The 72,089-nt window shown below is 38.9% G+C and overlaps 2 protein-coding genes across 2 annotated transcripts in view; one reads left to right on the forward strand and one right to left on the reverse strand.

Annotated features, from left to right (window-relative positions):
* Nucleotides 1-3,646: 3,646 nt before the first annotated feature.
* On the forward strand, nt 3,647-19,234 carry LOC101050795 (semenogelin-2). Its single transcript, XM_039479327.2, has 4 exons — nt 3,647-3,722; nt 3,966-5,033; nt 17,745-17,900; nt 18,144-19,234. The coding sequence occupies exons 1-4, from the start codon at nt 3,647-3,649 to the stop codon at nt 19,232-19,234; spliced, it is 2,391 nt and encodes a 796-aa protein (XP_039335261.2).
* Nucleotides 19,235-70,369: 51,135 nt separating this feature from the next.
* The window catches only part of SLPI (secretory leukocyte peptidase inhibitor), a 2,389-nt gene continuing 669 nt past the window's right edge, over nt 70,370-72,089 (reverse strand). The window contains exons 2-4 of the mRNA XM_003936418.3: nt 71,754-71,912; nt 71,143-71,292; nt 70,370-70,578 (exon numbers count right to left, since the gene is read on the reverse strand). Of these exons, the coding sequence (XP_003936467.1) occupies nt 70,574-70,578; nt 71,143-71,292; nt 71,754-71,912 (314 nt within the window). The 3' untranslated portion in view covers nt 70,370-70,573. The remainder of the gene's footprint in view (nt 70,579-71,142; nt 71,293-71,753; nt 71,913-72,089) is intronic.

The raw sequence follows: 72,089 nt of genomic DNA on the forward strand, positions 1-72,089 counted from the left end.
TGGAGTATAGCTTATGTCAAATAACCTGTATTCAAGCTCACAGATTGTTCCTTCTGCTTGATTCTTTCTGGTGTTAATGCACTCTGTTGCACTTTTCATTTTATTCATTGTATTTTTTTGGCTCCCGTATTAACATTAGGTATTTTGTTATCATTTTTACCCTTTGTTACATCTCTCTTTCTGGTCACTTACTTTTTTCATCATTTCATTTCATTATTTATCTGTATTTTATTGAAGTTCTTCGAGCTTCCTTAGAATAGCCATTTTAAATTCTTTGTCAGGCAAGTCATATATCTCCATGTCTTTGGGGCCAATCAATGGTATCTTATTTTGTTCATGTGGTACTTTATTTTGTTCTTTTGATGTCACCAGTTTTCCCCAATTGTTCTTGATCCTTGTGATTGTGCATTGATGCCTGCACATTGAAGAAGTAGGTACTTATTGACTTGAGGTAGATACTTAAATATAGATATTGAATTGAAGGTAGGTACTTATTCCAGTTTGGCTTTGTCTGAGAATGTCCCTCAATTCTGTCCACAAATTCTAGGCAGATCATCTGTTCCGAGTTTGTAAGCCTGTAACTCTTTCAGTCATTGCTGCACAAGGAGAAGTCATAAACCCAGGACCACCATGGCCAGTTCTGCACCAGTTTGTAAACTTTGGCTACAGAGGCTGGCACAATGATGGACTGTATTCCAAACTCCTCCTCACTGATACCTGCCTATCTCTGATGGTTATTCATAATCCAAGGCTGCTGTAGTTGGCTGCCAGTGATACAAGCAAGAACACAGGTTCACCACACAGAAACTGTGTGTTCCTCTCTGCTGCTGGGGCAGGTCTAGCTGCTTAGGCCACAGATACTCACCCAAACTCAGGGTCTATGGGTATCCTCTCAGTGCTAAATTTTACTATTATAAGACTAGTGTTGGGTTCTATGAAAAAGTTCAAGCCTTCCTTCCTTCCCTTCCTCCCAAAAGAAAGTAGCTCTTTCAGCACTGTGCTGCCTGTGGTTGGGTTAGGGGTAATGCAGGAAACAAAATTGTCTTTTATGTCCTCTTCAATGTGTATTTTAAATTATGATGCTATAATCAGTTCTGTAATATCTCACCTGGCCTCCTTAGCTTTTGAGAAAATATTATCATGTGTGAATGATTATTAAATTTGATTTTTGTAATGTTTATAATTTGATGGGTATAATCTCTGGGGAATCCTACTCTACCAGGTTTTTCTACTTATTCTCTAAAAACAACTATATTAGAATCTTTTCTAAGTTGTAAAGTGATTTCCCATAGAATTGAGCAAAATACATTTTAATCATCCTGTTTTCTTCTTTTCCTGTGAGTATAAAACACTCTGATTTTTGTGCCAATTTTGTGCATTTTAATATTTTTGCATATTTTTCATTTTTCCAACAGGACAAATCATTTGGTCACTTAATCTTTTCCCCTCATAATGCCACATCTAAGATGTATGCATCACCATACCATTTTTATGCTTTCCAAATCACTGATTCCTGATTTCAACTTTATCAATACATTCCTTTACTATTTGGAAATACTTTTTTCCCACATTTCATTGAATTCAATTTTAATATAAATATAATAATCACGTTATGCTGGATTGCATTTTCCTGGTTTGTTTTTTTTTCAAATATTGTGACCCCCTTTTTTTATCTGTATCTTTTGGACACTAGATAAGATGAAAGTTTGGTTCTTAATCCATAAGTAAGACTGACATTTCAGACTCTATTTTCTATCAGTAAGCTTGGAACAGAACAGTTCCTGGTATTTTGTTTTTCTTTTTTTTTAAATTGTACTTTAAGTTCTGGGGTACATGTGCAGATCTTGCAGGATTGTTGCATAGGTACACGCATGCCATGGTGGTTTGCTGCCTCCATCTGTCTGTCACCTACATCAGGCATTTCTCCCAATGTTATCCTTCCCCAACCTCCACAACTCCCGCTGTCCCTCCCCTAGCCCCCCATCCCCCAACAGACCCCAGTGTGTGATGTTCCCCTCCCTGTGCCCATATGTTCTTATTGTTCAACACCTGCCTATGAGTGAGAACATGCGGTGTTTGGTTTTCTGTTTTGTTTACTGAGAATGATGGTTTCTAGATTTGGAAGCATGAGAAAGATTACAATGGTTAGCAGACACTAATACCTTTGACAAAATGCCATTGACATTTTCTTGCCAGGGTAATCAATTTTAGTTCAGGACAACATCACCCTACTCTGTTGAGTTTCTGCAACAAGGAACTACTTACTGCCTTTGAGGCAGATAAATTTGGTAAGATCTCAGAGTGACTCATGGAGAAACCATGCAGCTCACAAGATTTATGTCTGATAGCAAAGCACTGTTTTCTGTGGTTGGCCTTTCCCTTTCCCCCTTCCATAGAGCATTGCCTACAGGAAGGTTAAGATTTTAATATAGAATAATTGAAAATAAATTTTCAAGCAATCATTTCCCCAAAACTACCCTCCAAGGTGTTCCGAATGTGCACAGGGACATTGTTGGGATGCTTTCTTCTTCTCCTGTGGTCTGCTCATAACAAAGTCTTTATGACTCCAAGTAAAGAAAGTTTATTTGGACTCTTCAGGATGTCATCACAACTGGAAAAATCTATGCTTCTACCAATGGTGGGAATTTTAGCTTCATGTCCATTCACAATACGTTATTTAATTCACTGATGGTGGCAAATATTTCTCACAGCCTGTTGGGGGATATAGCTGTTTACTACTGAAGTAGAAATTTTTTTTAATTAAAACAAATATATTCTGCTGTTTACATAGATTTCATGAAGAGATCCTAATTTAGAAACCAGCATTTTTACTCTTTTTCTAACAGTTGTTCCTATTACCATGAAAACATCTTACAATTCTCTCATCCTTTGAAAACATACCTGGAGCTTACAGCCTCAGCTCTCATTCCACCATGAATTCAGACTTCCTGAGAAGGTTACAGCTGGTCTCTATCCTTCAACTGAAAACCCAACACAATTGTATTTCTCTCTCATTAATGTTACTAACAACAACTAAGAAAAACTTTGGACACACGTCAGTCTTTATTGTGATGAACTGACAGACATATTTGACATTGGTATGCCCCAGTTACTTGTTTAAAATTTCCTTCTTTGGATTCCATAAGGTTTCATTATATTCAATGTCATCCACCATCTATGATTGCTCATTCTTAGGTAAAATAGAATGTGTCTCAAGATCATTTTTAAAACAAAAAAAGTATGAAGTTCTATCTAAAATAGAGTATTTAAATTATTATACCATAAAGAGAAACTCACATTTAGAATATAAAGGCGTTCTCAGAAACCAATTACTTTGTAACCTAAAGTTAGTCTCTTTCCTCCTTTTGTCTATACTTCCATAAAATACAAATGATCTGGCATGATAATCTACAAGGACTCATAAAAATTTGCTGTGGCTTCCAGAAGAAAGAAAATGACTTTGACATTATGTGGCTGGGGACATTGACTATCTCATACTCAGCAGGGGTGAGGAAGTTTCCATTTACTGATAAGCTAAGAAAAGGCAATGTTTTTCGTAGTTTAAGCTCCACCCATGGCACATGCACTCAAGAAAAATATAAATGACAAGGTCCACTCAGCTCTCAGACAAGGTTTTCCAAGCAAGATGAAGCCCATCATCTTCTTCGTACTTTCCTTGCTCCTCATCCTGGAGAAGCAAGCAGCTGTGATGGGACAAAAAGGTGAGTGGAGAGGGTAAGCCTTGGGGAAAGTTGCTCAGGCAGAATGGCCTCTAAGGGTATTCAGGGTGCAAACAGTAACCTGTTCAGGCACAGATTCTTCTCGTTGAAGAGAATTGATTTTCTCCATCCAAAGCTTCAGCCTTTCTAGAAACATCAGTAGTTTGTTGGGAAAGGGTGGGAGGTAGGCATTGCAAGGGAGCTTTGGAGATAAGGAATGCATACATTTCTATTACCAATTACCAGGTGTATCAAAAGGCCAATTACCAGGTGAATCTCCCCAATTTCCACACGGACAAAATGGCCTGCAGTATTCTGCACAAAAAGGCAAACAGCATGCTGAATCCAAAGGCAGTGTTTCTACTGAACACATGTTTCATGTAGATGTCCACGATCATGACCAGACCCGAAGAAGTAAGCAATATGACTTGAATGCCCAAAATAAAAAGACAAAATCAGAAAAACATCCAGGTGGACATCAAGAACTATTCAATCATAAGCAAGAAGGCAGAGAGCATGGGAAATCAAAAGGTGATTTTCACGTGGTAGTTATACACCATAAAGGAGGCCACGCTTCTCATGGGACACAAAATCCTTCTCAAGATCGGGGAAGTAGCACATCTGGAAAGGGAAAATACAGTCAAGATTCAAACACAAAAGAAAGCCTACTGGCTACTGGACAAGGTAAAGAACAAGATTTCATCTCTGGTGTACAAAGAAATAGAAAACAAGGTGGATCTCAACGCAGTGCTGTTCTCCACACTGAAGATCAAGTACGTAACAAAAAAACTGAGACTCTAAATTATCTTCAAAATAAAGGGAGTTACCCAAATGTGTATGAAATGAAACAGAAACATTCAAGTAAAGTGCAAACCTTACTCTATTCTTCACAAAAAGACAGACTCCAACATGGATCCAATGACGTTTTTTCTATGAATCAAAAGCAGACAAGAAATACCAATCAAGATGAAGAGCATGGCCAGACGGCACATAAGAGGTCCTGCCAACGTTCAAGTACAGAAATAAGACGACTTACTCATGGAGAAACGGTCATAGAGAAAGATGCATCCGAAGGCAGTACTTCTAAGAAAACTGAAAATAAAATACATGACAAGCTTCAAAACCAGGTAACAATTCTTAATCAAGATCAACGGTCTGGCCAAGATGCAAAAGGAAATTATGGCCAATCTGCAGATAAAGAAAAAGACCTACTCAGTCGTGAACAAAAACGCAGACACCAACACGGATCTCATGGGGGATTGGATGTTGTAATCATAGACCACGAAGCTAATAATGATCATCATTCGACACAACGTCGTGGCAACAACCAAAGATCAATATTGACATAGGCTACCACTCAGTAACCAGGTGAAAAGACGGCCCGATATCAAGGTACGATTTTTTTTTTTTTAAGCAAATCAGGGCAATACCTCGCCCAATGTTTAGAACTATTAGGAACTCTCCAGGACTTTTGTGGGATTGATAACCATTGTTCACACCAATAGAAGTGCTGTATTACAAGTGGTAGGAAGATGAGCCTCACCATTCCCAGGTGAGGAGAGGATCTGGTAGTGGCAGACAAGGATGCCTGGCCCGTCATGAGGTCCTAGAATTCCTCTCCTTAGTTGAGTATTTGTCAGTAATATTTTTATACATGCCTACCTGCTAAAGGTTTTTTTTTTTAATAGGTACTGGCTACATATGCATATCTATAAGTTTATGGCATATTCTTGTCAATTCTTATGCTTTAGGTTAGTAAACCTGAATTTCTTTCCTATATAGTATGAAGTATGACATCAGTTACTATTTTCTTTCTGCACACCAATAAATATTCTTGCATCCCTGTTCGGGTTCATCTATGTTCCTTTGGAGACTACAAGCCCAAAGACTGACAGTTCTCCCTCTCAGAATACAGGAAAGAGATGTGTAGAAAGATCCCTGTTCATGTTGTGAAAGAGGAAATGGAAAGGGAGACACAAGGGATGGTGAGGGACCTCATGGGCCAATTGGATGTTTGCAATGTCAGGAGAGGAAAACTGAAGGCCTGAGAGGGGTAATGGTGCTTCCCTGTCTCTCTGCAGTAAGTAACACTGCACTTGAAGAGAGGGCAAGCAGCAGAAACAATGGCCCCAGCTGGCAGCTAGTGGCCTGGCATCCTAGTAATAGGAGGCTGGCAGATTTGGAGCTGAAGGGGACAGGGGGTGCAGCTACCATCCTCACCCTTCACTTCTTACTACCCTAACATCACTGATTCTCTTCTTTCTCTCTAGGTGTCGCTTGACCTCAGTAAATCCTGTGACATTTCTGGGATGCAGACTCCTGTGTAGTTTCAGATTCTTGATCATGCTTCGTTGACTTAGGCTTCCTAAACCCGAAGCCCCTTCAAATTTCCAATAAAGAGATCATTTTCTGCTTCATCTGCTTTTGACTCCTGTGTTCTCTGGATTCATAGTGGCTCAAGGGGTTGAGGGGGCATTTCTAATGTAAATGGTTTTGAAAGAAAACAAAGGGATATTTTTGAAGCATTAGGGAGAATAGTAATCAAAGCCACATTTCTAGTTATATTGATGGAAACCCAACACTAAAAACAGGGTGCTGTTACTCTAGCAGTCACATGCCTACCACCTGAGGCAAACCCTAAAGGCTTTCATGACCCTGGTACTAAGACCCCAGGAACTAAGAATATCCCAGAAAGACAAGAGAAAATGTATTGCAACAGGCCCTGGGAAAGTCCCTGATCTGCTGGTGGCCAGTTCCACAGTAGCACATCCCTTCGCTTACCTTAAGAATGTCCTACTCCTACAGCATCTAAGATGCAATTACACCAAAGGTGATATGTTAAATCTTCACCACTCTGGCAAGGGCAAGTGGGTTAAAATTCGCTGGTGGATGGAAAGCCCAGAGGAGCAGCCAAAGGAGTCTTGAGAGAGGTGGTGCCTTCGTAATGGAAGTTCTGCTACCTATACTGCCTTTTCCCCCTCTATTTTAAAAAAGTTTCTAGAGAAAGCCAAACCTCCAGGAGAAGAGGCCAACATAGGGGAGTAAGAAAATCACTAGCCTAAGAATGAGAGATTTGAATTCTAGTTCCGACTCTGCACATGAGAAACTGATACAGCAATCTACATAGTACATGCTGACTCAATACTGTAGCGGTTGAAAGAAAGAAAGAAGGAAGGAAGGAAGAAAGAAAGAGAGAGAGACAGAAGAAAGAGAGAGAAAGAAAAAAGAAAAAGGAAAGGAAAGAGAAGGAATCTGCTGAATAGATTTTCTCTGCTATGTTTGAACAGAAATACATTAAACAGTTTTCCCTGACATGTGGCTGATTGCATGGGGGAGGGAACATAAACTGACATTCAAAAAAGCCAGAGTCATAAATGCTGTGTGCTGTGGTACAGTTAGTAGGAACTTTGGCTCCTACCACTTGCATAGTCTTGGGTAGCATGATCTCTGATACTGAACTCCTGTTTCTTAATGAAGGGATAATAATAACCATCTCATCAAGAAAAGGAAAGGAAAGGAAAAGAAAGAAAAGGAAATGGAATGAAAGGGGGAGAGAGGGAAGAAAGGAAGAAAGGAAGGAAGGAAGGAAGAAAGGAAGGAAGGAAAGCAGGCAGGCAGGCAGGCCTTAAAGACGGTGTCTAATGAGGTCCATTATGTTACAATAAATTTGGTAGGGCCAGACTAGGTCAGATGGGCATGAATGGTTCAGAACAACACAGGCCTACTCAGAGCAGAGATTGGCATTGCTGCCCACCCTCAAAACCATGGATCATATAGGCCCAGGGTGGGGTTAGCCTGGACCCCACCTACCAACAACCAAGGAGCCATATGGGTATTTAAGAGTCATTGGCGTCTTCCAGGGGAAGTGAATCATTCCCTAAGCTAGCCAACGGCTTGCACGTCAGTGGGTCAGCTTCATCAAAAGAGCCAAAAGAATAGGTGTAGCTATGTTTGTCCATCACCACAGCTAGGCAGTGGGGTGTGTATTACGAAGTCATAAAATCTACCACGTATGTCATTGCTAAGAATTAGTATAGATCAGCCGAGAAATATGTATGTGGCTGTGGGCCTACAGGTACCCATCTCCACTTCTCACACACATGTAGCACACAATATACAGTCGAATGGCCCCTGTGCTACAACAGCTTGGTGAAGAGGAAATTGTAGAGAACTAGCAATTGCTTATCATAAATTCTTCTTTTAGTTCTACTTCTTTGGCTGTATGACTCCAGCAAACAATTTATTGTTGTTTTGTTTGCCTTGTATGTACAATAAAAGTACTGTTTCCAGATGGAAGAGAAAGAAAGAAGGAAGGAAGGAAAGAAAGAAAGATAGAAAAAGGGAAGGAGAAGAAAGAAGAAAGAAAGAAAAGAAAGAAAGAAGAAAGGAAGGAAGGAAGAAAAGAAAGAAAGAAAGAGAGAGAGAAAGATCTTCTCTATCAGGTTTTAATGTCCTAATGTTGCCTGTAGCTTTGTGATTAGAGACTTTGTCATAGTGGCATGAGAACTCTGTCTCTCCTCACTGCCACCTTCCCAAGAGCATAGAGACCTTGTATTCAGCCACCTGCTTTATTTTCCAATCTCAGCAGTTAGAGAGGAGAGGTTAGGATGGGCTTAGGAGCCTAGCATCAGGAAAGCTGGAATTACCAGCTACATCTGCTGAACAGATTCTCTCCTCTATGTTTGGACAGAAATATATTAAACAGTTTTCCCTGACATGCTGGTTGCATGGGGGGATAGAAGATAAATTGACATGCAAACAAGCAAAAGAGCCAGAGTTAAAAATGCTGTGTGCAGTGGTATAATTAGGATGAACTTTGGTTCCTATCACTTGCATAGTCTTGGGCAGCAGATCTCTGATACTGACCTCCTGCCTCTTAATGACAGGATAATAATAACCATCTCAGAAAGATCCTTAGGTATATTGAGTGAGATGATCACAGCCCAAATGCTCAATGAAAAGTGCCAGAATGACAACAAATTTGGAAATAATAATAATAAGACAATCTTTTATTATGTGTTCTTTGAAATGGAGGTAAAATACATACAAAGAAATGCACAGATTTTATATACCTGTTTGGATGAGATTGACAAACACATACATGTGGTTGCACGACACCTAGATGAGTATATGGAACATTCATCTTGCCTTAGGCCCCTTCAAATTCGTGGCAAGCCCTTCACAGGCAAATGTTTACTGACTTACAGAAACTCATAACTTGCTTGTTTTTAATCCTTACATAATGAAATCATATAATAACATTCCCTTTTGTGTTAGGCCATTGTTCAATGTTTGAGATTCATTCTTTTTGTATGTTTCAGCAGTTCATTCTTTTTATTGTCAAATAACATTGCATCGTTTGAATCTCCCTATTTGTTCTTCCATTTGTCTGCTGATAGATGAGCATTTGGTGTTCTCAGTTGAGCAATTGCAAAGTAAGATATCACATAAATTCCAGTACAAGGCACAATAACATATACTTTTAATTATCCATGATAAATACCTAGGAGTGAAATTTTCTCCCAGTGTGTGGCTTGAGGTTTTTTTTTTCCATTTTTAAAATGATGGTGTATTCAGAAGAGTAGAAGGTTTGAAGTGTGATGATATCAAATATATCTAATTTCCCTTTTAAATTGAATATTATTGTGTCTAAGAAGTTTTGCCTTCTTCAAGGCTGCAAAAATGTTCTGTCTGTGTTGTCCTTCCCTAGAAGCTGCATAGGTTTAGCATCTATGTTAAAATTTATTGTTCAAATCGATTAATATTTGCATTCCATGCAAGGTATAGATCAAGGTTCCTTTCTTCCAAGATGTGCTTGTTTTTATTAATTATTAATAATGCTGCCATGGAAATTCATCTACAAATTTTTATGTGAATACTTTTCAGTTCTCTTGGGTATAATCATGGAAGTGGAATTTTTGGGTCATGTGGCAACATTGTTTAGAAGAAACTGACACACTATTTTCTACAATGACTCTACCAATTTATAGTCCCACCAGCAATGTATGAATGTTGCTTTTTCTCCACATCCTCATCAACACTTCTCATTGCATGTTTTTTAAGATTATAGTTGCTGTAAAAGGTGTGAAGTCGTATCATGTTTTGGTTTTGATTTGTACTTTCCTGAAGACTAATGATATCACACATCATTTTATTTCTCTTTTCTTTTCTTTCTCTCTTCTTCCTTCCTTCCTTTCTTTCTTCCTTCCTTTCTTTCTTTTTCCCTTTCTTTCTTTCTTTCTTTCTGTCTGTCTGTCTCTCTTTCTCTCTTCTTTTCTCTCTCTCCTTCTCTCTTTCCTTTCTTGAGACAGAGTCTCACTCTGTCACCCAGGCTGGAGTGGAATGGCACGATCTCAGCTCACTGCAACCTGCACCCCTCAGGTTCAAGCAATTCTCCTGCCTCAGCCTCCAGAGTAGCTGGGATTACTGGCACCCACCATCATGTCCAGCTAATTTTTTTGTATTTTTGTAGAGACGGGGTTTCACCATGTTCACTGTTGCCATATAGAAATGCTACTGATTTTTGCATGTTGATTTTGTATCCTGCAACTTTACTGACTTTATCAGTTTTAATAGTTTTTTTAGTGAAGTCTTTAGTTTTTTGACAAATAGAAGATGATATCACCTGCAAACCAGGATAATTGTACTTTTTCCTTTCCAGTTGGGGTGCTCTCCATTTTATTTTCTTGTCTGATTGCTCTAGCTAAGACTTACAGTTCTATGTTGAATAATGGTGGTAAAAGTCATGATCCTCATCCTCTTTCATATCTTAGAGGAAAAGCTTTCAGTTTTTCTTTATTCAGTGTAATACTAGCTGTGGGTCTGTTACATACAGCTTTTATTATGTTGAGATTTGTTTTTTCTACACTCAGTTTTTTAAGGGTTTTTATCATAAAGAAATATTGAATTTTATCAAATGTCTTTTCATCCTCAATTGAAATGGTCATATGGTTTTTACCCTTCATTCTGTTAATATGATGTATCACATTGATTGATTTGCATATGATGAACCATCTTTGCATCCTAGGAATAACCCACTGGGTCATAATAAATTATCTTTTTAATGTATTGTTGAAGTTTGCTCATATTTTGTTAAGGATTATTGCATTCATGTTCATCAGACATATTTCTTAATGTGTGCTTTTCTGGCTTTGATACCAGGGTGGCGTCATAGATATCTATCTGGCCTCATAGAATTCGTTTGGAAGTATTTCCTCCTCCTTTATTTTTTGGCATAGTTTGAGTAGAATTGGCATTAATTATTTAAATGTTTAAATGTTTTGTAGAATTCATCAGTGAAGCCATCAGATCTGAGGCTGTTTTCTTCTTTCTTTCTTTCTTTCTTTCTTTTTTTTTTCTTTTTTTTGTGAGACAGAGTCTTGCCCTGTCAGTTAGGCTGGAGTGCAGTGGCATCATCTCGGCTCACCGCAACCTCTGCCTCCCGAATTCAAGCAATTCTTCTGCCTCGGCCTCGTGAGTAGCCTGGCCAATTTTTGTATTTTTAGTAAAGATGGGGTTTCACCACATTTCCCAGGCTGGTCTTGAACTCCTGACCTCAGGTGATCTGCCTGCCTTGGCTTCCCAAAGTGCTGGGATTACAGGCATGAGCCACTGTGTCTGGCCCAGGCTTTTCTTTAATGAGAAGATTTTTATTATGGCTTCCATCTCATTACCTGTTTTTGGTCTCTTCAGGTTTTGGATTTCCTCATGGTTTAATCATGGTTAAGCTGTATGAGTCTAGGAATTTGTTTATTTCATCTAGATTTTCCAGGCTTTTAGCAAGTAATTACTTACAGTAGCCTCTAATAATCCTTTGAATTGCTGTGATGTCAGTTGTAGTGTCTTCTTTTTCATTTCCGATTTTATTTATTTGAATCTTCTCTCATGTTTCTTAGTCTGGCTGAGGATTTGTCAATTTCGTCTAATGTAAAAAAAACAGCTTTTGATATTTTGTATTGCTTTCTTCATTTCTATTTCATTTATTTCTTCTCTGATCTTTATTATTATTATTATTATTTATTATTATTTAGACAGAGACTTGCTCTGTCACCTAGGTTGGAGTAAGGTGGTGCAATTTTGGCTCACTGCAACCTCTGCCTCCTGGGTTCGAGTGATTCTCCTGCCTCAGCCTCCCAAGTAGCTGGGATTACAGACGCGTGCTACCACTCCTAGTTAATATCTGTATTTTAGTAGAGATGGAGTTTCATCATGTTGGCCAGGCTGGTCTCCAACTCCTGACCTCAAGTGATCTTCTGATCTCATCAGCACTTTGTAATCCCAAAGTACTGGGTTTGCAGGTGTGAGCCACTATGCCCAGCTGATATATATCATTATATAGTGACACTGTTTATTATTTCTTTTCAGCAACTAATTTGGGGTTTCGTTTGCTCTTTCTTTTCTTGTTCTTTAAGATGCATTGTTAGGATGTTTGTTTGAAGTTTTTTTCCTTTATTGATTTGTGCACCTATAGCTGTAAACTTTCCTCTTCATACTGCTTTTGCTGCATCCCAGAGGTTTGGGTATGGTGTGCTTTCATTATCATTTGTTTCAAGAAATTTTTCAGTGTTATTCTTAATTTATTCATTGACCCTCTGGTCATTGTCGTGCATATTGATTAATTTCCATGTATTTGTATAGTTTCCAAAATTCATCTTATTTATTTCTAATTTTATTCCATTGTGCTCATGGAAGAAGCTCCACCATGTTTTCTATTTTTGTGGATGATGAAAGACTTGTTTTGTGACTTAACATATAGTCTAACTTTGAGAATGATGCAAGTGCTGAGGAAAAGAATGAGTATTCTGCAGATATCCTGTAAATATCTATCAAGTCCATTTGGTCTATAGTGCTGATTAAGTCCAATGTTTCTTTGTTGACTTTCTGTCAACAAAGACTCGTGAAGTACTAAAAGTGGGGTGTTGAAGTATACAGCTATGATTGTATAGGTGTCTATCTCTCCCTTTATCTCTAAGAATTTCCATGTCTTGGTGTTACAGTACTGGATACATATATATTTAAAACTGTTCTATCCTCTTGCTTAATTGACCTCTTTATCATTATATAGTGACATTGTCTTTTCTTATAGTTTTTGTCTTGAAATCTATGTTGTCTGATGTAAATATAGCTACTTCTGTACTTTTTTGGTTTCCATTGGCATGGAATTTTTTTATGTCTTTATTTTCAGTCTATTTATGTCTTTCTAGGTGAAGTATGTTTCTTCTAAGCAATGGATTATTGGGTCTTGTTTCTTCATCTATTCAGCCACTCTATGTCTTTTGATTGGAGAGTTCATTCCATTTTCATTCGAGGTTATTATTGATAAGCAAGGGCCTACTCCTGACATTTTCTTGTTTTCTGGTTGTTTTGAGGTACTCTCCTTTTCTTTCTTTCCTCCTGTCTCCCTTTTAGTGAAGGTGTTTTTCACTGGTGATATGATTTCATTTCTTGCTTTTTATGTATATGTTGCATATTTGTTGGTTTCAGGTTACCACGAGGCTTGCATATACTATTTCATAACCCATTATTTGAACTGATAATAACTGAACACTGCTTGCATAAACAAACAAGAGAAACAAAACTAATAAAGAACTATACTTTAACTTCAGTCCCTCCATTTTATAACTCAAAATTGCTGTGCTTTCCCTCACCCCCATGCACAGAAATGCTCTATGCCTCACACCTGCAACTGGGAGATGAAAGATGAGGGGAGAGTGGCATCAGTGATACAAGTGTTTTTCCTACCTCTTCAGCGACTCTTTCAGTGACATAAAGTTAAAATCAGTTACTGTGAGTGCTCACCTGATTTTTCTGGCTCTCATGAAGATGCTCTTTCTCTGCAGATACTTGTTAAATTGGCGGCCTTGTTGAGGGAAGGGGGAACCATTGGCGCCTCTATTTCACCATCTTGTTCTGCCAGCCTTCTCCCTTAAGTTTTGCTTCTCTTGGAAAGATTTTATTTCTCCTTCATTTCTGAAGAATAGCTTTGCTGAGTGTCATATTCCTGGCTGACAGTTTTTCCTCTTAGTAATTTGAGTATCTTATGCCATTGTCTCCTGGCCAGTAAGGTTTCTGCTAAGAAATTCTGTTAGTCAAATGGGGATTACCTTATATGTGACTTGACATTTTTCTCTTGATGTTTTTAAAAATTTTTCTTTGTGGTCCAGGCACGGTGGTTAATGCCTGTAATAACAGCATTTTGGGAGGCTGAGGCGGGTGGATCACCTAACGTTGGAAGTTCGAGACCAACCTGACCAACATGGAGAAACCCTGTCTCTACTAAAAATACAAAATTAGCCAGGTGTGGTGGCACATGCCTGTAATCCCAGCTAACCAGGAGGCTGAGGCAGGAGAGTTACTTGGACCCGGGAGGTGGGGGTTGCAGTGAGCCAAGATCGTTCCATTGTACTCCAGCCTGGGCAATGAGAGGAAAACTCCATCTCAAAAACAGATAAACAAACAAACAAATAAAAATCTTTCTTCGTTTTTGACTTTTAGCAATGTGATTAAAATGTGCCTTGGAGACGAATGTTCATTGCAGCACTGTTTACAATAGCAGAGACCTGGAACCAACCCAAATGCCCATCGATGATAGACTGGACAGGGAAAATGTGGTACCACGGAATATTATGCAGCCATCAAAAATGATGAGTTTGTGTCCTTTGTAGGGACATGGATGAACCTGGAAACCATCATTCTCAGCAAACTGACACAAGAGCAGAACACAAGAGCAGAAAATCAAACACCGCATGTTCCCACTCATAGGCGGGTGTTGAACAATGAGAACACATGGACACAGGGAGGGGAGCACTACACATTGGGGTCTGTTGGGGGGAAATGGGGGAGGGACGGGGGGTGGGGAGGTGGGGAGAGATAGCATGGGGAGAAATGCCAGATATAAGTGAAGTGGAGTAAGGAAGCAAATCATACTGCCATGTGTGTACCTATGTAACAATCTTGCATGTTCTTCACATGTACCCCAAAACCTAAAATGCAATTTTTAAAAAACGTACCTTGGAGAGAATCTATTTGGGTTTAATTTAAGATTCTTATAGCTCCCCGGACCTGGATTTCTATCTCTCTCCCAAGATATGATACATTCTTTGCTATTATTTTGTGCCTCTGGTGGAAAAGTTGCCTCTTTCAATTTTGTGGAGTAGATTTCATAAGCAAAGATTTATTTTTATGAATGGGTCTTTAGGTGTTACTTATTTTGGGTTTGTTGGTTTTTGTTCGAGGTGTATGTGGTAGTATTGTTGCCACGTGGTTTCTTCACCTAGAATCCACACTTGTGGCACTTGAGTATTTCTTGGCGCCCTACTTGAGAAAATGTGCTGCTACAGCGGCATGGCTCTGCCAGTGCTGTGGTTCCAGGGCTAATTCTCAGGTTAGGGGTGTGTGCATCCACATGGTAGGTGATTCAATTAAGGTATGACTCAATGACGTTGGGGCCAGGGTGCTGTTATTCTGGCTGGAAGCATGCGCACATGTTTGTTCAGTCAGTGTGCTTGCTTACAGGCTAGGAGTGGACTGTGGCGCTGTTTCTTGGTCTCAGGACAAGGAAGTGCAGCCACTCAACTGGTCTGAAGACATGTCTTCCAGAGTCAGCCTATTAGGCTTTTTCTCAGGCCCAAGATGTGAGTGTAAGGTTGCTTAGATGGCCTACGAGAGGAAGGGGATGAGAGAGGAAACAGGGATGTTTCTCAGGCACTTGACACAGCTGCATGGCTGCACGGGAGGCTTGGAGCATTTCTGTGAGGGGTGGCCTAAGAAGATGTTTTGTAGACCTAGGGTGAAGGCATGGAGCTTCATGGTTGTCCTTCAGGCGCAACCACCAGAGGCAGTCTGTGGGACTGTTTCTCAGACCTGGAACATGACCACATGCCCGACAGGGGTGGCCCATGGGCTATTTCTCAGGTTTGGGAAATGGGCTCTTGGCAGCTGGGCCAGCATGGTGTCATGCCCAGCAGGGCAGCTTCTGAGTCTGTTTCTCAGGCACTTTTTGGGAGCAAAGGGCCATTGGGGAGGCCACGGATGTGTCTGTGGAGGGAGAGGGTGCTACAGGGCTAGTTCTCAGGTACTTAGTGTAGCCACTCTGCTGCCGCAGGGGCACATGAGCTGTGTCAACCTCAGAGGCCTCTCTCCTATGAGGCGAACTTTAAAATCTTCTAATATTTTTTCCTTGTTTTTTTTTTTTTTTAATCATTTGGTATTTTCCCAATCACGATACCATATCTAAAATGTATGCAGCCCTATACCATTTTTATGCTTTCCAAATTATTGATTTCTGCTTTCATCTTTATGAATAGATTTCTTTTTTATTTTGAATTTTTTTTTTTAAATTTCATTAAACCCAATCATGATGTGAGTATCATAATCACAGGTTATGCCTGGTTTGCATTTTCCCGGTTTGTTTTTGCAAATCCTGTGCCCTTTGTTTTATCTATATCCTTTGGACACTAGATTAGTTGAAAGTTTTGTTCTTGATACATAAGTAAGATTAATATTTCAGACTCTTTTTTGTTGCAGTAATCTTGGAACAGAACAGCTGCTGGTATTTCCTTAAGGGAAGTGTAAGGAAGATTACAGTGATTAGCGGGTACAGCAATCAATTTGTGTTCAGGAAAATTTTATTCTTCTCTTTTGGGGTCCCTGCCATAAGGAAACACTTACTGCCCTTACGGTAAACAGATAAACTTGGTAAGATCTCAGAGTGGCTCATAGAGAAACCATGTAGCTCACATGCTTTACGTTTGATGGCATAGCACTTTTTCCTATGGTGGACTTTTTCCTTCTCCCCTTCCATACAGCATTGCCTACAGGAAGGTTCAGACAGAATAATTGAAAATAAGTTTTCAAGCCATCCTTTCTCCAGAACCACCCTCCATAGTGTTCTGAATGCATATAGGGTCACCATTCAGATGTTGCTGCTTCTCCTATGGTCTGCTCAGAACAAGGTCTTTTTCAAAGTAAAGAAAGTTTCCTTGAACTTTTCAGGAAGGTTTCACAATTATAACAACAACAACAACAACAAAACTTGTGCTTCTACCCAAGGTAAAAATCTTAGCTTTAGGTCCACTCTCAATACATTATTTAATCTATTGAAGGTGGCAAATATTTCTAACAGCCTGTTGGAGAGTTTACCAGTTTATTACAGAAGTATGAAATTCTTTTATTTAAAAAAATGTATTTTGCCATTTAGCTAGATATAATCAAATAATCCAGTTTGGAAACCAATGTTCTTACTTCTTTTTCCAACAGTTCTTTCTATCACCATAAAAAATATGTTAAATTTCTCTCATCCTTTCAAAAAAATCTCTAGAGTTATCTCACCCTCCAGATACAGCCTCAACTCTCATTCTAACCATGAAATCGGACTTCTTGAGAAGGTTTCAGCTGGACTCCATTCTTCAATGGACAACCCAACACAACTGCGTTAGTCTCTCATTAACATAACTAGCAGCAAGTGACAGAAAGCTTTTGACGCATCAGTCTTTACTGCGATGAACTTCACAGGTACATTTGACATTGGTGTACCTCAACAATTAAAAAAGTTTAATTGTTGAAACTTTTTTCTTTGGCTTCCATAAAGTTTCTTTCTCTTATGTGTCATTCTACTTCTATGATTGCTCCTTCTCAAGTAAAACAGAATGTGTCTTAGGATTATTTTAAAACAAGACGAAGTACAGAGTTATACCTAAAATTGGGTTTTTTAATTATTGCATCAGAAAGGAAACTCACGTTTAGTATAAGAAGGCATTGCCAGCCACCAATTACTTTTGTAACCTGAAGCTAGTCTCCTTCCTACTCTAGACTGAATTTCTTCTGTAAGATGCAAGCAATCTGGCATGATGACATACAAGGACTGATAAAATTTGCTGGGGATTCAGGAAGTAAAAAAATTGCCTTTGACGTTATGTCCCCGTGCTAAGTCCCTGGGGACTTTGACATTATCCCCCACTGAGCAGGGGTGAGGAAGTTGACATTTATTAATAAGCTATGAAAGGGCAGTGTCTTTTGAAATTTCAGCTCCACCCATGGTAAGCCCACTCAAGGAAGATATAAATGAAGAGAACCACTCGGCTCTCAGACAAGGTTTTCCAAGCAAGATGAAGCCCATCATCTTCTTCGTACTTTCCTTGCTCCTCATCCTGGAGAAGCAAGCAGCTGTGATGGGACAAAAAGGTGAGTGGAGAGGGTAAGCCTTGGGGAAAGTTGCTCAGGCAGAATGGCCTCTAAGGGTATTCAGGGTGCAAACAGTAACCTGTTCAGGCACAGATTCTTCTTGTTGAAGAGTATTGATTTTCTTCATCCAAAGCTTCAGCCTTTCTAGAAACATCAGTAGTTTGCTGGGAAAGGGTGGGAGGCAGGCATTGCAAGGGAGCTTTGGAGATAAGGAATGCATACATTTCTATTATCAATTACCAGGTGGATCAAAAGGCCAATTACCAGGTGAATCTCCCCAATTTCCACACGGACAAAATGGCCTGCAGTATTCTGCACTAAAAGGCAAACAGCATGCTGAATCCAAAGGCAGTGTTTCTACTGAACACATGTTTCATGTAGATGTCCACGATCATGACCAGACCCGAAGAAGTAAGCAATATGACTTGAATGCCCAAAATAAAAAGACAAAATCAGGTGGACATCAAGAACTATTCAATCATAAGCAAGAAGGCAGAGAGCATGGGAAATCAAAAGATGATTTTCACATGGTAGTTATACACCATAAAGGAGGCCACGCTTCTCATGGGACACAAAATCCTTCTCAAGATCGGGGAAGTAGCACATCTGGAAAGGGAAAATACAGTCAAGATTCAAACACAAAAGAAAGCCTACTGGCTACTGGACAAGGTAAAGAACAAGATTTCGTCTCTGGTGTACAAAGAAATAGAAAACAAGGTGGATCCCAAAGCAGTGCTGTTCTCCACACTGAAGATCAAGTACGTAACAAAAAAACTGAGACTCTAAATTATCTTCAAAATAAAGGGAGTTACCCAAATGTGTATGAAATGAAACAGAAACATTCAAGTAAAGTGCAAACCTCATTCTATTCTTCACAAAAAGACAGACTCCAACATGGATCCAATGATGTTTTTTCTATGAATCAAAAGCAGACAAGAAATACCAATCAAGATGAAGAGCATGGCCAGACGGCACATAAGAGGTCCTGCCAACGTTCAAGTACAGAAATAAGACGACTTACTCATAGAGAAACGGTCATAGAGAAAGATGCATCCAAAGACAGTACTTCTAAGAAAACTGAAAATAAAATACATGACAAGCTTCAAAACCAGGTAACAATTCTTAATCAAGATCAACGGTCTGGCCAAGATGCAAAAGGAAATTATGGCCAATCTGCAGATAAAGAAAAAGGCCTACTCAGTCGTGAACAAAAACGCAGACACCAACACGGATCTCATGGGGGATTGGATGTTGTAATCATAGACCACGAAGCTAATAATGATCATCATTCAACACAACGTCGTGGCAACAACCAAAGATCAATATTGACATAGGCTACCACTCAGTAACCAGGTGAAAAGACGGCCCAATATCAAGGTACGATTTTTTTTTTTAACCAAATCAGGGCAATACCTCGCCCAATGTTTAGAACTATTAGGAACTCTCCAGGACTTTTGTGGGATTGATAACCATTGTTCACACCAATAGAAGTGCTGTATTACAAGTGGTAGGAAGATGAGCCTCACCATTCCCAGGTGAGGAGAGGATCTGGTAGTGGCAGACAAGGATGCCTGGCCTGTCATGAGGTCCTAGAATTCCTCTCCTTAGTTGAGTATTTGTCAGTAATATTTTTATACATGCCTACCTGCTAAAGGTTTTTTTTTTTGAATAGGTACTAGCTACATATGCATATCTATAAGTTTATGGCATATTCTTATCAATTCTTATGCTTTAGGTTAGTAAACCTGAATTTCTTTCCTATATAGTATGAAGTATGACATCAGTTGCTATTTTCTTTCTGCACACCAATAAATATTCTTGCATCCCTGTTCGGGTTCATCTATGTTCCTTTGGAGACCACAAGCCCAAAGACTGACAGTTCTCCCTCTCAGAATACAGGAAAGAGATGTGTAGAAAGATCCCTGTTCATGTTGTGAAAGAGGAAATGGAAAGGGAGACACAAGGGATGGTGAGGGACCTCATGGGCCAATTGGATGTTTGCAATGTCAGGAGAGGAAAACTGAAGGCCTGAGAGGGGTAATGGTGCTTCCCTGTCTCTCTGCAGTAAGTAACACTGCACTTGAAGAGAGGGCAAGCAGCAGAAACAATGGCCCCAGCTGGCAGCTAGTGGCCTGGCATCCTAGTAATAGGAGGCTGGCAGATTTGGAGCTGAAGGGGACAGGGGGTGCAGCTACCATCCTCACCCTTCACTTCTTACTACCCTAACATCACTGATTCTCTTCTTTCTCTCTAGGTGTCGCTTGACCTCAGTAAATCCTGTGACATTTCTGGGATGCAGACTCCTGTGTAGTTTCAGATTCTTGATCATGCTTCGTTGACTTAGGCTTCCTAAACCCGAAGCCCCTTCAAATTTCCAATAAAGAGATCATTTTCTGCTTCATCTGCTTTTGACTCCTGTGTTCTCTGGATTCATAGTGGCTCAAGGGGTTGAGGGGGCATTTCTAATGTAAATGGTTTTGAAAGAAAACAAAGGGATATTTTTGAAGCATTAGGGAGAATAGTAATCAAAGCCACATTTCTAGTTATATTGATGGAAACCCAACACTAAAAACAGGGTGCTGTTACTCTAGCAGTCACATGCCTACCACCTGAGGCAAACCCTAAAGGCTTTCATAACCCTGGTACTAAGACCCCAGGAACTAAGAATATCCCAGAAAGACAAGAGAAAATGTATTGCAACAGGCCCTGGGAAAGTCCCTGATCTGCTGGTGGCCAGTTCCACAGTAGCACATCCCTTCGCTTACCTTAAGAATGTCCTACTCCTACAGCATCTAAGATGCAATTACACCAAAGGTGATATGTTAAATCTCCACCACTCTGGCAAGGGCAAGTGGGTTAAAATTCGCTGGTGGATGGAAAGCCCAGAGGAGCAGCCAAAGGAGTCTTGAGAGAGGTGGTGCCTTCGTAATGGAAGTTCTGCTACCTATACTGCCTTTTCCCCCTCTATTTTAAAAAAGTTTCTAGAGAAAGCCAAACCTCCAGGAGAAGAGGCCAACATAGGGGAGTAAGAAAATCACTAGCCTAAGAATGAGAGATTTGAATTCTAGTTCCGACTCTGCACATGAGAAACTGATACAGCAATCTACATAGTACATGCTGACTCAATACTGTAGCGGTTGAAAGAAAGAAAGAAGGAAGGAAGAAAGAAAGAGAGAGAAAGAAGAAAGAGAGAGAAAGAAAGAGAAAGAAAGAGAAAAAGGAAAGGAAAGAGAAGGAATCTGCTGAATAGATTTTCTCTGCTATGTTTAAACAGAAATACATTAAACAGTTTTCCCTGACATGTGGCTGATTGCATGGGGGAGGGAACATAAACTGACATTCAAGAAAGCCAGAGTCATAAATGCTGTGTGCTGTGGTACAGTTAGTAGGAACTTTGGCTCCTACCACTTGCATAGTCTTGGGTAGCATGATCTCTGATACTGAACTCCTGTTTCTTAATGAAGGGATAATAATAACCATCTCATCAAGAAAAGGAAAGGAAAGGAAAAGAAAGAAAAGGAAATGGAATGAAAGGGGGAGAGAGGGAAGAAAGGAAGAAAGGAAGGAAGGAAGGAAGAAAGGAAGGAAGGAAAGCAGGCAGGCAGGCAGGCCTTAAAGACGGTGTCTAATGAGGTCCATTATGTTACAATAAATTTGGTAGGGCCAGACTAGGTCAGATGGGCATGAATGGTTCAGAACAACACAGGCCTACTCAGAGCAGAGATTGGCATTGCTGCCCACCCTCAAAACCATGGATCATATAGGCCCAGGGTGGGGTTAGCCTGGACCCCACCTACCAACAACCAAGGAGCCATATGGGTATTTAAGAGTCATTGGCGTCTTCCAGGGGAAGTGAATCATTCCCTAAGCTAGCCAACGGCTTGCACGTCAGTGGGTCAGCTTCATCAAAAGAGCCAAAAGAATAGGTGTAGCTATGTTTGTCCATCACCACAGCTAGGCAGTGGGGTGTGTATTACGAAGTCATAAAATCTACCATGTATGTCATTGCTAAGAATTAGTATAGATCAGCCGAGAAATATGTATGTGGCTGTGGGCCTACAGGTACCCATCTCCACTTCTCACACACATGTAGCACACAATATACAGTCGAATGGCCCCTGTGCTGCAACAGCTTGGTGAAGAGGAAATTGTAGAGAACTAGCAATTGCTTATCATAAATTCTTCTTTTAGTTCTACTTCTTTGGCTGTATGACTCCAGCAAACAATTTATTGTTGTTTTGTTGCCTTGTATGTACAATAAAAGTACCGTTTTCATATGGAAGAGAAAGAAAGAAGGAAGGAAGGAAAGAAAGAAAGAAAGAAAGAAGAAAGAAGGAGATGAAAGAAGAAAAAGAAAAGAAAGAAAGAAGAAAGGAAGGAAGGAAGAAAAGAAAGAAAGAGAGAAAGAAAGATCTTTATCAGGTCTTAATGTCCTAATGTTGCCTGTATCTCTGTGATTAGAGACTTTGTCATAGTGGCATGAGAACTCTGTCTCTCCTCACTGCCACCTTCCCAAGAGCATAGAGACCTTGTATTCAGCCACCTGCTTTATTTTCCAATCCCAGCAATTAGAAAGGAGAGGTTAGGATGGGCTTAGGAGCCTAGCATCAGGAAAGCTGGAATTACCAGCTACATCTGCTGAACAGATTCTCTCCTCTATGTTTGGACAGAAATATATTAAACAGTTTTCCCTGACATGTTGCTGATTGCATGGGGGAATAGAACATGAATTGACATGCAAACAAGCAAAAGAGCCAGAGTTAAAAATGCTGTGTGCAGTGGTATAATTAGGATGAACTTTGGTTCCTATCACTTGCATAGTCTTGGGCAGCAGATCTCTGATACTGACCTCCTGCCTCTTAATGACAGGATAATAACCATCTCAGAAAGATCTTTAGGTATATTGAGTGAGATGATCACAGCCCAAATGCTCAATGAAAAGTGCCAGAATGACAACAAATTTGGAAATAGTAATAATAAGACAATCTTTTATTATGTGTTCTTTGAAATGGAGGTAAAATACATACAAAGAAATGCACAGATTTTATATACCTGTTTGGATGAGATTGACAAACACATACATGTGGTTGCACGACACCTAGATGAGTATATGGAACATTCATCTTGCCTTAGGCCCCTTTCAAATTCGCGGCAAGCCCTTCACGGGCAAATGTTTACTGACTTACAGAAACTCATAACTTGCTTGTTTTTAATCCTTACATAATGAAATCATATAATAACATTCCCTTTTGTGTTAGGCCATTGTTCAATGTTTGAGATTCATTGTTTTTGTATGTTTCAGCAGTTCATTCTTTTTATTGTCAAATAACATTGCATCGTTTGAATCTCCCTATTTGTTCTTCCATTTGTCTGCTGATAGATGAGCATTTGGTGTTCTCAGTTGAGCAATTGCAAAGTAAGATATCACATAAATTCCAGTACAAGGCACAATAACATATACTTTTAATTATCCATGATAAATACCTAGGAGTGAAATTTTCTCCCAGTGTGTGGCTTGAGGTTTTTTTTCCATTTTTAAAATGATGGTGTATTCAGAAGAGTAGAAGGTTTGAAGTGTGATGATATCAAATATATCTAATTTCCCTTTTAAATTGAATATTATTGTGTCTAAGAAGTTTTGCCTTCTTCAAGGCTGCAAAAATGTTCTGTCTGTGATGTCCTTCCCTAGAAGCTGCATAGGTTTAGCATCTATGTTAAGGTTTATTGTTCAAATTGATTAATATTTGCATTCCATGCAAGGTATAGATCAAGGTTCCTTTCTTCCAATATGTGCTTGTTTTTATTAATTATTAATAATGCTGCCATGGAAATTCATCTACAAATTTTTATGTGAATACTTTTCAGTTCTCTTGGGTATAATCATGGAAGTGGAATTTTTGGGTCACGTGGCAACATTGTTTAACTCTAGAAGAAACTGACACACTATTTTCTACAATGACTCTACCAATTTATAGTCCCACCAGCAATGTATGAATGTTGCTTTTTCTCCACATCCTCATCAACACTTGTTATTCTGTGTTTTTTAACATTATAGTTGCTGTAAAAGGTGTGAAGTCGTATCATGTTTTGGTTTTGATTTGTACTTTCCTGACTAATGATATCACACATCATTTCATTTCTCTTTTCTCTCTCTTCTTCCTTCCTTCCTTCCGTTCTTTCTTCCTTCCTTTCTTTTTCCTTCTTTCTTTCTGTCTCTCTCTCTCTTTTTCTCTCTTCCTCTCCCTCTCTCTTTCTCTTTCCTTTCTTGAGACAGAGTCTCACTCTGTCACCCAGGCTGGAGTGGAATGGCACGATCTCAGCTCACTGTAACCTGCACCCCTCAGGTTCAAGCAATTCTCCTGCCTCAGCCTCCAGAGTAGCTGGGATTACTGGCACCCACCATCATGTCCAGCTAATTTTTTTGTATTTTTGTAGAGACGGGGTTTCACCGTGTTCACTGTTGCCATATAGAAATGCTGCTGAGTTTTGCATGTTGATTTTGTATCCTGCAACTTTACTGACTTTATCAGTTCTAACAGTTTTTTTAGTGAAGTCTTTAGTTTTTTTTACAAATAGAAGATGATATCACCTGCAAACCAGGATAATTGTACTTTTTCCTTTCCAGTTGGGGTGCTCTCCATTTTATTTTCTTGTCTGATTGCTCTAGCTAAGACTTTCAGTTGTATGTTGAATAATGGTGGTGAAAGTCATGATCCTCGTCCTCTTCCAGATCTTAGAGGAAAAGCTTTCAGTTTTTCTTTATTCAGTGTAATACTAGCTGTGGGTCTGTTACGTACAGCTTTTATTATGTTGAGATCTGTTCTTTCTACACTCAGTTTTTAAAGGGCTTTTATCATAAAGAAATATTGAATTTTATCAAATGTTTTTTCATCCTCAATTGAAATGGTCATATGGTTTTTACCCTTCATTCTGTTAATATGATGTATCACATTGATTGATTTGCATATGATGAACCATCTTTGCATCCTAGGAATAATCCACTGGGTCATAATAAATTATCTTTTTAATGTATTATTGAAGTTTGCTCATATTTTGTTAAGGATTATTGCATTCATGTTCATCAGACATATTTCTTAATGTGTGCTTTTCTGGCTTTTGATACCAGGGTGGCGTCATAGATATCTATCTGGCCTCATAGAATTCGTTTGGAAGTATTTCCTCCTCCTTTATTTTTTGGCATAGTTTGAGTAGAATTGGCATTAATTATTTAAGTGTTTAAATGTTTTGTAGAATTCATCAGTGAAGCCATCAGGTCTGAAGCTTTTTTCTTTCTTTCTTTTTTTTTTGGGGGGCGGGGAGACAGGGTCTTGCCCTGTCATTTAGGCTGGAGTGCAGTGGCATCATCTCGGCTCACTGCAACCTCTGCCTCCCGAATTCAAGCAATTCTTCTGCCTCAGCCTCGTGAGTAGCCTGGCCAATTTTTGTATTTTTAGTAAAGATGGGGTTTCACCACATTTCCCAGGCTGGTCTTGAACTCCTGACCTCAGGTGATCTGCCTGCCTTGGCTTCCCAAAGTGCTGGGATTACAGGCATGAGCCACTGTGTCTGGCCCAGGCTTTTCTTTAATGAGAAGATTTTTATTATGGCTTCCATCTCATTACCTGTTTTGGTCTCTTCAGGTTTTGGATTTCCTCATGGTTTAATCATGGTTAAGCTGTATGAGTCTAGGAATTTGTTTATTTCATCTAGATTTTCCAGGCTTTTAGCAAGTAATTACTTACAGTAGCCACTAATAATCCTTTGACTTGCTGTGATGTCAGTTGTGTCTCCTTTTTCATTTCCGATTTTATTTATTTGAATCGTCTCTCATGTTTCTTAGTCTGGCTGAGGATTTGTCAATTTCGTCTAATGTAAAAAAAACAGCTTTTGATATTTTGTATTGCTTTCTTCATTTCTATTTCATTTATTTCTTCTCTGATCTTTATTATTATTATTATTATTTATTATTATTATTTAGACAGAGACTTGCTCTGTCACCTAGGTTGGAGTAAGGTGGTGCAATTTTGGCTCACTGCAACCTCTGCCTCCTGGGTTCGAGTGATTCTCCTGCCTCAGTCTCCCAAGTAGCTGGGATTACAGACGCGTGCTACCACTCCTAGTTAATATCTGTATTTTAGTAGAGATGGAGTTTCATCATGTTGGCCAGGCTGGTCTCCAACTCCTGACCTCAAGTGATCTTCTGATCTCATCAGCACTTTGTAATCCCAAAGTACTGGGTTTGCAGGTGTGAGCCACTATGCCCAGCTGATATATATCATTATATAGTGACACTGTTTATTATTTCTTTTCAGCAACTAATTTGGGGTTTCGTTTGCTCTTTCTTTTCTTGTTCTTTAAGATGCATTGTTAGGATGTTTGTTTGAAGTTTTTTTCCTTTATTGATTTGTGCACCTATAGCTGTAAACTTTCCTCTTCATACTGCTTTTGCTGCATCCCAGAGGTTTGGGTATGGTGTGCTTTCATTATCATTTGTTTCAAGAAATTTTTCAGTGTTATTCTTAATTTATTCATTGACCCTCTGGTCATTGTCGTGCATATTGATTAATTTCCATGTATTTGTATAGTTTCCAAAATTCATCTTATTTATTTCTAATTTTATTCCATTGTGCTCATGGAAGAAGCTCCACCATGTTTTCTATTTTTGTGGATGATGAAAGACTTGTTTTGTGACTTAACATATAGTCTAACTTTGAGAATGATGCAAGTGCTGAGGAAAAGAATGAGTATTCTGCAGATATCCTGTAAATATCTATCAAGTCCATTTGGTCTATAGTGCTGATTAAGTCCAATGTTTCTTTGTTGACTTTCTGTCAACAAAGACTCGTGAAGTACTAAAAGTGGGGTGTTGAAGTATACAGCTATGATTGTATAGGTGTCTATCTCTCCCTTTATCTCTAAGAATTTCCATGTCTTGGTGTTACAGTACTGGATACATATATATTTAAAACTGTTCTATCCTCTTGCTTAATTGACCTCTTTATCATTATATAGTGACATTGTCTTTTCTTATAGTTTTTGTCTTGAAATCTATGTTGTCTGATGTAAATATAGCTACTTCTGTACTTTTTTGGTTTCCATTGGCATGGAATTTTTTTATGTCTTTATTTTCAGTCTATTTATGTCTTTCTAGGTGAAGTATGTTTCTTCTAAGCAATGGATTATTGGGTCTTGTTTCTTCATCTATTCAGCCACTCTATGTCTTTTGATTGGAGAGTTCATTCCATTTTCATTCGAGGTTATTATTGATAAGCAAGGGCCTACTCCTGACATTTTCTTGTTTTCTGGTTGTTTTGAGGTACTCTCCTTTTCTTTCTTTCCTCCTGTCTCCCTTTTAGTGAAGGTGTTTTTCACTGGTGATATGATTTCATTTCTTGCTTTTTATGTATATGTTGCATATTTGTTGGTTTCAGGTTACCACGAGGCTTGCATATACTATTTCATAACCCATTATTTGAACTGATAATAACTGAACACTGCTCGCATAAACAAACAAGAGAAACAAAACTAATAAAGAACTATACTTTAACTTCAGTCCCTCCATTTTATAACTCAAAATTGCTGTGCTTTCCTTCACCCCCATGCACAGAAATGCTCTATGCCTCACACCTGCAACTGGGAGATGAAAGATGAGGGGAGAGTGGCATCAGTGATACAAGTGTTTTTCCTACCTCTTCAGCGCCTCTTTCAGTGACATAAAGTTAAAATCAGTTACTGCAAGTGCTCACCTGATTTTTCTGGTTCTCATGAAGATGCTCTTTCTCTGCAGATGCTTGTTAAATTGGCGACCTTGTTGAGGGAAGGGGGAACCATTGGCGCCTCTATTTTACCATCTTGTTCTGCCAGCCTTCTCCCTTAAGTTTTGCTTCTCTTGGAAAGATTTTATTTCTCCTTCATTTCTGAAGAATAGCTTTGCTGAGTGTCATATTCCTGGCTGACAGTTTTTCCTCTTAGTAATTTGAGTATCTTATGCCATTCTCTCCTGGCCGGTAAGGTTTCTGCTAAGAAATTCTATTAGTCAAATGGAGATTACCTTATATGTGACTTGACATTTTTCTCTTGATGTTTTTAAAAATTTTTCTTTGTGGGCCAGGCACAGTGGCTAATGCCTGTAATCACAGCACTTTGGGAGGCTCAGGCCGGTGGATCACCTAACGTTGGAAGTTCGAGACCAACCTGACCAACATGGAGAAACCCTGTCTCTACTAAGTATACAAAATTAGCCAGGTGTGGTGGCACATGCCTGTAATCCCAGCTAACCAGGAGGCTGAGGCAGGAGAGTTGCTTGGACCCGGGAGGTGGGGGTTGCAGTGAGCCAAGATCGTTCCATTGTACTCCAGCCTGGGCAATGAGAGGAAAACTCCATCTCAAAAACAGATAAACAAACAAACAAATAAAAATCTTTCTTCGTTTTTGACTTTTAGCAATGTGATTAAAATGTGCCTTGGACACGAATGTTCATTGCAGCACTGTTTACAATAGCAAAGACCTGGAACCAACCCAAATGCCCATCGATGATAGACTGGACAGGGAAAATGTGGTACATATGCACCATGGAATATTACGCAGCCATCAAAAACGATGAGTTCACGTCCTTTGTAGGGACATGGATGAACCTGGAAACCATCATTCTCAGCAAACTGACACAGGAGCAGAAAGTCAAACACCGCATGTTCTCACTCATAGGCGGATGTTGAACAATGAGAACACATGGACACAGGGAGGGGAGCACTACACACTGGGGTCCGTTGGGGGGAAATGGGGGAGGGACGTGGGGTGGGGAGGTGGGAAGAGATAGCATGGGGAGAAATGACAGATACAGGTGAGGGGAAGGAAGGCAGCAAACCACACTGCCACATGTGTACCTATGCAACAATCTTGCATGTTCTTCACATGTACCCCCAAACCTAAAATGCTATAAAAATAAATAAATAAATAAATAAAACAATGTTTTATTATGTCTTCTTTGAAATGGAGGTGAAATACTTATAAAGAAAGGCACAGATCTTATGCATTTGCTTAAATGAGATTTGACAAACACATACATGTAATTGCACTATGCCTAGATGAACATATGAAACATTCATCTTGCCTTATGTTCCTTTCAAATGCAGTCTCAGTCCTTTGAGGCAAATGTTATCCTGACTTCTAGAAACTCATAACTCATCTGTTTTTAATCTCTATATAATGAAATTATGTAATAACATTATCTTTGGTGTCTGTTATTCAGTGTTTTTGAGATTCATTCTGTTTTGCATGTATCAGCAGTTCATTTTATTGTTGAAGAGTATTCCATTGTTTGAGTCTCCACATTTGTTCTTCTATTCTATTCCTTTGATATATGTGTCTAAACTTATGCTAGTACCACACTGTCTTGACACCGTAGCTTTGTAGTAAGTGTTGAAATAAGGAAGTGTGAGTCTTCTAAATTTGCACTCTTTTTCAAGATTGTGGTGACTATTCTGGATCCTATGCATTTACACTTGAATTTTAGGATTAACATGTCAATTTCTACAAAAAGTAGAAATTTTGAGCTTTTAGATAAAATATGGAAAATTGTCTGCCTAGCAATATTGAGTCTTCAATCCACAAACATGGAATGGTTCTCTATTTTTATGCCTTCTTTAATTTCTTTGATCATGATTTGTTGTTTTAAGTGTACAAGTCTTGCCATTATTTTCTTAAATAAATTCCTATGTATTTCATTATTTTTGGTGCTATTGTAAATGGATTTTTTTCATGATGCAATTGAGAGGTATAGGTTGTTATTTTGTCCTGCACCTTGATGAGTTTATTAGCTTTAATAATATTTTGGGGTTATGTAGATTCTTTTTTTTTTTTTTTTTTTTTTTTGAGACAGAGTTTCACTCTTGTTACCCAGGCTGGAGTGCAATGGCGTGATCTCGGCTCACCGCAACCTCCACCTCCTGGGTTCAGGCAATTCTCCTTCCTCAGCCTCCTGAGTAGCTGTGATTACAGGCACGCGCCACCATGCCCAGCTAATTTTTTGTATTTTTAGTAGAGATGGGGTTTCACCATGTTGATCAGGATGGTCTCGATCTTTTGACCTCGTGATCCACCCGCCTCGGCCTCCCAAAGTGCTGGGATTACAGGTTTGAGCCACTGTGCCCGGCTATCATGAAGAGACAAGTGATTTTTTTCACATATTCTACGGCCAATACAGAGATAATCATACCAGCTCCCCCTGTATTCTATTAATGAGAAGTATTCTATTGACTTAATTTTAAATGTTAAAATAACCATACATTGTTGACATAAAATCTTACTTGTGCATGATGTATAACCATTTTTATATATGAAAATATTCACTTAGTAATACTTTGTTCAGGACTTTTGCCTTGATGTTTATGGCAAGATTGACACATTGTTTTCCTTTCGTGTAATATCCCTGTCATGTTTTGTTACCATAAAATTGCAGCGATATTAAACTGCTTTGGAAATAGAATCATCCTGTGTTAGTGTGTAGGCTAAAACAAACATCTTGAGAATAAAAGTGCCAACACTTTAAGATTTTGGCATATTAAGCCCATTGGAAAGGATTTTGCTTTTGGAAATTTGGACTGGAACTCAGTGAGGACATGCCAAATCAGAGCTAGAAAAGAGCAGCAGAGTTGAACAATATAAACATGCAAGGTATAGAGGTAGCCTGAAGATTGTGCTAGAAGAAAGGTGTTAAATATAGTGCCTGCTCCATAGAGCTTTTTCCTCGTCATCTCTCTTTCATATCAGGTCCCAATTCTCCCACGTTCATTAGTAAACCTATTTCTTACCGTTGCTAAAATCTTATATGCTCTTAGCTACCAAGCAAGTAGAACAGAGAGAGGAGTATAGAGATAGCATGAAGATTTATTTGGCCTGGGTTAACATTCCAAAATGGCCTCAAGATGGAGTTTTGATTTAATCAACTAATGAAGTTTTTGCACAGTCATGGAAACATTAAGACATGAATTAAAGGAGACAATTTTTTTTCACAAGTTAAATTTGACATCTATGGTGCACAAAAAATACGTTTTTCATAAATCTAGAAATTATCTTGTGACTAGCACATTATCTTGCTTTGTCTTTGTGTCTTGTGTGTTTTAATGTTAATGTGGTAAAAGTAAACACCTCAAATGCTTAGAGAGGTAGGTTTCAATTACTCGGGATACACAGTGGGAAGAGGGGAGCTGGTCAGACCTGATGCAGGCTCCGGGAAAGACAATGGTGTTGTACTGCCTCAAAATCTGCTGGATAAAGTAAGAGTGAGGAAGAGCCAGGCCAGTCCTGCAACACCCCGAAGAGAGGCAGTCCATGAGGGCTCTCCAAATTACACCCCAGCTGTTTCATGTTGTCTCTTCCGGGAGATGAAGGGAAACAGATGGTGCTTCCGGGTCAAGCGGAGGCACCTCTGACCTCCAGTCCCGTGAGCCACTGCGCCGTCTGTTCCTGGGGCCCCACCAGAGCTGACATAGACAGGTCCAGCCTCCAGGTGCCCCCACACCGTTTTCTTGCATTATGAATCGGAGCAGCCTCAGTCTACTCTCTGTGACCGTCCTCCTTTGCCTCTGCATGGCCCAGCCTGGAATCCTGAGGAGTGTGGGTAGGGCGTTGGCGACCCTGGACGCTGTTGGGGTTGGGAGCCTTTCCTCTGAGGCGTCCATGGGGTGACCTGGCCCTAAGGCCTGGAAATCACACTTTGGTGTCCACTCACCCTGTGGCATTATTATTTTTTATTTTTTGATGGAGTCTCGCTCTGGCGCCCAGGCTGGAGTGCAGTGGTGCGATCTCAGCTCATTGCAACCCCTGCCTCCTGGATTCAAGCGATTCTCCTGCCTCAGCCTCCTGACCTATGGCATTTTTTTCCAGCTACACAGAAACCGGGATATTGCCCAGAGTTTGATCTTGAGTGCCCCTTCACCCTCTTGCCTACATGCCGGCGCGATAAGAGTTGCAAGGGGGACAAGAAGTGTTGCTACTACAACTGTCGGCGTCGGTGTATGGAGCCCTGGTGGGTTTTGGATTGAGGTGAGGAGCCCTAGATCTGCCATTCTTCATGTTGTCCCTAAATCTACCTTTAGCAATCCTTGTGAGCTGAGTTTTTAAGTAGGGTGAGTCTACAGATTTGCCTCTGTAAAGTGAAGGAGGAGGCTCAACAGTCTTGTTTGCTCAGATATGCACCTTCTATTTCACATAATGGGCATCGCTCTTCTCCTCTCTATAACGTCGACATTTCAACAAGATTTCTCTAAAGTACTCAATAGTTACTGGATTTTATTATTCATTTTCAAATCCTTTTTCTTACAGTTTTCAATCATGAAACATTTTCCTCTTTACATTTGCATTGTGAGGTAAGAGTTTATAATTCCGAATTTCCTTTAGGATGCCTTGCCTAGAATCCCTGATCCCCAGTTCCTGACTCCTTGGCAGCACACTCCAGTGTTGTCGTGAGGGGAATACCTAACAGGAATCACACCACAGTGGCCCTGGGACAAAAAACCATGTGCCCTGTACATTTTGCACCTTCCTGTATCTCTGGTTTTCTGTTCTCTCCCAAGGTGGAAATCCTTCTTAACCAGGACTGAGGAGACACAGGTGCTACAGGCTCAGACTGGGATAACTGGTCTCCATGTCATCCACGGTTGCTCAGGCCCAGGACTTCCTTTTAGCAAGAGTTAAATGTTTCTTACCATGATAACAAGAGAAAGAATAAAGCATTATATATTTAAAACTCCATGAAAATCTGTAAGTCTGCTGGATTGATCTCTTGCTCTCTCTACTCCACCGTGTTGCACAATCCCTTAGGAACTGTGAAAAGGACAGAGTTACTGTTTCATATTTAGTTTCATCAATTCCTGCAATTGTGTTTTTCTGATATATTTGTCTCTTTCAGGATCTCCTGACACTCATATTCTCTGTTGGTCAGATTCCAAATGCATTTTGGAGTTAAATTCTCTGTTTGCATCCTATGAATGGCACACCGATTAATCCTGTAATGGAAGAGCAAGCCAGTTTTTCTGGTACTACTGCTGGTGGCCTTTCCAAGTGTTGGAGTAGTATGATCTGCAATTGGATTTGGAACTTAGGGTTGGAAATTGAGCAAGATGTGCTTTAGATCTAGGTACTTTCATTCCTAAAAATTGGGCCACCATAAATTAAGAGAACAAAATCCTTGTGGTTCAGCTTACTTCCCTTGAATCTTTGCTTGAGGGCTGGGCCCTAGATCTATCTAATAATGAAGTATAATTAGCCATGAATATTCCAGATTTATAACTCTGTGCCTCATTCTTCCTTAACTCCCACAAAGGTAGCAGAGGTCTGGAAAAGTGATTTTCCAACATTTTGTGTATCTCTGACAACATTTTGAAAAACTAATTTTTCCCAAGCATGTTTCAAATTGACATCTAATATTATTATCATCATTGCATAGTTTCAAGAGATAAAAATTTAGGTATATGATAAATGTCATTTAAATCAAGTGGGTATCTTATTCTATGTAATATTTTCTAACGGAATCTAATTACAATGTTCATTTGTTAGTAACGTCTATTAGGAAAGAAAAAAAGTCTTTTCTTTTCATTATTTTCATCCTCATCTCTACTCATTTCCTATAGTTTCCTCAACTATTTAAACCAAAACTTAGTTAGTTAGTTTGGAACCTCTGAAAAGCAGATGCCTACACAAGATTAGATAATCAAGAGTGTATAGGGAACAATATCTGTGAGGGGAAATGGCAGGTAGCCCAATTGGCAAGAACAGCATCAAAATATGATCCAGGACTGACTGCTCTGAGGAAGGAGAAAAGAAAGGAGGCTTGTGGAGGAAGAGACTCAGAATGAAGTACAGCACTGACAAATGCTGAAAGACAAGGCTTGAACTAGTCACCCATCAGAGGAGACCCATGTCTCAAAATGGGCTTGCATTAGTATTCAAGCAGCAATCAGTCATTGGCTGGGATCAACCTGAGGGAAGCATGACCTCTGCACAGACATGGTGGCAGATGAAGAGAGCAGTAGCTGGGGGTGTCCATCAATTACTCACCTCAAAGCAGTAGGAGATCTGAGTGCTGCATTTTCATGCCTACCACTGTTCTCTGCCTTGTGCTACACAGTTACTTCTCCAAGTATGGTGATGAAGTCTGATTAACGTCAACTTGTTGAGTTTTCTTCTTTTTGGATGTCCAGTGTCTTGTCCATCATCAATGATTCCTGGTGGTTGTTAATGTGTAATACACAGATCTTTACAGTAAGTGTTCATCTGTCCTCTTGTCCTGCTCTAGACATCCTTGCTCTTGGTTGCCCAGTTTTGTGCTTTACAAGCTCTTGTTTTAAAACTTAGGTTTTAATATTGTTTAGGTATGACATGGCCAACACATTAGGAGGTGACTGCCATTGAAAAGAGTGTTTGTTGTACTAACAAATCTCAAGAGGGAAAACACACCATGCTATGGAGGAGGTACACATGGGAAGCACATTAGTCAGGCAGGAGGCAGAGGGAGAGAATAATGAAAGAAATTTCAGATGACACAAACAATTGGAAAACTATCCCATAATCATGGGTTGGAATAGTTGATATCATTAAAATGACCATACTACCTAGAGCAAGCTACAGGTCCAATGCCATCCTTATCAAAATACCAACATAATTCTTCACAGAATTAGGAAAAAGAATCCTAAAGTTCACATGGACCAAAAAGGAACCCAAATTGCCAAAGCAATCCTAAGCAAAAAGAACAGATCTGGAAGCATCACATTACCTGACTTCAAATTATACTACAAGTCTATAGTAACTAAAACAGCACGGGACCAGTACAAAAATGAACACATAGATCAGTGGAACAGAATGGAGAATGCAGAAATAAAGCCACATGCCTGCAATTGACTGATCTTCAACAAAGCTGTCAAAATTAACAATGGGATAAAGACTCCCTATTCAATAAATGGTGCTGGGAAAATTAGCTAGCTATAATCAGAAGAATGAAACTGGACCCCTATTTCTCACCATATACAGGACTCAACCCAAGATGGGTTAAAGACTTAACTGTAACACCTGAAATTATAGAAATCCTAGGGGGAAGAAACCCTAAAGAAAATTCTTCTGGACATTTGCCTAGGCAAAGAATTAATGGTGAAGCCACAAAAAGCAAATGCAATGAGCCCCAAAAAAGAGCACAGCAAAAGAAATAATCAACAGATTAACCAGAAGCCTGAATAATGAGAGAAAATATTTGCTAACTATGCATCTGACAAAGTACTAGTAGCCACAATCTACAAGGAATCCAACTCAAAAAGAAAGAAACCACACCATTGAAAACTTAGCAAAGGACATTAACAGGCATTTCTCAACAGAAGAAATACTCACAAACACATGAAAAAATGCTCAAAATCACTAATCATCAGAAAAATACAAATTAAAACCTCAGTGAGATATCATCTTACAGTAGTCTGAATGCCTATTATTCAAAAGCTTTTCTAAAAAAACAGATGTTGATGTGGATGTACAGAAAAGGGAATGGTAATATACCTATTACCATTATTGGTGGGCATGTAATATTCCCACCAATAATGTAATTAAAGCAATAATGTAAGTACATTATTGGTGGGAATGTAAATTAATTCAACCTCTATGGAAAACAGTATGGAGAGTTCTCAAATAACTAAAAATAGAACTGTAAGTTGAGTCAGCAGTCTCACTACCAGCTTCTACCCAAAGGAAAACAAATCATTATATTAAAAAAGACACCTGAGCCGGGCGCGGTGGCTCAAGCCTGTAATCCCAGCACTTTGGGAGGCCGAGGTGGGTGGATCACGAGGTCAAGAGATCGAGACCATCCTGGTCCACATGGTGAAACCCCGTCTCTACTAAAAATACAAAAAATTAGCTGGGCATGGTGGTGCGTGCCTGTAATCCCAGCTACTCAGGAGGCTGAGGCAGGAGAATTGCTTGAACCCAGGAGGCGGAGGTTGCGGTGAGCCGAGATCGCGCCATTGCACTCCAGCCTGGGTAACAAGAGTGAAACTCCGTCTCAAAAAAAAAAAAAAAAAAGACACCTGAACTCCTATGTTCATCCCAGCACTATTTACAACAGCAAAGGCAAAGTCATAGAGCTAACCTACAAGTCATCAACCATTGACTGGATAACAGAAAAGTGGTACATACACCATGGAATAGCATGCGGTCATTAAAAATAATGAAACCATGTCTCTTGTAACAACATGGATAGAGCTAGCATGGACTGAGTCTCCCTCAGATCCCTCAGAAGGAACCAATCTTGCTGACACTTTGATTTGGGACTTCAAGGCCTCAGGATTGTGAGATAATAAATTACTCTCTTTTTCATCTTTATGGAACATTGTTAAAGCAGCCCAAGGTAAGTATTCCATGACATAATGCAGTCATCCCTCTCTCAAATGTTTGTCCGAATGGCATGATATATTATGTCCACACAAAAACCTGAATGAAAATATGTATAGCAGCTTTATATGTATTTACCAAAGACTAGAAGCCACTATGATGTCCTTCTTTAAGTGACTGGATAATATAAAAGATCATTTAGTGACAAAATAGAAATCACCTAGTAAACCAAAAAAAGGATGTAGCAAACCTATGAAGACATATTGCTAAGTGAGAGAAGGTAATCTCCTAAGGCTCCACATTGTATGATCCAATTATATCTTTTTGAAAAAGGAAAAACAATGGAGAAAGTAAAAATATCAGTTTTTGTTATGGGTTTAGGGAAGGAAAGGAGGATGGGCAGATGAAGCACAGATCATTTTAAGGGCAGTAAAATTTTTCTGGTGATAATAACATCTATGTGACATTATGTATTTATCAAAACCCATAGAACTGTATGCCACAAGACTAAATCTTCATATAAACTACAGACTTTTATTTTATTTACTTATTTATTTTGAGACAGAGTTTCACTCTTGTTGCCCAGGCTGGAGTGCAATGGCGCAATCTTGGCTCACAACCTCCGCCTCCTGAGTTCAAGTGATTCTTCTGCTTCAGCCTCCTGAGTAGCTGGGATTACAGGCATGTACCACCCCACCCAGCTAATTTTTAAATTTTTTTTTATTTTTAATAGAGATGTGGTTTCTTCATGTTGGTCAGGCTGGTCTCAAACTCCTGATCTCAGGTGATCCACTTGCCTCGGCCTCCCAAAGTGCTGGGATTACAGGTATGAGCCACAGCACCTAGCCAACTATAGACCTTTAAAATATGGCATATAGAAAACATAGCAGAGTGGCAGAAGGAAGTCCTTCCTATCAGTAATGACTTTAAATGTAAATGATTAAAAACCTCCTATTAAGAGGCAGTGATTGCAAAAACAATAAAAAACCTGATTCAACTGTAATATGTCTGTAAGAGATTCACTTTTGTGCCAAATACTCAAATAAGAAGAAAGAAAGGAATGAAAGAATATATCCTATGCAAGTAGAGGCAATTAGAGGGATGGAGTGCCTACACAAATATCAGACAACATACAATTTCAGAAAAAAAATGTTATAAGTGGCAAAGAAGGACATTATGTGTAAATAAAAGGGGCAATTAATGAGGAAGATTTAGCAATATAGACCTATGCACACCTAACGTCAGATTCCCAAAGTTTATGAAGCAAAAACTGATAGAACAAAAGGAGAAATAATTGTTTCTACAAGAGTAGTTAGGGACCCCCTACCCCATTTCAATAATAGAAGAATTTAGACATAAAACCAATAAGAAAATAGAGGTTTTGAACAACACTGTAAATCAAATAAACTTAATTGATTTATAAAGGACATTTTACCTTAAAACGGCAAAATGCTCATTTCTTTTTCTCAAGTGCATATGCACAGTTCTCCAGGGTAGCCCATATGTTAGGTTATGTAACAAGTCTCAATGAATTTAAAAGATTGACTTTATATGAAGAATCTTCTCTAATCACAATGGAATGGAACTAGAAATCAGTAACAGAAGGAAACTAGAAATTTCACAATGATGTGAATAGTAAATCACATACTTTTAAACCTTCAATTTTCTGTTCATCCTCCCTTCATTCTGTTCATCCTCTCTTTCTCCCCTAAACCCATGGCAACCATGAATCTTCTTATTGTCTCCAAAATTGTGCCTTTTTTTCAGAGAGACGTATGGTTGTATTATACAATATATAGATTAGTCAAAGGAGACATTACAAGAGAAATTACAAAATACCTTGGGATACATGAAAATGAAAACACAGCATATCAACTAATCCAAAAGGTGGTACTTTGAAAAGCTTAGTACAATATTGTACTCAGTACTGAAAGAATAAAATTTTTTCTGTAAGATCAGGAACAAGACAGGAGTGCAGCTATTGTCATTTCTACTCATGTTGTACTTGGAGTTCTAGACAAAGTAAGCAAGAAATAGAAATAAAATCCGTTTAAAGTTAAAAGGAATCGGTAAAACTGTCTTTATTAGCAGACAACATATAGTATGCAAAAAAGTTCAAAGTTTCCACCAAGAAACCATGGAACCTAATAAAGGAAAGCAAAAGCAATATTGCTGAATGCATGCTTAACACATAACAATCAGTTGTATTTCTGTACACTGATGATGAATAATCCAAAAATAAAATTCACAAAGCATTCTATTTAGAGTGTCATAGAAAAATAAAAAATAATCAATGACTTGTAAGTCATACATTTCCCAAAGGCAATAAAGACCTAAATAAATAAATGTAGAGTGTGTATTCATGAAATAAAAAGCTAGGTGTCTTTTAAATGGCATGCTACCCAAACAGGTCATTAGATCAGTGCAATTCTTATCAAGAACATAGTTGGAAGACTCACATTTTACAATTTCAAAAATTACCACAAGGCTACAATACTCAAAACAGTGTGGTACTGCCATAAGGATAGCCATACACAGTAGTCCTCCCTTAGCTGTGGTTTCATTTTCTAAGGTTTCAGTTGTGCATGGCCAACTCTGGTCCTAAAATACTAAATAGAAATCCTGAAATAAGCAATTCATAAGTTTTAAATTGTACACTCTTCTGGGTAGTGTGATGCAAAGACTGCCACATCGTGCTTCAACATACTATCTGAAAAAGAAGTTAAGAAAATAATCTCAGTTACAAAAGCATCCAATATAATAAAATACTTAGAAATAAATTGAACCAAGGTGGTGAAAGATCTTTGCCTTATAGTTTTTTTTAAATGTAGGTAGGTTTTTTTTTAACTTTAGTAAGAACACTTAATATGGGATCTACTCTGAACGAATTTTTAAGTGTACAATACAGCATTTTTGAACTATTGGCACAATGTTTGTATCAGATCTCTAAAACGTATTCATCTTGTATAGCTGAATAGTTTTATCCATTTTAAAATGTGGTTAATTATATCAATGTCCCTGAAGAGTTATCTTTGCTTTGCTATTCTGCCAATTTTTAACTTTCTTCTGTTTTTATTTTCAAAGTATTTTTTACTTTTAAATTGATTTTTCTTTTAGATCTCTTTAAAATAATGAGATAATGAGAATAACCAATATTTTCTCCCAAAGTGTGAGCCAGTTATCTCAGTATTGTTAGATATTTTATTCTTCAAGATTGAAATTTCACCATTATCGCATGCTAAATTCTCATTTATATTTAATTTATAATTTGTATTAAATTTTTATTTTAATGTTTTATTCGTTTATAATGTTTTATTTAAAATGTTTCCAACACATGTACTGCGCTCTTCAAATCACAGACACACTTAACGTTACATAATCCCCACCCTCTCGGGATAACTTCTTGTCACTATTTTCCTGACAAATCAAGTGTTTATATTTCCAGATGATCTTTCAGTTGATTTTCCAATTAAAAGAAAAATACCTATTGATTAATTGCTATTACATTCTATTTATAAGTAATAATTTCTTCCTAAGTGAGAAAAATATCTCTTAACATTTTCCCCTCATCTATGGCTTTTAATTTTGTTTTTAAAATTTTATTAAATTAATGCCAGTTTTTAAACTTATATTTAAACATTTACAAAAAGATATCACTTATATTAAGTTGTTGGTTTGAAGTTTGCATCAATGAAAAATTCACCTGCTGCATCCTTGACACTTCCACATTTAATTCTCTTTTCCTTACAGTAATTCAGACACATTCATTGATATACGTGTTTTGTCAGCTCTTGCCTGGTATTATTTCTTCTTCTTTAATTTCAACCTTCCTGGTTCATATTGTTTCAGGGCGATTTCTGGCCCACAAAATATAAGTCAATTTAAAGTGTTTTTAAATTTTTGTATTATTACACTGTAAGTTCTGGGGTACATATGCAGAAGGTGCTGGTTTGTTACATAGGTATACATGTACGCACATGCCATGGTGGTTTGCTGCCTCCATCCCCCCATCACCTACATTAGGTATTTCTCCTGATGTTATCCCTCCCCAATCCCCCCACCCCCTGCTATTCCTCCCCTAGCCCCCAACCGCCCTACAGGCCCCGGTGTGTGATGTTCCCCTCCCTGTGTCCATGTGTTCTCATTGTTCAACACCCACTTATGAGTGAGAACATGTGGCATTTGGTTTTCTGTTCTTGTGACAGTTTGCTGAGAATGATGGTTTCCAGTTTCATCCATGTCCCTGGGAAGGACATGAACTCATCCTTTTTTATGGCTGCATAATATTCCATGGTGTATATATGCCACATTTTCTTTATCCAGTCTATCATCAATGGGCATTTGGGTTGGTTCCAAGTCTTTGCTACTGTAAACAGTGCTGCAACAAACATACGTGTGCATGTGTCTTTATAATAGAACGATTTATAATCCTTTGGGAGTAATGAGATGGGTCAAATGATATTTCTATTTCTAGATCCTTGAGGAGTCACCACACTGTCTTAAAGGCACTGGTGTGGGCCTGGTGGAATGGAGATCCACCCCGTTAAGGGAGAAGAGTAGTGGCTAATGGCCTCCACAGGAGGGCGCACTCCACGGGTGGCTCTGGCCTCAAGACGTCACCCTGCTGCAGCATCTTGGCTGAGAATGGGCAGGTGGAATGTGGGGAGCGCACCCCTTGTGCTTTCTGTGCAGAGCAATGTACCTGCATGGATTTCCAGCAGCAGGATTTCAAGCCTCAGGGCTTGTGAGGACTGCAGGATTCTCGGTAGAAGGATTTTAGGTGTTTGTGGTGCCAGTGAAGACTAGTGAGGTTCTTTTGCATGTCTTTTCCCCACAATAGGATGTTCATTCTTGACTCCAGACAGATCAGATCCAGGGGTGGAAGACAGGGCTGCAGAGGCTGGATGCATCCATGCTGCCCTCCTGGACTTCCAATCCCCACAGGTGCATCTCCACTCCCCTGCTATATTCGAACTCGCTCCCTTTGACTCTCTGGTGAAGTTTTGCTAGTTTATTCATTGCTTTGGTCCTTTCTTGTGGGGAGGATGAGTGTCTGTCTTCTCTCATCAACCATCCTGGTGACATCATTGAGCTAAATTTCTTTATACTGCATATTCCTTCATGAATTATCGGAGTCACTTTTATTTTTAATAGTTTTTATTCTTAACTTTCATACTAAAGATGTGAATTGCATATCACCATTATACTATTAGAGCATTCTGAATTTGTGTAATTACTTCTACTCATGAGTTCTATACTTTCGATTTTTTTTGTTACATGTGAGTGCTCTTTCTTTCATCTTAGAACTTTCTTTAGCTTTTCTTGTAAGTCAGGGGTCCCTATCTGCCCCCTCACCCAGCCCACAGAGCAGGAGGTGAGCAGAGGGTGAGTGAGCATTAACCACCTGAGCTCCACCTCCCATCAGATCCGTGATGGCATTAGATTCTCACAGCAGCGGGAACCCTAGTGTGAACTGTGCATGCAAGGGACCTAGGCTGCATGCTCCTTATGAGAATCTAATGCCCCCACGGCCCCCACTGCCCCGCCACACCACCCCTCCCTCCCGGCCCCATCCATGGAAAAATTGTCTTCCATGAAACCAGTCCCTGGTGCCAAAAAGGTTGGGGACCACTGTTGTAAGACACAGTCTGTTAGTGATGAAATTCTTCATCTTTTGATTATCTGGGAAAGTATTTCTCCTTCATTTCTGAAAGACAACTTTTCTGGATACAGTATTCACGAATAACAGGGCTTTTAAAAAATCACTTAGAATATCCCACGCCATTCTCCTTCTGGTCTTTAAGATTCCTTTTGAGAAGTTTGTGTGCAGGTATACTGGAACCCCTTTATATATTATTTGCTTCTTTTCTCTTGCTGCTTTCAGGATCCTCTCTGTGTCTTTGATCTTTTATAGTTTTATTATTATATGTATGTCTGGTATTTTTTGGACTGAATCTGATTGGTAAACTTCCTGTACCTTGATGTATCAGGGACTTTCCCACGGCCTGTTGCAATACATTTCTCTGGTCTTTCTGAGAGATTGTTAGTCCCTAATCTACCAGTGCCATCAATTCCACAAATCCACAGCCACCCACCCCTTCGCTGGTTTAAGGACTGTGCTCCTCCTATAGTATCCATTAAGACCTTGTACCAAAGATTGATACAGCAACTCTACCACTTCAGCAAGCACGAGTGGGTAAAACAATGTTATCTGTGAATAGACAGACCCAGAGGATGGTCTAAAAGAGTTTTGGGGGTTGGGAAGTCCTAAAAATGGAAACTCTGCTGCCTATACCATCTTCTTTCCCCTCTCAGAAGAAAGTTTCCAGGGAAGGATAAACCTCTAGAAGAAGAAGCCAGATAGGGGAATAGGAAACCTTTGGACTAGGGATAAGAGATCTGGATTTTAGATCCAGCTCTGCCGTAAGAACCTGTGCATCTTCAGCTAAATCAGTTTTCTCGCCAAGCTTGAGTCCCTCATCTGCACATGGAAAAGTTTGGTGTAGTAATTTTGACCATGCATGTTAGCCTAACATTCTGGGAGTTCATTTAAAAGAAAAAAGAAAAAGAAAGAAGGAAAGAGAAAAAGGAGAGAAAGGAAAAAAAAAGAGAAGAGGAAAGGAAGAAGGAAGGAAGGAAAGAAGAAAGGAAGGAACAAAGGACAGAAAGAAAGGAAAGGAAGGAAGAAAAAAGAGAGAAAGGCAAGAAGAAAGGAGGAAGGAAGGCAGGAAGGAGGGAGGGAAGGAGGGAAGGAGGGAAGGAAGGCAGGAGGGAAGGAGGGAAGGAGGGAAGGAGGGAGGGAGGAATAGAAGGAAGGGGAAGGATTTTTTCCTCATTTAACAAGCATTTATTGTTATAAATGCACTCGGGCACTGTAAGACATAACATAAATGAAAGAATTTTCAGATGAATGCAACTGTTGATTGTTTTATTCTGCCTTTATATCATTTGTATAAACTGCCTTCAGAAGGTATCATTCATTACCATACCAGTTGAGTGGTCTGTCATAAATTCCCACAAGGTTTGCCTTCCTTTTATTTCTTCTTTTGTTCTTGCAAACATATATGCTACAATGTTGTTGCTTCTAAGTTCACTGATTTTCTCTTAAGTATGTGTTATTTTGATATACAATGCTTTTTTTTTTTTTTTAATAGAGTCTCATTCACTGTGTCATCCAGGCTGGAGCGCCTGCAACCTCTACCTCCCAGACTTAAGTGATTCTCCTGCCTCAGCCTTCCAGTTAGCTGAGATTACAGGCACGCGCCACCACTCCAGGCTTATTTTTGTATTTTTAGTAGAGACAGGGTTTCATCATGTTGGCCAGGCTGGTCTCGAACTCCTGACCTCAAGTGAGCCACCCACCTCAGCCTGCCAAAGTACTGGTACTACAGGCATGAGCCACCATACCCACTCTTGATATACAATGCTTCCTACCCCCTTCCTAATAAGATCATTTCTTTTTAACAATGTATATAATATTCTAGACTGAAGATCAATCCCACAAATTATCAATGATGATAAAAATGTATAATTAGCATTTTTGGTTAAAATCTCAACAGGAGCATTGGCATAAATTCAATAAACAAGCCATTTTTTTTTTTTTTTTTTTTTTTGAGACGGAGTTTCACTCTTGTTATCCAGGCTGGAGTGCAATGGCGCGATCTTGGCTCACCGCAACCTCCGTCTCCTGGGTTCAAGCAATTCTCCTGCTTCAGCCTCCCAAGTAGCTGAGACTACAGGCATGCACCACCATGCCCAGCTAATTTTTGTATTTTTAGTAGAGACGGGGTTTCACCATGTTGACCAGGATGGTCTCGATCTCTTGACCTCGTAATCCACCCGCCTCGGCCTCCCAAAGTGCTGGGATTACAGGCTTCAGCCACCGCGCCCGGCTAAACAAGCCATTTTTAAGAGCCTGAATAAAGTTCACTATATAAATAAAATGACTGGTTCGAATAGAGACAAGTTAATCAATATTACACATCCTACATGGTAGTGTAGTTATGATACTCATAATTTTTTATTGCCATTGTAGATATTTTCTTCTAGCGCTTTCAGATTACCAAGATACTTATATTCAAGGATTTAAGAAAAAGACTTCAGAATTCCCAGGAATTCTTGAAATTAAAGTTATTCTTAAAGTTTATCCAATATTCTTCACACTGCTTACTCATTATTGTAGACATGGTTTGATGGATAAGAAACATCGAGTTTATCACATTTACAAAGAATTGTAGGTTGTGAATATTCATACACTCAGAAATATGCTAGTTATTAGCAGGTGAACAATTACAATTTTGGATCTCCTAGCAAAGTTAACAGTTGTCTACAGAACTGCATGCCAAAATTGTCAATTTCAGAACTTTTCTGAAATACCTACTCATAGGATTTATATGTATATTCACTTGTGCATCTATGAATATTAATTTTATTTGCAGGAATTATTCACAATTAGCAACATGCAGAATGATAAGCATATACTTCTAACGTTGTGGCAGCTATAAGCAACATGATTAGATGGTGACTGCTTTTTCCTTTGTGATCCTGATTCATTCCCTGAACACACTGACCTTAAATTTTGGCTCTACATGTCAGTATTTTCTGGTCTTTGCTTTAGACTTTACCACAGTGAATTCCTTCTAACCAGCGATGTTTCTATTTTGAATCCTAAGATTTAATTCTTACAAAAGAATGTAAAGACTATAATACTGTTTTTTGGCAGGGCATGGTGGTTCATGCCTGTAATTCCAGCACTTTGGGAGGCTGAGGAGAGTAGATCACTCTGAGGTGAGAAGTTCCAGACCAGCCTGACCAACATGGTGAAACCTCGTCTCTACCAAAAATACAAAAATTAGCTGTCATGGTGGTGGGCACCTGTAATCCCAGCTACTCAGGAGGCTAAGGCAAGAGGATAACTTGAACCCAGGAGGTGGAGGTTGCAGTGAGCCGAGATCGCACCATTGCACTACAGCCTGGGCAATAAGAGCAAAACTCCGTCTCAAGAAAAAATAAATAAATAAATAAAAACACTTGCTAGGCTCTCAATGTTAGGTAGAAATGGTGAAAACAGACATCCTTGCTTTCTCTTAACCTTAAGGAGAAAACATCGAACATTTTACCATTAGAGATGATGTTTCTCAGTGGCATATCAAGGATTGCGGTCGTTGGGGTGGTTCATCTGGGAGGAGGGAGTGTTTGTCTCTGTCTAAAATTGCCAGCACGTAGTGATAATATACAGCAGAGTTTTTTTAAGCCACTATAAAGTTTCATTAAACTTTTATCATTATTCCTAAATTCTCTACAATCAGGGGATCTATTTATTGCTTGCAACTGAGGGGAACTCCTTCCAATAACCTCCTTCCACTTCAGTACACCACTAAGATATGCTTTAAGTTGAATATAGTGCCCTTTATCATATTGAGAGGGAGAGCTTCTCTTCCTTGTAGGTGGAGAAGTTTTGGGTGTTGGATTTGTCAAATATTTTCTCTGTTGAGATGATCATATAGTGAATTACACGACTAATTTTTAATGTGAAACATATCCTGAATGTGTGTCCCATTTGATCTTAATGTATAATCTATTTAATATATTGTTGGACTAATTCATGACTTCTTGATTAGGGATTTTTATGCCTATGTCTGTGAGGCGTGTTGGACTGTAATTAAACTTTTTTAATAATGTCCTTCCCAGCTTTTAGTAGCAGAGCTATCCTAGGCTCATAAAACAAGGTGGGAAGTGTTGTCTCTGCTTCTTTTGTCTTAAAACGTTTTTGTAGGATGTATAATTTGTAAATGTTTAATAGCATTTACTGTGAAGCCACCTGGACCAGCAGTGTACTTTTGGGAAAGGTTTTTCATTAAAAATTTGATTGCTTTAACATAGGCGTCGACAAACTTCGGTAAAGAACCGATTACAGGCTCAAGCCTGTAATCCCGGCACTTTGGGAGGCTGAGGCGGGTGGATCACGAGGTCAAGAGATCGAGATCATCCTGGTCAACATGGTGAAACTCCGTCTCTACTAAAAATACAAAAAAAAAAATTAGCTGGGCATGGTGGCGCATGCCTGTAATCCCAGCTACTCAGGAGGCTGAGGCAGGAGAATTGCCTGAACCCAGGAGGCAGAGGTTGCGGTGAGCCGAGATTGCGCCATTGCACTCCAGCCTGGGTAACAAGAGCGAAATTCCATCTCAAAAAAAAAAAAATGGTAATGAATATTGTAGATAATGAATGAATGAATATTGTAGGTTTTGAATATTGTAGGTTTTATATACCTTAAGATCTTTACTGCAACTCCTTGTCTATATCACTATAGGACAAAAGCAGTCAAAGATGATACTTACAAATGGATGTGGTTGCATGCCAGTAAACTTTATTTACAGAATCAGAAGTGGTAATCTAGTCTCACAGGTCAGGTGTCAAAGCAAGTGTGTTTAACTTATATTTGTTTAGTTATTCAGTAATTATTTCTGTTACTTTCTTATTGAGATATAATTCACAAACCATGTCATGCACCTTTTAAGGTGTACAATATAGTGGTTTTCAGTATTTTGATAAGCTTGTGCAACCATCACCACTTTTTAATTCCAGAACAACTTCATTACCCCATGAAAAAACCCTATACCTGATGGTATTCAATCCTTCCTCCCACCTTTACTTCTTCCTTGGCAACCACGAATCTGCTTTTTATGAATTGACCCATTCTGGGCACTTTATATTAATTAAAGTACATTGTATGTGGCTCATGGTGCCTGACTTCTTTAATGCAGAATTATGTTTTCAAAGCTCATCTATGTTGTATGATGGATCTTTATTTTTTTACTTTTTATTTCTGAATAATATTTCACTGAATGGATACATCACATTTCGTTTATCCATTTATCCGTTGGTGAACCTTGGGATGTTTCTAGTTTGTATATACTATTATTAATGCTGCCATGAATATTTATGTGCAAATTTTTGTGTTAAAATGTTTTCAAATATCTTGCATATAATTCTTATAGTAGAATTAATGAGTCACATGACAACCCTATGTTTAACTCTTCAAGGAACTGCCAGACTGTTTTCCACAGAGGATGTAGCATTTCATGTTCCCACCAGCAACATATGAATGCTCCATATTCTCCACACCCTCACCGACACTTGTTATTTTTTAAAAGATTATAGTTATCATAATACATGTGAAGTGGCATCTTGTTGTGGTTCTGATATACATTTTTCCTAAGGTCTAAGGATATCACCCATCATTTTACATGTTTATTGGCCGTTTATATATTTTCTTTTGGAGAAATGGCTGTTATAATCCAATGCTCAGTTTTTACTTATGGTTTTTTTCTTTTATGATTGATTTTTGGAGTTTTTTTTTTGTATTTTGAATACTAGGCCCTTATCAACTATAAAATTTGCAAATATTTTCTCCTATTTCTGTGGCTTATCTTTTCATTTCTATTAGTGCCCTTTGACTCACCACGTTTTTAACTTTAGTCTGTTTTTGGCTCTATTATTCCTTTTGCTGCTTGTTTTTGGTAGCATACCTAAGAAACTGATGCTGATTACCAGATCACAAAGATACATATCTATGTTTTCCTCAAAGAGTTTTGTAATTTTAGCTCATATATTTAGGTCTCGTTTTATTTGGAGCCCATTTTTATACTTGATGTGATGTAAGAGTCCAGGTATATTCTTTTGCAGGTGCATATCCAGTTTTCCCCCATTATTTGTTGAAAAGACTACCCTATCCTTACTGGATAGTTTTTGTACCCTTGTCGAAAATAAGACAGCTTAAAATGTAATGGTTTATTTATAGATTCTCAATTCTATTCCCTTTGATATATTGTGTTTATCCTTATGCTGGTACCACAACATCTTGAAATTGTAGCTTTGCAGTATGTGATGAAATAAAGAAATGTGAGTCCTCCAATTTTGCCCTTTTATCCAAGACTATTTTGGCTATTCTGGGTCCCTTGCATTTGTATGAATTTGGGATTTGCTGATCTATTTCCACAAAAACTCATCTGAAGTTTTCTAGGGATTGCATTGAGTTTATAGATCAATTTGTGGAGTATTACCAGCTTGGCAACATCGAGTTTTCCAATCCATGAACACAGTATAGCTTCCTATTTTGGGGGTCATCTTTTATTTCCTTGGACAATAGTTTGCCATTGTCAATATAAAAGTTTCTCCATTTTTTGGTTAAATGAATCCCTAATTATCCTATTCTTTTTATGCTATTGTAAATGAAATTTTATTCTTAACGCAATGTGTTGTATGTTGGCATTATGTCCTGGACCTTGCTGAAGTCATTTATTAGCTCTAATAATATTTTGAGGGATTCTTAAGAGTTTTCTATATATATCATCATGTCAGTTAGTATTTCGTTTATGGTAAGTTGATGTTGATGAACTCTTCAGTTTTTGTATATCTGCGAATGCCTTAATTTTTCTCTGACTTGCAAAGAATAGACGTGCCAAAATATAGAATCCTTGGTTGATAGGTTTTTCTTTTACCATTTTTATTATGTTCTCTCACTACCTTCTGGCTTTCATGATTTTAATGAGAAATCAGCTGTTAAGTTTATTAACTGCTTATGATAAGTGGCTTGTCTCTTGCTTTCAAAATTTTCTCTTTGCCTTTATCACTAATATTTTGATTATAACATATCTAGGTGTGGACCTCTTAGAGATTTTCCTACTTAGTGTTCATCGAGCTTCTTTGATGTAGAGATTAATTTTTTAATCAAAATAAAAATGTTCTTGGTCACTTTATCTTCATATATTCTTTCTGCCCTTTCTCTTTCTTCTCTCTCCGTAGATCCCCATTATACATGTGTTTTCACCCTAGATTGTGTTCCACAGCTCTCTGAGGCTCTGTTCACTTTTCTTCATTCTTTTCTTTATTGTTCCTCAGAGTGTATAATCTCAAATGACCTGTAATTAAGCTAGTTGATCCTTTCTTCTGTTTCTTTCTTCTAATTCAAAAGACCCCTCTTTTGAATTTCTATTTCATTGGTTGTACTTTACAACTTCATTGCTTTCTACATTGTAAGACATTATTCTCAGACCCTCCTTTAGGCTTTTGTCCAAAGTTTCCTTTAGTTATTTCAGTATACTTATAATAGCTGATGCCTTTGTCTACTAATCCATTGTCTGAGTTCCTAAAGGATCATTTCTGTTCATTGTTTCCCCTCCTTTCTGTGTATGGGCAATATTTTTTGTTTCTTTGCATGTCTCATAAGTCTTCAATGAAATTGAACTTTTTACATAATATAAGGTGACAAATTTGGAAACCAGATTCTCTCCCCAGAGTTTGTTCATGCAGTCTTTGCTGTTGATTACTTCCTTAGCAACTTTCCTGGACTAATTTGGTAAAGTCTGTATCATGTGTCATGTGTAGCCACTGAAGACTCTGTTCCCTTAGCTTAGAGGTCAACTCATGATTGGACAGAAATGACCTTAAATACTAAACAAATAAGTCACCTGGATGTTTCCAAGGGACTGCATGTGTATCCATGTCATATTTTTATTGTTAAATATTTATGGGTAAGTGAATAATAAAATATTTATGGGTGAATAAGTGAAAAATAAAATATGGGTGAATAATAAAATGATTGCTTGTTGGTAGCATATAAATTCAAGTCAGATGCAGTGGTGTTACTAAACAATCACAGATTGTCCACATGGGTGGCTGAGATAGGGACACCTTTATTTCTGATGGTTCAATGTATCCAAACTTTGTTTCATGCAGGAAACTGGTAAAAATATTGCATAAAGTTCCCTTCAGTCTATGTGTACAAGTAGGGTATATGTGAAACAAAGGTAAATTTAATGTTTACAATTGCCTCTCATCCCTAAGATATCTCATTATTTATATGCAAAGATTACAAAATGTGAAAATTCCAAAATTTAAAAATTTTCTGGTCCCAAGAATTTTGAATAGTGAATACTCAAACTTATTCTCATTGCTTTTTTTTTTTTGACGGAGTTTTCTCTCTTGTTACCCAGACTGGAGTGCAATGGCGCAATCTCAGCCCACCGCAACCTCTGCCTCCTGGGTTCAGGCAATTCTCCTGCCTCAGCCTCCTGAGTAGCTGGGATTACAGGCACGCGCCACCATGCCCAGCTAATTTTTGTATTTTTAGTAGAGATGGGGTTTCACCATGTTGACCAGGATGGTCTTGATCTCTTGACCTCGTGATCCACCCACCTCGGCCTCCCAAAGTGCTGGGATTACAGGCTTGAGCCACCGCACCCAGCCCTCATTACTTTTAAGAAGGAACAGATTTTACTCCACCATTGTGAAAATAGTTCCCTCTGCTGTATGGTTTTTGTATAGGCTTCCTACCAAATACATGAACTTCTAATGTTCTGCTATTATTTTCTCATTTATCATGAATAGAAAGTGATTCTTTCACACATTCTATAGCCAATATGAAGATAATCATAATTTTCCCCTGCACTCAGTTAATAAGAAGTATTCCATTGACTTACTTTTAAATGTCAAGCCAAACATAAATTGTTGACATAAAACCTTACTTGCGTATGATGTATCATCATTTTTATATATGACCAAATTCCCTGGGTAAAGTTTGGTTTAGGATTTTTGCCTTTATGCTTATCACAAAACTGGAAAATTGTTTTTCTTTATGTAATATCCTTCTCATGCTTTGGTATCACAAAATTGCAGTGCATATCAAAATCATTTGCAAACAGAAAGGTCAGTGTGTGGGGCTGCAAACATCTTGAAAATATGAGTGCAGACACTTTAAGTTTTTGGCAAATTAAATCAATTGGAAAGGATTTTGTTTTTGTAAATTTGGACTGGAACTCAGTGAGGACATGCCAATTCAGACTTAGAAGAGAACAGCAGAGTTGCAAAGTAAAAACACTAAGCGTGTGGAGGTAGCCCAAAGTTTGTGCTAGAAAGAAAGGATGGTGTTGGTAAACAGAGCAGCTGCTACAGAGATCTTTCTCCTCATCATCTCTCTGTCTCCCACATCAGTTCCAATTCCTCTGTGTGCATTAATAAATTTACTTCTTACTATTGCTGAAGTCAGATATGTTTTTAGCTATCAAGCAAGCAGGAGGAGCTTCCATTTTTAGAAGAGTGTAGAGAGATCTTGAAGGTTTATTTGGCCCAGATTGACATTCCAAAATGACTTTGAGTTAGTCTTTTGACTCCATCAACTAATGAAGTTTTTACACAGTCATGAAGGCATAAAAGGAGGAATTAAGAAAGAAAGCATTCATTTTTAAAACTTAAATTTCAGTCCCATGGTGCACCATGAATTGACACCATCATTAAAGTATGTGAAACTGTAAAACTCGCACGTAGAGCCAATACACGAGGAAGAAAGTGAAAGAAATCAAACCTTATTACTACAGAAAACCGCCCAACCACAAAAATAAACAATAAGAAGGGAAGTAAAGAGCTAAGGACATATAAAACAACGAAGAAACAATCAATCAAATGATAGGAGTAAGTACTCACCTGCCAACAATAACCCTGAATGTAAACAGATTAAATTCCCCATTTAAAAATATAGACTGGCTAAAAGGATTAAAAAACAAGGCCCAATTATACAGTGCCTACTGGAAACCTACCTCACCTGTAAAGACATACATAGGCTGAAAGTAAAGAGAAGGAAAAATATTACATGAAAATAAATTAAAAGCAAGCAGGAGTAGCTATACTTAAGACAAAACAGATTTCAAATTAAAAACTGGAAAAAGAGACAAGGAATAATATTATATAATTATAAAGGGACTAATTCAGTAAAAGAATATAACAATTGTAAACATATATACACTCAACCTGGAGCATCCAGATATATAAAGTAAATATCATTAGGTATTGAGGAATGTGTATAGACCCCAATACAATAATAGTTGGGGACTTCAACACGCTACTGTCAGCATTGGAAAGATTATCTAAACAGAAAATCGACAAAGACATATCAAATGTAAACTGTATCATAGACAAAGCAGACCTAACAGACATCTACAGAACATTTCACCAAACAACTGCAGAATACACATTCTGTCAGCACAAATATCAATACTTACTTATTAACCTGAGGGTACAAAACAAGTCTCAAGAATTTTAACAAATCAAAATCTACCAAGTATGTTATCTGGCCATAAGGGAATAACACTAGAACTCAATAACAATAGGAACATTTAAAACTATACAAATACATGGAAATTAAACAACATGACCTGAATTAGAGTGAGTAAAGAAGAAATTGATGCTACAATTTCAAAATTCCTTGAAGTAATCAAAAACATAAACACAACATACCAAAACCTATGAGATCCAGCAAAAGCAGTATGAAGAAGCCACTTTATAGTAATAAATATCTACATCAAAAAGCTATAAAGGTTTCAAATAGGCAACCTAATGACGCATCTCAAGGAACTGGAAAAGCACAAGCAAGCCAAAACCAAAATTAGTTGAAGGAAAGACATAGTAAAGATCAGCGCAGAAATACGCAAGAGAGAGACTAAAAATTACAAAAGATTAACAAAACAAAAAGTTGGGTTTTTGAAAAGAGACACAAAATTGGCAAACCATAAACTAGACCACCTAGAGAAAAAAAGAGAAGACTCAAATAAAATCAGAAATGAATAGACATTATCACTGATAACACAGAAATACAAAGGATACTTAAAGACTGTCATGAACAACTAAGGTAACAAATTGGAAAACCTAGAGGAAACTGATAAATTCCTAGACACATATAACCTATAAAGACTGAACCAGAAAGAAATTTAGAAAACATAAGCAGATCAGTAATGAGTAATGAGATTGAATCAGTAATAAAAAGCTTCCTAACAAGAACAACAAAATCCCAGGAATGGAAGACTTTTGCTGCTGAGTCCTACCAAACTTTTAAAGAATAATTAACATCAATTCTTCCCTAAACATTTCAGAAAATTAAAGAAGAGAAAATTATCCCAAACTCATTCTATGAGGCGAACATTACCTTGATACCAAAACTAAGTAAGGGCGTGCACACACGCACACACACATATACACACAACAAAAAACTACAGACTAATATTCTGATGAACATGGATACAAAAGTCCTCAATAAAATACTAGCAAACTGAACCCAGTGAGAAATTATAAAAAAAAAAAAAACGCACTATAATCAAGTGGGATTCAGTCCAGGCATGAAGAACGTGTATCAACATATACAAATCATTTAAAAATGTTTCAAATAAATGTGATACATCATGTCAACAGAATGAAGGATAAAAAAAATCCATATAATTATCTCAATAGATGCAGAAAAATCATTTGGTAAAATTCAATATCACTTCATGATAAAGCCTCTCAATAAAGTAGGTATAGAAGAAAAGTATCTCAACCCAATAAAGACAATATATGACAAACTCACAACTAACATCGTATCAAATGGAAACAAGAAAAGGATGCTCACTCTCACTGCTTTTATTCAACTTAATATTAGAAGTCATAGAGCAATTAGGAAAGAGAAAGATATAAAACCTTTTGAATTATAAAAGAAGGCTAATTATCCCTCTTTGCAGATAACATAATTATATCTACAGAAAAACCTTAAGACTCCACAAATAAACTCTTAGAACCAATCAATGAATCCAGTAAAGATGCATGATACAGTATCAATATACAAAAAGCAGTAGCATTTCTATACAAAAAAGAAATTAAAAAGAAATCAAGAAAGCAATCCCATTACAATAGCTACAAAATATGAAATAAAATACCCAGTAATAAATTTAATCAAGGAGGTAAAAGACTTCAACAACAAAAGCTTCAAAATACTCGTGAAAGACATTTAAGATGACACAGACAAATGGAAAGAAATCCCATGCTCATGGATTGAAAGAATTAACAGTTTTTAAAGGACCATACTTCCCAAAGCAATCTACAGATTCAATGCAATCTTATCAATAAATTAATAACATTCTTCAGACGCACAAAAACAATCCCAAAATCCATATGGAACCAACACCGCACCCTCCCCCCAAAAAATAGTGAAAACAGTACTGAGCAAAAAGAACAAAGCTGGAGACATCATACTACCTGGCTTCAAAATATGCTACAAAGCTGTAGTAACCAAAAGTATTCGTGGGAAAACAGACACATAGACAAATGCAACAGAATAGAGAACCCAGAAGGAAGTGCATGTTTTTACAGCCAACTGATTTTTGACAAAGGCACCAAGAGCATACATTGGGGAAAGGACAGTCTCTTCAATAAATGGTGCTGGGAAAAGTAGATGTCTGTATTCAGAAGAATGAACCTAGACCCCTAACTCTCACCTTATGCAAAATGAACTAAAGACATGAATTAAAGCCTCCCAACTACTAAACTACTAGATGAAAATCTCGGACAAACATTTTAGGACGTTTGTTTAGGCAAATATTTTATGGCTAAGACTTCATAAGCACAGGCAACAAAAACAAAAACAGACAAGTAAGACTATATTAAATTAAAAAGCTGCTTAGCAAAGAAAACATCAACAGAGTGAAGAGACAACCTGTAGAATGAGAGAAAATATTTGCAATCTGTTCATCTTGTGCTAACCTACCCTGTGTTAGCCTGACAGACTCCATCTTACTTGAGAACCAGACAGACTCCATCTTAACCTCTGCCTCATCCCTCCCACAATTTCTCCCTTGAGTACATAGATGGGTCACGCTGTGCTGAGTCATGATGTACTTAGAACTATAGAAGCAAATAACCATTGTAACCATATCCTGCTTGGCAAGCCCACTTGCTATTGTGAATACCCTCCTTGATTGATTGTATGGCAAGTACTGAACATCCTCCTTGGTAACCAGCAATCATGGGAACCACTTGTGTATACCCTCCTTAGTAATCAACAATCATGGGAACCTCCTGCCTCCTAGTTACCAGCTTCCTTATCTAACTTGCTTATTCTGCTTTTGTAAATTCTGCTTCAGCTAGGCTCTCTGCTCCCCTCTCTTAAGCAAGATATAAAAAGGAATCAAACCCCTTCTTCAGGACCAAAAGAATTTTGAGCGTTAGCTGTCTTTTGGTTGCCTACAATAAAGGACTCCTGATTCAATCTCAGAGTGTGGTACTTTCCTTCTAACTCGCTCAGTTACAACATTCTGACAGGGAACTAATATCCAGAACATTTAAGGATACTAAATAATTCAACAGCAAAAATCAAGTAATCTCATTAAAAAGTGGGTAAAGGAGCCGACCAGACATTTCTCAAAAGAAGACATACAAATGATCAACATATAAGTGAAAAATTATCAGCATTGCTAACAATTATTAGGAAAATGCAAGTTAGTGCCACAATGAGATATCACCTTACACATGTTAGAATGGCTGTTATTAAAAAGACAAAATTACCAAATGCTGACAAGGATTCAGAGAAAGGAGAACTCATACACTGTTGGTGGGTGTGTGTTAGACCAATATGTATTGCTATAAAGGAATGCCTGAGGCTGGGTAGCTTATAAAAAAAAAACGGTTTATTTGGCTCACAATTCTGATGGCTGGAAAGTTCAAGATGGGGCATCTGTATTTGATGAGAGTCCAGACTGCTTCCACTCATGGCAGAAGGTGAAGAAGAGCCAGTATGTGCAGAGATCACATGGGGAGAGAGGAGGAAAGAGAGAGAAGTGTGAAGTGCCAGGCTCTTTTTGACAACCAGCTCTCACAGAAACTAATAGAGGACTCACTTCTGAGGGAGGGCATTAATCTGTTCATGAGGAATTCATCCCCTATCTCTTCATGAGGAATTCATCCCCATGACCCAAATACCTCCTAGTGGGCCCCACATCTAATATTGGGGATCAAATTGCACCATGAGTTTTGGAGGGAACAAATACCCAAACCATAGCAGTGGGAATTTAAATAAAAATTGAGTTTCTCAAAAAACTAAAAATAGAACTAATATACAATCCAGCAATCCCACTAATGAGTACTTATCCAAAGGACAGAAGAAAAGGAAATCAGTCTATCAAAGGGATACCTGGGCCCACATGCTTATTGCAGCACTATTCAAAATAGCTAATATATAGAATAAACCTAATGTCCATCAACAGATGAGTAAATAAAGTAAATGTAGTGTATATATATACAATGGAATACTATTTGGCCATAAAAACTGAAAATCTTCATTTACAGCAATATAGATGAGCCTGGAGGACATTATTCTAAGCAAAATAAGTCAGGCACCACAAGTTCTCACTCATATGTGGGAGATGAAATATGTATGTATTTGAGCTAGCTTAAGTAGAATGAGAGTTTTGGGTATTAGAAGCTGGGAAATGTGGGAGGGGTGGGAAGAGGGGGGAAGTTGGTTAATGGATACAAAGTTATAGCTAGATAGGAGGAATTACTACTGTAGAGTGAATATTGTTAACTATGAGCTATTGCATATTTTTTAAAAGCTAGAAGAGAGGATTATTTTTAATGTTCATAACACAAAACAATAATAAATGTTTGAGGTGATAAATGTGCTAATTACTCTGATTTGATCATTACACATCACATATACATATCAAAATATTGCTTTGTATTCCATAAATATGTAAAATTATTACATCAGGTAAAAATGAAACTTTTTAGATGTAAAGAAAAAACAAAGTAGATTAAATTTTAAAATATAAATTTTTAAAAGAAGAAAAACGTGATTATTACCTCTTATCACATGCAAAATTAATTCCAAATGGATTATAGGCTTAATATAAAAAGCAAACCCATAAAGATTTTGGAATATAATATTTTAATGACATCAGTAGAAATATTATTTAAAGAGGACACAAAAATCACTAACTATAAAGAAGACTGATACATTTGAGCACAATAAATTTAAAACTCCTGTTTAACAAAATATACTGTTGAAAAAATGAGAAGACAGCATACAAACTGTAGGAGATATTTTCAATGTACATCAGCAACAAAGAGCTCACATCCAGAATATATTAAAATAATTTCTATCAATAAGTAAAGAATAATTAATTCAGTAGAAAATGTATCACATAGTCTCCTCATAAAACAGGAAATGCAAATATCCAATAAACATCTGAGAAGTGTTCAACCTCATTAGTAATCAAATGCAAATTAGATCCAAAAATGAGACACCATTCTATTGCCACTAAATTTAGAAGTATTGAAATGTCTAACAACACAGAATTGTCTCTTACAAGGCTGGAGGTCACTGCTGATGGGAGAGTAAGCTGGAACAATTCTTTGGAAAACAGTTTGGCATATTCTAATAGAGTTGAAAAACCTGTTGACTATGATGCATCAAACCCTGAAAAAAAATGCATCCATATATGTCCAAGAGACATGCACAGAAATGTTCGTAGCAGCTTTATGCAAAGAAGCCAAAATCTGGAACAAACCAATTATCCATCAGTACCAAAATGACATGAAAGATACGGTATATTTATACAACTGAGTACAATGATGTAAATGAATAATATACAATTACATATAACAACTTGGATGGACTTAAAACTATATGGATGAGTGAAAGCATACAAGCTGTTTTACAGCATTTATATAAAGTTTAAAAGCAGATGAAAGAATAGGATTAGAGGAAATGAACATTTGCATTTCTTTTTTCATGAGACTTCATGTATTTGATACTTACATAATCAAACTATAACTGAAAGCAAGGAAGTGATTACCACAAAAATCAGCTTACTGGTTTCCTTTGGTTGAGGAAGGGGATTATGGCTGGGAAAGGACACACTGGGAGTTCTAACTCACCAGAAACATTTTTTATCTTGATATGAGCAGTGGTTGCATGGGGTTTGCTTTATGACAGTTCATTAAATTGCATATTTATGTTTTAGGCACTTTTTCTCTGTGTCATATTTATAATAGATTAAAATATGCATACACGACTGTAGAGCAAATTATATATCAATGTCTGCACATAGATAAATACATATCAGAAATATGAAATTATATAAGACATTGAAAAAAAACTGACCAAAAAATCTTGAAATCTCAAAAGTAGGCATACGCACACACCCAAAGAAAATGCAAACATTTTCTCAAATGGCTGAAAGCATGTCATCCTGTGAGACAGTCCAAGTGTGATAAGTACAAGTTACAGCTGGCTTCTTCCTTAGGCCAGCTAACATTAGGGGAATTCACTGGCTAGGGCACTGCAAGATCTGATGCAGATTCCAAAATACGCATATCAGTGCTTTCTCCTTTAAGGGCCTCAGCTTCTCTATTTGCACATTGTGGAGGCTTGCTTGCATGATCTCTGCAATACAAATGAAACAAAATGTAGAGGTACAGAGTTGCAGGTGGCAAAGAGAAAGATAAGGAGAAATTACAAGTAATGATGGTTTGCACCCCCAGTGCAAAGATGGAGAGACTGAAGTTGAGAAAAGTGAAAATCTTGCCCACATGTTTGCTGAACATCAAGAGTAGGAGCAGAACCAGAGTTGCCCATTCAAAGAGCTTGCTATGGTTTGAATGTGTCAGCCAAAAAGCATGTGTCAGAAACTTCATCATCGTTACAGTATTAAAAGATAAGACCTTTAAGCCAGGAGGACTCTGCCCTCATGCATAGATTAATACTGTTATCACAGGAGTGGGCTCCTTATAAAAGCATGAGTTTGGCCCCCTCCTGTCCCTCATCCTCTCTCTCTCTTCCTCTCTCTCCTTCTTTGCCATTCCACCATGAATGGTGCAGCAAGATCCTCACCAGATGTCAATCTCTCAGTCTTGAAATTCTCAACCTCTAGAACTGTGAGCCAATACATTTCTGGAAATTACCCAGTCTATGGTGTTCTGTTACAGCTGAACAAAAGGGACTAAAATCGTGTTCTTCTCCCTGAAATTTCCTGCCATTCTGACCCTGGGGGAACTGAGAAATTGGGGCATGTGAAGGAGATTACTGCTATTTAAGGCATGGCACTGGGGAAGTAAGTCTTCCAGATTCCAAAGAGCTCTGGATCCAACAGTGTAGGGAGGAATTCAAGCCCCCTTCTGTGGGAGTGGTATTTATTTCAGGGAATGTCCGGGCTGTCCTGTTCTGTCCTTCTCTGTACTTTCCCATTCTACCATAGCACTGCTCAAACACTAGGCCATTGTTTCGCCTGTTCCCCACTCTCCAGGTAAGGACCTGTGCGTGTTTCAAATACAGTCCTAAAAAACTCAGAGCATAGCTTTACTTAGGTTCTGAGCAAATGTTGGCAGACCAAGTTTTCCCATAAATCATATGCCCATACCCCCCCCGGAGGTCTAACTTGTGTTTCTTAATATATTTTTGAAAAATTGTATATTTGTGTGCATGTGTCAGTTTTTAATTACGCCTGCATATGTGTTTCTAAGAGTCTGTCGTGTATTTATGGCATGCTTCATGCGTTTTGGCTACCCAAGTTGTGGTCCAAGGACCAGCAGCATCAGCACACTTAAGAGCTTAAGAAATATAGTATCTCTGACCCCACTCAAGACTTATAGAATAGGAATCTACATTTTATGATTCCTGTGCACATTAAAGTTTGACAAGCTTAGCACAACTATTTGCAGTCGCCCCTGCGTTATGTAGGGGGTAGGGCCAGTGCCAAATGGGTAGGTCCCTCTGCATTGCAGATGTTTACAGGCACACTCGTGCATTTACATACATAAGTTCTCTGTGCCTCTTGTTCAAAGGTGAGGGAGCATTTCCTGAAGGCTGACTATATACTAAGCACCCTGTAGGTTCTTAACATGATCATCTACATCCTCCACCTTATTTTATTTTCATAAAGGCACTGGTGAAAACAGAGTGTGGATGATTTGTGTTGAAAGTCTTAAAAATATTCAAACCCAATGTATTCCACTTCTAGGCATCTGTCCAAGGACAAATACCTGAAATAAAGAAAATAAATTCAGGCACAAAGATTTACATATACCCATAATCCACACTAGAAATCAAGAAACTACAGGGTGTTTATCATAATCAGCCTTCAGGAAATGCCCTCTCATCCTTGAACAAGAGGCATAGTGCACTTAGGTATGAAGTTGTACGAGTGTGCCTGTAAGCATACAAATCTGCAAGGCAAAGGCACCTATCTGTTTGGTACTCACCCTACTCCCTACATAAAGTATGGGCATAGCCTTAAATGGGATAACAACTTGGCCATTAGCTGAATCCAGCTAAACAGTTGTTTTTTGTGTAACCTCTCATGCCATCTGCATGCTATGCATACGGTTGATAGAGCTGATCAATATGGTCCCTTCTCATGAAGTTCAGGATATTTATGAAATTCGTATAACATTGTGAGATTGTGTCATAATGTAAACTGGAAAAGAGGTGATGAAATTATGTATACAGTGTAATTACTACTAAGGAAAGAATGCACTTGAATCAGAAAGAACAAGCCGTATCTTCCCTCCAGACAGGGAGTGGGGAGGAGGCAGTTGTACCTCAGAACCAGGCAAGCCTGCTCATGCGTAGTCCTATTAAAGCCTCGGCTTGCTGTCTGTATAAACTTTCTTATTCCCCACAGATAGCAAGAGACATGATTTGAAAGAAACAAAAGGAGTTCTTTGTATAATAACATCAGTCCTTTGTGGGCAGGATGGCTTTGCAAACTGTGAAATATTTAGAAACATATTGTCTTTCTCTGTGTAGATTTAGACTGCCCATTATCTGAGAATTGTTTGTTCTTGAGGAAGGGTGTGTTGTAGGTCTGTCTGTCTGTCTGTCTGTCGTCTAATCCAACCAATATTCACTGGACACTTGGAAAAATTAAGATTATCTGCAATTCACAGCAGATGGAGTCCTCAAAAGGACTAACCATGCAATGTCAATGTCCACTCTGGATTATTTTTTAAGACTTGGAATCCCCCTCACTGGACCATTCTGCTATATGATTTTCGCGCCTCCAGCAAGGGTTAATCCAGACTGAGGATCCCAGGCTCAGGGAAATATACTACTAGAAGTGTGTCCCAAGTACCACCTTGTAGGGGGAGAAGACCTAGCCTTGAAATGAGGAACTCCTGGATTACATACAGAACACATACTGAAAAAGTAATAGTTCTTTTTTTTTTTCTACTTTTCTTCTCCAGTTTTTGGATAGTGATCAACTTTTATAATCTTCCTTAAGCCATGTTTCCTGGGAAACGGTCCCAGAGGGAAACGTTTGTGCAAAGGGGATTTGCTAGGGAGTGTTCTGGGAAAAGAAAGCAGGCTGACAGGTAACAAAAGCAAAAATAGACAAGTGGGGCTACCTCAAACTAAAAAGCTTGCACAGCTAAAGACGCAGCCAACAAAGTGAAAAGACAACCCACAAAATGGGAGAAAATATTTTCAAACCATCCAGCTAATACAGGGTTAATATCCAAACTGCATTAAAAAAAAAAACTCAACTCAGTAATATGAGAACAAATAATCAGATTTTTAAAACGAACTTGCATAGACATTTCTCAAGACGTATAAATGCCCAACAGATAAATGAAAAAAAAAAAAATGTTTGACCTCACTAATCATCAGGGAAATGCAAATAAAAATCACAATGAGATATCACCTCATATTTATTAAAATGGCTATTATCAAAAAGACAAAAGATACAAGTGTTGGCAAGGATGTGGAGAAAAGGGAACCTCTCTCTACACAATGCTGGTGGAAATGTGAATTAGTACAGCATTATGAAAAACAGAACGGGAGTTTCTCAAAGAATTAAAAATAGAACTGCCGGCCGGGCGCGGTGGCTCAAGCCTGTAATCCCAGCACTTTGGGAGGCCGAGGCGGGTGGATCACGAGGTCGAGAGATCGAGACCATCCTGGTCAACATGGTGAAACCCCGTCTCTACTAAAAATACAAAAAACTAGCTGGGCATGGTGGCGCGTGCCTGTAATCCCAGCTACTCAGGAGGCTGAGGCAGGAGAATTGCCTGAGCCCAGGAGGCGGAGGTTGCGGTGAGCCGAGATCGTGCCATTGCACTCCAGCCTGGGTAACAAGAGCGAAACTCCGTCTCAAAAAAAGAAAAAAAAAAAAAAAATAGAACTGCCATAGGATTCAGCAATCCCATTACTGTGCATGTCTCCCAAGGAATGAAGTCAGTATGTTAAAGAGATGTGTCTACTCCCATGCTTATTGCAACACCACTCACAACAGCCAAGATATGGAATCAACCTAAGTGTCCACCTATGGATGAATCAAAAAAAATGTGGTTTATAAACACAACGGGATACAATTCAGCCTTAAAAAGAAGGAAATTCGGGGGGCGGCGGGCAAAACAAACAAAACAAAAAAAAGTAAGAAGAAGGAAATTCTGTCATTTGTGACAATGTGAACGAACCCAGAGGACATTATATTAAATGAAATAAGCCAGGCAATAAAGACAAATACTACATGATCTCACTTAGACGTGGAATCCAAAAATCCAACTCAGAGCAGCAGAGAATAGAATAATGTTTACCAGGGATGGGGAGTGGGGAGGTGGATTGGGTAGATATTGGTTAAGGAGCACAAAATTTCAGTTAGATGGAAGAAATAAGTTGAAGAGATCTAGTATACAACATGATGACTATAGTTAATAACAACGTATTGCATACTTGATAACCAGTTTTAAGTGTTCTCACAACAAATAAATGGTAAATATATGAGGTAATATATATGCATATATAAAAAAATTAGCTTGACTTAGCCATTTCACAATGTATACATATTTCATAACATCATGTTGTACACCATAAATATGTACTTTTTATTTTTCAGCTAAAAACAATACATTTTTTTATTTTATTTTTTGAGACAAAATCTTCCTCTGTCACCCAGGCTGGAGTGCAGTGGCGTGATTTTGTCTTACCACAACCTCCACCTCCCAGATTCAAACAATTCTCCTGTCTCAGCCTCCCAAGTATCTGGGAACTAGATACATGCACACCACCATGCCCAGCTAATTTTTGTAAAAACAATACATTTTTAAAAGGAAAAAAAAAAACAAGAAACAAGGCTGGATAGAGGAAAAGTTGAACTACAAGTCAGTTGCAACAAAGCCCCTGCTGAACCCATGAGGAAATCCGGAGATAGGAGGGCCCTTCAGAGGTGTCCCTAATTGAACAAGGGAACTGGGCCTTTGTACTCCAACGTCAGTCAGTGGATACAGGTTGCCCCTGGGAATAGGGCAAAACCGTGAACGAAGCAGCTTACTTTGACCCAGGGAAATTCCCAGAAAGGGACTCATCTGTGTCAGTAGCCAAGACTCCCAGCAACTGGGGGCTCCAGTGCCTTGGTCTTGAAGGCACCACAGCATCTTTGGGCCTCAGTTTCCCCATCTGTGCACTGAGAATATTACTAGACAGTCTTTGACTTCCTAGCTGTGGCTAAATGAGACACTCATAAGTTACCAAGTAACTAAGTAACTTACCAAGTTACCAAGTAACTTATTTCCCCACCAAATACCAGGTTCACATAGAAATGGACCACAGCTGCCAGAGAAGGGCCGAGGTGGGACTGAAAAACAGAGGGGAAACCTTTAACTACAGGGAATTTATAGGATGAGGTGAGGTGGCCCATCCTACCTGGGACTTTCCCCAAAGGTGCTTTATGAGTCATTAGCTCGTAAAATAGCAGAATAAAGTGGGACCTTAAAGGTCAGCTGAATCATCCCTTCAGTATTAAAATGAGGAGTCCAGGAATATGCCCGAGGCAGCAGAATTGGGTATCAACCACAGTTCCTGAAGCCTTGCCCAGCACTTCCTCAAAGACCCTTGCTGCCTCTACCTTCAAAGGCTGAATCAAGGTTAGTTTAGTTGGAAGAAAATGAAACACCTCAAGCTAACGTCCATGAAGGCACGTCTATTTGAAAGGAGTAAGGATAAAAGAAAATTTCCCACATTCTCTTCTTTAAAAAGGGGAATGCCAAGGGAACAGGGAGATGCAATTTGGGCACAGAAGACTGTTGTCATCCAGTGTCTTCATCTGTTCATGCTGCTATAACAAAACACCTTACACTGGGTGGCTTATAAATAATGGATGTGCGTTTCCCACAGTTCTGCAAACTGGAGTCCAAGATCGAGGCAGATTTGGTGTAAGGTGAGGGCCAGTTTCCTGGTCCATAGATGCCGTCTTCTCACTGTGTCCTCACACGGTGAAAGGGGCTGGCTCTCTGGGGTCTCTTTTATGAGGCTACTAATCCCATTCATGAGATTGGAGCCCTTATAACCTAATTACCTTCTGAAGTCTATCCACCCTACTAACACTATCATACTGGGGTTAGACTCTCAACATGTGAATTTTGGGAGTACACGAACATTCATACCATAGCACCAGGTCAGGATTAAAATGTAACCCCAAGTATTGAAGGGGCAGATTCTCTCTTAGCACAATAAGGTCTGACTTAATGGACCATGTGTAATATGATTGGATTTCTTTATATCAACCTTTTGGGGCTTTCAGAGAAAAATTAATCTTATGGTACAAATATTTGATTTTATGTAAGTTAGTTGAGAGCAAACCCAAGTCAGAGGGGAAGACTACTACCATTTTTCTCCTCCCCATCCCCCAAAGACTGATTTCTTCCTTCCCTCTTCTAGACCATACCACCACTCTATCACACAGGATCAACATACACTGAAATTTGATTTCACCTTTCCCCACCAAATACCTGAAACATATGTAAGAGAAAATTGTTGGATATTTGGCAAACTTGGAGAATGAAGATCATTTAATTGTAATATTCCTGTGGTGATGGGTGGCACATCCCATGAAAAGGAAATATGATAGCACAGAGAGGGGAAATGTACACTTTTTAAGAAAGAGAATTTGGAGAGAAGAAAGAGTTGGGAGAAGAAACATACAGGGAATTCACCAGCATTCCAGGGAATGTTCAAAGAAATATTCCCGCTGGGAAAGACTTGGTAATTCAGAGCAGGGGGAGGACAGTTCTGCATAGTGTAAGGGAACAAAAAAATTGTTAGGGAAAAACTTTCACAAACTGTTTTTCTTCTTTTCTCACACAACCACAACAATCACCAACACAGAAGGAGACTTACGGGACCAAAAGTGTGAGGATTTTTCCCATACACCATGCAGTGGACACCAGCTAGGTGTCCTTCAATTCAGCTCTGACACTATCTACTGGAGATAGTGTCAGATCCTACAGATTGAGGGCTCAGACCCACAAGACCACTCCCTCCTACCCCAGGCACAAGTCCAGACCTCTGGAACTTCTGACCAACTGGCTTCAAGTACACGTTCCCAGGACTCCCTCTTTGGATTCAATTAATTTGCTGGAGCATCTCACAGAACTCAAGGGAACATTTATGCTTTGTGGCTTACTATAAAGGACATTGCAAAGGATACAGGTGAAGAGATGCATAGGGTGAGATATGCAGGAAGGTGCACAGAGCTTTCATGCCCCTGCCCTGGGTGAGCCACCCTCCAGGAACCTCTATGTATTCAGCTATCCAGAAGTCCTCTGAACCCTGCCCTCTTAAGTTTTTATGGAGGTTTCATTATGTAAGCATGACTGATTAAACCATTGGCCATTGATAATTAACAGATACATCCTCAGTACCTCCATCCCCTGGGGGCAGCTGGCCCCCTCTGATCCCATGAACTCAAGCTCTTACACTAAGCTCTATTTATTTTTTTTTTTTTTTGAGGCAGGGTCTCGCTCTGTCTCTCAGGCTGGAGTGCATTGGCACGAACATGGGTCACCGCAGCCTCAACCTCCCAGGCTCAAGCAATCCTCCCCACTCAGCCTCCCAAGCAGCTGGGACTACAGACTTGTACCACGACACCCAGCTAATTTTTGTATTTTTGGTAGAGGCAGGGTTTCATCATGTTGCCCAGGCTGATTGTGAAGTCCTGGGCTCAAGCAATTCACCCGCCTCAGCTTCCCTCTCCCGCAAGCCGGGATTACAGGCATGGATCACCTTGCCCAGCCATCAGGCTAAGCAATTAAGCCTGAGTTGGGTGCAGCTCCTGCAGTAAGGCTGCCCAAACCTTCATGTGGCTGCTGTGTGGCTGTCAGACTCTGACATTCTAGGCCATGCATCTGACTGGTGCCCTCCCTAGCGTAGGCACCACACAACTTTTACTCCACCTCTCTGTCTCTGATTTGGGAGCCCCTCATCTGCTCCCCATCACCCCCTGCACTTTCCACTTTCTTAATGGTGGTCACTGAGGATCGTCAATGCCAGTTTACTGGGGGATGTCTCCGTGACAATATAAGATCCTAAAGGGGAAGAACTGTGTCTATCTTGTTAATTGTAAAATTTACCTAATTTACACAGTCCTATGAATTTTGACAAACAAATGCAGCCATAACCACCACACAATCAAAATAGTTCCATCACCTTCAAAATTCTCGTGCACCCTTTCTAGCTAATACCTTCCTCCATTCGCACTCTTTGGCAACCACTGATGTGCTTTCTGTGCCTGTACTTTTGCCTTCTGGCAGGTGTCATATAAATGGAATCAAATGATATTTAGTCTTTTGAGTCTGTCTTCTTTCACTTAGCATGATGTATTTAAGATTCATCTGCGTCATCAGCAGTTTGTTCCTTTCTGCTGCTAAATGTACTCCACAGCTTGTTTACACATCCCCTAGTGGAAAAATATTTGGGGTGCTCCCAGTTTTTGGCAATTGTGAATAAAACTGCTATAAGTATGCAGGCACAGGTTTTTGTGTGGATATGGTTTATATTTCTCTTGGATAAGTTTCTAGGAGTGGAATTGCTAGGTAGCATGGCAAGTATACAAACATAAGAAACTGCCAAATTATTTTCAGATTGGCTATACCACTCTGAATAAGTTTTTGAAATCTGTTGCACAGCATAGTGACTGTAGATTACAATAATGTGTTATCCATTTCAAAGCTGTAAAGAGAGTAAATTTCTAGTGTTTTTAGCACAAAAAGTAAGCATGTGAGGTAATGGATATGTTTATTAGCTTTATTTAATCATTCCACATTGTGCCCCATACATATATACACTTATAATTTATCAATCAAAAACAAAAAAATTTAAAAATTTTTTAAATGTACTGGCTGAAAAGAATAAACAGGAATCGGCCGGGCGCGGTGGCTCAAGCCTATAATCCCAGCACTTTGGGAGGCCGAGGCAGGTGGATCACGAGGTCAAGAGATCAAGACCATCCTGGTCAACATGGTGAAACCCCGTCTCTACTAAAGGTGCAAAAAATTAGCTGGGCATAGTGGCGCATGCCTGTAATCCCAGCTACTCAGGAGGCTGAGGCAGGAGAATTGCCTGAACCCCGAAGGCGGAGGTTGCGATGAGCCGAGATCGCGCCATTGCACTCCAGCCTGGGTAACAAGAGTGAAACTCCGTCTCAAAAAAAAAAAAAAAAGAATAAACAGGAATCAAACAACTACATTTGATATTGTTGTTAAACTCCATAAAAGTTACAGTTTGAACTTTAAAAGAAAAAAAAAAGTCAATTGCTTTCATTACTAGTTTGAGCTTTGCTCTACCCAGCTGTAAAAATTCCTCCCTTTCATATAATAAATGTCCACAAATGTATAGGTTTCCTTGTAAATATCCTTTTTTTTTTCATACAGTATCACTCTCAGGATATCCTTGTAGGTAGGTATTCTATTCCACTGGACTATTTGTTTATTCATGTACCAACATCATACTACACTAATCATTATATCATTTTGATACCTAAACTAGCTACCCTCCATTCTTGTACTTTTAAAAAATTTTACTGGCTCTACTGTAACCTTTATACTAATACATCAACTGTAGGATCACTTTGTCAAGTTCTTCTCAAAAATTGTATTAGGTTTTTTATTGTAATCACATTGGATTTAGAAATAATTTTAAAGAAATTATTATCTTTACCTTATTAAGTCTTCCCAAACATAAACATTGTTTTTTTAACTACTGAGTTCATATTTTAGACCTTTATTTCTAAAACTTTTTTTTTAATCCATGAAGGTCTGGCACAATTTCAGGGCTTATTCCTAGGTATTTTGTAGCATTTGTTTCTTTGATCATTTATGTCTACTTCTATTATTTCTGATTGGTTATAAACAATATGTAGAAATGCTATAGAATTTTGTGCAGGCCTTATACCCAGCAACTTTGGTAAATCTTATTTTATCAGTCTTATTGAATGTCTCAAATTGTTATACAGGAAATGATACTGTCTGCAAACAATGACCATTTTGTATCTTTCTTCCCAATCTTGTATACCTGTTCCTTTATCTCATCCAATTGCACAGATTTATATATTTCATACATTGTTGAAAATAGTGATGATCTTTATTATCTGACTTCAGTGACAATTCCTCTGATAAATTAACTTAATGTAGATTTTGCTATAGAATTTCAGGTAGGTTTCCTTTTCTGGATTCATTTCTATTTTTAATTTTAATTAAAAATTCACATTCATATTGAACTTTATGAAAGCTTTTAAAACATGATGAATTCTAATTTTTAGCATTTTACTTGGGATCTTTACACCTACATGTATAGAAGACATTGGCTCACAATTATCTTTTCTTTTACTGTTCATATTTGGTTGTAGTATCAAATTTTTGATAAATTCATTGTATTACTAAACTTTCCCCAAACTTTAGCATCTTAAAACCATTAACATCAACTTAGAGTTTGAGGGTCAGGAATCCAAGAGCAGCTTAGCTGGGTAGTTGTGATTCAGGGCCCTTGTGAGGTTATAGTCAAGCTGTCTGCTAGGAATGCAGTCTTTTCAAGACTAGAGGGGCCAGGTGCAGTGACTCATGCCTGTAATCCCAACACTTTGGGAGGCCAAGGCAGGAGGATTACTTGAGCCCAGGAGTTGAAGACCAGCCTGGCCCACATGGCAAGACCCTGTCTCTACAAAGTTTTTAAAAAATTAGCTGGATGTGGTGATGTGCACTTGTAGTCCAGCTACTCAGGAAACAAAGGCAGGAGGACCACCTTAGTCCAGGAATTCAAGGCTGCAGAGAGCCATGATCCTACCACTGCACTCCAGCCTGGGCGACAGAGACTCTGTCTCAGAAAAACAAAACAAAACAAAACAAGACTAGAACAAGACTGAAAAATGCACTCCTCAGTCACTCATGTGTTTGTGAGTAGGCCTCCATTCCTCATGGGCTCTTAGCCAGAGGTGTTGGATTTCACCCTGTGGGCTGCTGAACAGATGGTATGAGTGTCCTCATGACCTGGCAACAGAATGTCCCCAGAGTAAGTGATTGAGGAGAGAGAGAATGTCCCTGAAACATTTTATCATCTAACTTCGTGAGGACATAACTAACTCTCACACAGACTACCCATGGAAAAATGCAGGAGGGGGCTACACAAAGGTGTGTATACCAAGAGGCGAGCTCACTGGGGGCCAGTGTGGAGGGTGACTGCCACACTCATCAAATGAATAAATTGGCTCTCCCTGTTTTTCCTCTTCATTGAATTGTTAAGTTAATACGTTCCATTGCTGCTCTTAGAGCAGTGGTCGAAAGCAGTAAGGAAGATTTTTTTTTTTTTTTTTTTTTAGTGTAATGACTTCTTCCAGGAAATAATTGAATTACAATATTTTTAAAAATCTTATCTAATCAAGTTGTCTCTTTCCTCTGGAGTCCACAGGGCAGAGCAATGTGGAGCAAGGCCCTCTGCCTGCTCCCTAGCTCTTAGCAGTCCTGGTTCCTGCTACTCCTGCTCCATGGAGTCAAGGTCACCACTACCCTCGCATGATATGGCCAATAGTGTGTCCTAAATGTTATCCATTATGGCAATGTTGTTATCTTAAAACAGAAAAAAATAGTGCCTTGGGAGAGAGAGGAAATGAAAGAGACTCAGAATCACTCCAGTATGCAACAAGGAGCCCCAATTTTTTGACAAGATGCTGTGGCCTAGTAACATTGCTATTTATTACACACACGGCGCATTTTCCAGTGCTCCAAATGCTATGAGAAGCTGACTTTTACTGCCACTTCACAGACAAAAGAATTGAAATTTAGAAAATAAAATCACTTGTCCAAAATTACAGAGCCAGCACTTTCAGACTCATGGTATAAATTCAAGTTCCCCTAGTCCCTAAGCCTCTTCCACCCACTACATATCCATAGGGCGAGGGAGGCCTCATATCCAGACCTTCCCTCGTAGCCTCCCACCCCACTCATACACCCCAATGAATCACAGAAGCAGGATGTACAAAGAGAAATAGGCTTGTTTATTTATTCCTTGATCAACTGGCACTTCTTGAAAGCTTGCTGTGTGTCAAGCCTTTCCCCAAAGGAGGATATCAGTGGTGGCACCAAATTCTCAAGTGCCCAGCCATCCAAGCCTGGGGGTGGAAAAGGAATTCCCAGACCACACCAAGCAGGACTCCAGAGCCTCTTCCAAATGTCAGGAATCAAGCTGTGAGAGAAAATCAGATAAGAGTTGCAGCATAGAAACCAGCCAAATCATATCCACATCCTTCCTCCTGCCCAAGGATCCTCCTGAGACAGACAAAATAAGAAGATGGTGCTATAGTTGAAAGAGACAAGTCTTGTTTTCACCGTAATACTAAAGTATTGAACTGGATAATCCTCAAATTCCACTGATCCTTCGGAATTTAACCTCAGAAAACAAGATGGGAATAACCTGAATAATAAATTTGTAGTGCATATAGTGCTTAGCAAATCACTTTCAATTTCTTTATGTCTATTTTACCAGTAAAGAAACTGAGACTCAGAAAGTCACTTCCCCAGGACCCCCACCCAGAGTCACTAGAATAGAATCAAAGCCACAGGTGATTCTATAGAAAACCTGGCCCTGAGACCTGGAGAACAGTTCTCTTGACGGGCAAAGGAGTCAGACAGAGGCTCTGCTTGGAGTCGTGGGTCAGGACTCCCCCCGCTCATATGCCTGGGGCCCCAGAGGGTTGAGGCTGAGAGGGCTGGAGGGAGGGAGCTCAGTGTGCCCTAGCCCCCTGCTTACCTTTCAAAGGTGAAACACAGGTTTTCCCACACATGCCCATGCAGCACTTCAAGTCACGCTCGCACTGGCCATCCGACTCACAGTGATTGGGGGGGTTAATCATCATACATTGGCCATAAACCGCTGGACACTTCCCAGCCTTTCTCTTTCCTGGGTGAGAGTGAAGCTGCCGGTCAGAGGCCTTGTACTTTACACAACCCCTCCCACCTCCACTTCTTAGAGTGAGCTCCTGCTCCAGCCTGAGCAGAGTTAACCGGGGTGAGGGCGGGGAATCATCCCCTCCCCACTTCTATCATTAGCACCTTCTCCCTAAGGCACCTGGCTCCCCTGGAACATCAGTCCCCCGTTGATGCAAGTGGCCAGCCGTCCAGTGCTCACTACGTGGGAGGCTTCCAACTGCCTGGTTATCTAAATGCCCAGATGGCTATCTGGAAGGCTGACCTCCTGACAGCCTGCTGCTTCACCAGCTGCCGGCTAACTTCCTGCTTAGTGCAGTATGATTCACTGAGTGATTGACAAAGAGGTCTGGCAGGACCCATCACCCAGTCCCATCCCACTAATGCCGTCTCCCCAGGCTCCCTCCTCTCTACCCAGTTCCCCCACCTGCTTACTTGGGTTTGGGGTATCAACGGGATCCAGGCACTTTATGCCACAAACGTCAGGACAACATCTCTTCTTCTCTGGACACTGCCAGTCACTCTGGCACTCAGCTTTCTCGAATCTAAGGCACTGGGCAGATTTCCTAGGAGGACAGACTCCAGCTTTGAAGGCTTTTGAAGAGAAAGTCAAGAGATCAGAAGGAGGCTGGGCCCTGAGAAGCCATCATAACCCCTGGACAAAGCACCACTTTTGAGGAGGAGAGACCTTTACCTCAGTGACCATCCACAAAGCCCAAAGGGATATGCTTGCCTGATCTCCAGGTGACTGAATGAGCATGATTAAATTAG

This window comes from Saimiri boliviensis, chromosome 9 (assembly GCF_048565385.1).
Source record: "Saimiri boliviensis isolate mSaiBol1 chromosome 9, mSaiBol1.pri, whole genome shotgun sequence".
NCBI lineage: Eukaryota > Metazoa > Chordata > Mammalia > Primates > Cebidae > Saimiri > Saimiri boliviensis.

Bases quoted from the DNA above. Each gene is read 5' to 3' on its own strand.
- LOC101050795 (XM_039479327.2), top strand. From the start codon at position 3,647: ATGAAGCCCATCATCTTCTTCGTACTTTCCTTGCTCCTCATCCTGGAG. The intron at 3,723-3,965 runs GTGAGTGGAGAG...ACCAATTACCAG, and splicing joins AGCTGTGATGGGACAAAAAG to GTGTATCAAAAGGCCAATTA. The intron at 5,034-17,744 runs GTCGTGGCAACA...TTGAAATTTCAG, and splicing joins TGATCATCATTCGACACAAC to CTCCACCCATGGTAAGCCCA.